This window comes from Manis pentadactyla, chromosome 14 (assembly GCF_030020395.1).
Source record: "Manis pentadactyla isolate mManPen7 chromosome 14, mManPen7.hap1, whole genome shotgun sequence".
NCBI classification, from domain to species: Eukaryota; Metazoa; Chordata; class Mammalia; order Pholidota; family Manidae; genus Manis; species Manis pentadactyla.
In genome coordinates, this window is record NC_080032.1 from 60,565,460 (window position 1) to 60,637,548 (window position 72,089).

Genomic DNA, 72,089 nt, shown 5'->3' on the forward strand with positions numbered 1-72,089 from the left:
ACTTTGAGGTCCAGATAAGCCCTTAGTTGCCCAGGTAATTACTCATTGATATGGAGATGAACTTCTCTCCACCACTGAGGATATGCAAATAGAGTAAAGCTGGTGAGATATGGAAATATTATAATTTTACTCACACAGAGGTCAAGAGGATTTCCGGAATCAGGTCTGATTATTAGTGGTGCCACTGTACTTGTTGATAGTATTAAATGTCTTTTAAGTCTTCACCCCATATTTTCCAACAGGAATTAAAAAATGTCTCAGCTGTATCTGAGCACAGATACAGGCACTGATGAAAGTGTGTTACTAATATTCAAAATATCTTTTTCCTGGTCTTTCCCCCAAGCTGCTATGGTACTGTGTTCTGTTGCTAGAACAGAATAACCTGAGAAAGGATCTTCCATTCCAAAGTATTTTTATTTTATTTTATTTTGTTATCATTAATCTACAATTACATGAAGAACATTATGTTTACTAGGCTCTCCCCTACCCCAAGTCCCCCCTACAAACCCCATTACAGTCACTGTCCATCAGCATAGTAAGATGTTGTAGAATCACTACCTGACTTCTCTGTGTTGCAAAGCCCTCCCCTTTACCCCACCCCCCACATTATACATGCTAATCATAATACCCCATTTCTTCTTCCCCGCCCTTATCCCTTCCTACCCTCCCATTCTCCCCAGTCTCTTTCCCTTTGTAACTGTTAGTCCATTCTTGGGTTCTGTGATTCTGCTGCTGTTTTGTTCCTTCAGTTTTTCTTTTGTTCTTATACTCCACAGATGAGTGAAATCATTTGGTATTTGTCTTTCTCTGCTTGGCTTATTTCACTGAGCATAATACCCTCTAGCTCCATACATGTTGTTGCAAATGGTAGGACTTGTTTTCTTCTTATGACTGAATAATATTTCATTGTGTATATGTACCACCTCTTCTGTATTAATTCATCTACTGATGGACACTTAGGTTGCTTCCATTTCTTGGCTATTGTAAATAGTGCAGCAACAAACATAGGGGTGCATCTGTCTTTTTCAAACTGGAGTGCTGCATCCTTAGGGTAAATTCCTAGAAGTGGAATTCCTGGGTCAAATGGTAAGTCTATTTTGAGCATTATGAGGAACCTCCATATTGCTTTCCACAATGGTTGAACTAATTTACATTCCCACCAGCAGTGTAGGAGGGTTCCCCTTCCTCCACAACCTCACCAACATTTGTTGTTGTTTGTCTTTTGGATGGTAGCCATCCTTACTGGTGTGAGGTGATATCTCATTGTGGTTTTAATTTGCATTTCTCTGATAACTAGCGATGTGGAGCATCTTTTCATGTGTCTCCTGGCCATCTGAATTTCTTCTTTGGAGAACTGTCTGTTCAGCTCCTCAGCCCATTTTTTAATAGGATTATTTGGTTTTTGTTTGTTGAGGTGGGTGAGCTCTTTATATATTTTGGGTGTCAAGCCTTTATCAGATCTGTCATTTACGAATATATTCTCCCATACTGTAGGGTACCTTTTTGTTCTATTGATGGTGTCCTTTGCTGTACAGAAGCTTTTCAGCTTGATGTAGTCCCACTTGTTCATTTTGCTTTGGCTATTCAGGGTCTTTGGTGTTTCCATATAAATATTTGAACTATTTGTTCCAGTTCGTTGAAGAATGTTGTTGGTAATTTGATAGGGATTGCATTAAATCTGTATATTGCTTTGGGCAGGATGGCCATTTTAACAATATTAAATCTTCCTAGCCAAGAGCATGGGATGAGTTTCCATTTGTTAGTGTCCTCTTTAGCTTCTCTTAAGAGTGTCTTGTAGTTTTCAGGGCATAGGTCTTTCACTTCTTTGGTTAGGTTTATTCCTAGGTATTTTATTCTTTTTGATGCAATGGTGAATGGAATTGTTTTCCTGATTTCTCTTTCTATTGGCTCATTGTTAGTGTATAGGAAAGCCAGAGATTTCTGTGTGTTAATTTTGTATCCTGCAACTTTACTGTGTTCTGACATCAGTTCTAGTCATTTTGGAGTGGAGTCTTCAGGGTTTTTATGTACAATATCATGTCATCTGCAAATAGTGACAGTTTAACTTCTTCTTTACCAATCTGGATTCCTTGTATTTCTTTGTTTTGTCTAATTGATGTGACTAGGACCCCCAGTACTATGTTAAATAACAGTGGGGAGAGTAGGCATCCCTATCTACTTCCTGATCTCAGAGGAAAAGCTTTCAGCTTCTCGCTGTTCAGTATGATGTTAGCTGTGTGTTTATTATATGTGGCCTTTATTATGTTGAGGTACCTGCCCTCTATACCCATTTTGCTGAGAGTTTTTATCATGAATGGATGTTGAATTTTGTCGAATGCTTTTTCAGCATCTATGGAGATGATCATGTGGTTTTTGTCCTTTTTTTTGTTGATGTGGTTGATGATGTTGATGGATTTTCAAATGTTGTACCATCCTTGCATCCCTGGGATGAATCCCACTTGGTCGTGGTATATGATCCTTTTGATATGTTTTTGAATTCGGTTTACTAATATTTTATTGAGTATTTTTGCATCTACGTTCATCAGGGATATTGGTCTGTAATTTTCTTTTTTGGTAGGGTCTTTGCCTGGTTTTGGTACTAGGGTGATGTTGGCTTCATAGAATGAGTTTGGGAGTATTCTCTCCTCTTCTATTTTTTGGAAAACTTTAAGGAGAATGGGTATATATTTATCTTCTCTGTATGTCTGATAAAATTCCTAGGTAAATCCTTCTGGCCCAGGGGTTTTGTTCTTCGGTAGTTTTTTTTATTATTGCTTCAATTTCTTTGCTGGTAATTGGTTTGTTCAGATTTTCTGTTTCTTTCTGGGTCAGTCTTGGAAGGTTGTATTTTTCTAGGAAGCTGTCCATTTCTTCTAGGTTTTCCAGCTTCTTAGCATATAGGTTTTCATAGTAGTCTCTAATAATTCTTTGTATTTCTGTTGGGTCCGTCATGATTTTTCCTTTCCCATTTCTGATTCTGTTGATGTGTGTTGATTCTCTTTTTCTCTTAATAAGTCTGGCTAGAGGCTTATCTATTTTGTTTATTTTCTCAAAGAACCAGCTCTTGGTTTCATTGATTTTTTCTATTGTTTTATTCTTCTCAATTTTGTTTATTTCTTCTCTGATCTTTATTATGTCTCTCCTTCTGCTGACTTTAGGCCTCACTTGTTTTTCTTTTTCCAATTTTGATAATTGTGATATTAGACTATTCATTTGGGTTTGTTCTTCCTTCTTTAAATATGCCTGGATTGCTATATACTTTCCTCTTAAGACTACTTTCACTGTGTCCCACAGAAGTTGGGGCTTTGTGTTGTTGTTGTCATTTATTTCCATATATTGCTGGATCTCCATTTTAATTTGGTCATTGATCCATTGACTATTTAGAAGCGTGTTGTTAAGCCTCCATGTGTTTGTGAGCCTTTTTGCTGTCTTGGTACAATTTATTTATAGTTTTATACCTTTGCAGTCTGAAAAGTTGGTTGGTAGAATTTCAATCTTTTTGAATTTACTGAGGCTCTTTTTGTGGCCTAGTATGTGGTCTATTCTGGAGAATGTTCCATGTGCACTTGAGAAGAATGTGTATCCTGTTGCTTTTGGGTGTAGAGTTCTATAGATGTCTATTAGGTCCATCTGTTCTAGTGTGTTGTTCAGTGCCTCTGTGTCCTTACTTATTTTCTGTCTGGTGGATCTGTCCTTTGGAATGAATGGTGTGTTGAAGTCTCCTAGAGTGAATGCATTGCCGTCTATTTCCTCCTTTAGTTCTGTTAGTATTTGTTTCACATACGCTGGTGCTCCTGTGTTGGGTGCATATATATTTGTAATGGTTATATCCTCTTGTTGGACTGAGCCCTTTATCATTATGTAATGTCCTTCTTTATCTCTTGTTATTTTCTTTGTTTTGAAGTCTATTTTGTCTGATACTAGTACTGCCACACCTGCTTTTTTCTCCGTATTGATTGCTTGAAATATCTTTTTCCATCCCTTGACTTTTAGTCTGTGCATGTCATTGGGTTTGAGGTGAGTCTCTTGTAAGCAGCATATAGATGGGTCTTGTTTTTTTATCCATTCAGTGACTCTATGTCTTTTGATTGGTGCATTCAGTCCATTTACATTTAGGGTGATTATCGATAGGTATGTACTCATTGCCATTTCAGGCTTTAGATTCGTGGTTGCCAAACATTCCAGATTACTTTCCTTACTATCTAAGAGTCTAACTTAACTCACTTAGTATGCTGTTACAAGCACAATCTAAAGGTTCTTTTCTATTTCTCCTCCTTCATTCTTTATATATTAGGTATCAAATTCTGTACTTTTTGTCTATCCCTTGATTGACTTTGGGGATAGTCAATTTAATTTTGCATTTGCCTCACAATCAGCTGCTCCACCCTCCCTACCATGATTTTACTACCTCTGGTGACAGCTGTCCAACCCTAGGAACACTTCCATCTATAGCAGTCCCTCCGAAATAGACTGCAGAGATGTTTTGTGGGAGATAAACTCTCTCAGCTTTTGCTTATCTGGAAATTGTTTTATCCCTCCTTTAAATTTAAATGATAATCTTGCTGGATAAAGTAGTCTTGGTTCCAGGCCCTTCTGCTTCATGGCATTTAATACTGCATGCCACTCGCTTCTGGCCTTTATGGTTTCTGCTGAGAAGTCTGATTTTAGCCTGATGGGCTTTCCTTTGTATGTGATCTTATTTCTGCCTCTGGCTGCTTTTAACAGCCTGTCCTTATCCTTGATCTTTCTCATTTTAATTTCTATGTGTCTTGCTGTTGTCTTCCTTGGGTCCCTTATGTTGGGGGATCTGTGGATCTCCATGGTCTGACAGACTATGTCCTTTTCCAGATTGGGGAAGTTTTCAGCAACTACCTCCTCAGAGACACTTTCTATCCATTTCTCTCTCTTCTTCTTCTTCTGGTATCCCTATAATGCAAATATTGTTCCACTTGGAATGGTCACACAGTTCTCTCAATATTCTTTCATTTTTAGAGATCCTTTTTTCTCTCTGTGCCTCAGCTTCTTTGTATTCCTCTTCTCTAGTTTCTATTTCATTTATTGTCTCCTCCACCATATCCAACCTGCTTTTAATACCCTCCATCGTGTTCTTTAATGATTGGATCTCTGACCTGAATTCATTCCTGAGTTCTTGGATGTCTTTCCGTACCTCCATTAGGATGTTGATGATTTTTATTTTGAACTCCCTTTCAGGAAGCGTCACGAGGTCCATCTCATTTAAATCTTTCTCGGGAGTTGTATTAACAATTTTACTCTGGACAAGGTTCCTTTGGCATTTCGTGTTTGTATGTGACGCCATCTAGTGTCCAGAAGGTCTATTCTGGAGCTGCTCAGCCCCTGAAGCAATGTCTGCAGTCGCAGGAGAGCGGTCCTGGTGCCTGCAGGGGAAAAGGAGCTGTTCTCCACCTTCTGGCTGCTATGCCTGTCTCCACTGCCTGAGCCAGTGGGCCGGTCACACAGATATAAGTTTTTGTCCCAGAGCAGCCAGATATGGATCCCTGCTTTCCACAAGCGGCCAGAATCCCAGTCTCCCCAGGAACTCTGCCTGTATTAACTTTCCAACCCAGTAGTCATGCGAGTCTCATGAAAGAATCATGAAATGTAGGTTTGTGCTCCCAGAGCAGATCTCTGGAGCTAGGTATTCAGCAGTCCCAAGCCTTCCACTCCCTCCCTGCTCCGTTTGTCTTTCTCCCGCCGGTGAGCTGGGGTGGGGGAGGGGCTCAGGTCCCGCTGAGCCACAGCTCTGGTACGTTACCTGGTTCACTGAGGTCTGCTCTTTTCTCCAGGTGTGTGCAGTCTGATGCCATCCTCTTTCCTGTTGCTCTCTCAGGATTAGTTGTGCCAATTAAATTTTCTAATTGTATCCAGTTTTAGGAGGAAGCCTCTGTCTCTCTTCTCATGCCGCCATCTTTAATCCACAGTCGCAAAGTACTTTTTAATCACAGCATTTCCTGCCACTGTGTTTATGCATTTGAGGTTAACCAAGTGAGCAGGCTCTTCTCTGACCACAGCCTTTTGAGAAGAAAGTCCTCTGTAGCCAAAACCATGTAACTTGTATTCTAGACCATCTAGGTTACCAGATGTGTCTAACAAATATTTGGCCAAAATTTTCTTCTGCTTTCTGGAATGTGTGGCCCCTTTGACTGGATACCAGGACTGAGATATAAGAAGAATCTCAGTCCAGTTTGGAGGCCAGTAACACTCTGGATCTGTGTTTTCCACTACAAAGAGCATTTCCTTGGGGAATAACACAGCCTTTGGGAACAGCTTTTATTTCTATTGTAATATACTCATCACATTTCTCAAGAATGTAGTTGCATCCCTCTTCATTTAAGACATTAATTGTCTTGGAAATGCTCTCCACACCTGCTTGGCATCCTAGAATTTCTCTTTGGTCACTACGTTGCCTTTAAAGTACTTACTAAGAATGTACCGCAGTCCATAAAACACTGTTTCATTGAATTACACCTTCCTCACTGTGGAGTTTTCTGTCTTCTTTTCACGGCATTCACAGTAGGAATAAATGTTGCTTGTGCTGGATGGGTATTATTTATAGGGAGCACCACTGTAGTAGTTGGTAGCCAGGAGGATGTTGAACTGGGCCTTTGCCTCAGCATTCACTTCAGCCTGGAGATGGGGGAGCAGAGCATTGTGGGCTGCCCAGAGCGGAAGCCAAGGACAGAAAGGGGCATCACCACACTCCTTACTGGAGTCCTGGCTCCAGAGGAGTGAGAGCAGGAGAGGAGGGAGGAAGTGAGCGGGAGGTGCCAGAGGGCAGGCCCTGCAGCTCTGCCGCGGGTGACAGTGGCAGTGGCTCACAGCATTTACTGTCTTTGACTCTTTAAAATGAAGTTTAATGTGTGTCTGTGTGGCCCTTTATGGCTTCAACTTATCTGGGTCGATTGGGCCTCATGTATCTGGATGTCCATTTCTGAATTCTCCATGTTTGGGAAGGCTGTAAGGCTGGAGGCACCAGAGGCAGGAAAGCGAGGACAGTGCAAATGGAGCAAAGACAGTACCAAATAGCTCTGTGCCATATGAGGAAGGAACAGACAGCTCTTCCTGGATTCCAGTCCCATGAAGTGCCGACAAACCCCAGATGCAGACTCCCTCCATCCAGAAGGAGGATACCTCTGGCTGTCCATCACCCAACCCTGAGCCAATAAAAATTCCCCACATACCCCTGGCCCAGCCCACTTACCCCTCCCTTCCCTGTGCTTATAAAAGCTCCTGCTTGTCTGGTTGGGCACAACTTCTCTGGCCTGTGTCTGTGCAAACTGGTGAATCTCACCTGGGATTGTACTCAAATAAACTGCCTGGCCTTTTGTTGCCTCTTGTTGCCTGCTCATTTAAGTTAAAATTTATCTGGCATTTGGTGCTGAAACCCGGAAAGGAGCATGAGCGCAGGGCCCCAACAGGCCATCGGTGGCCCTGTCCCCTCCTTCCCCGACCTGGGACCTCAGCCTGCTCTTCGTTGAGTCCCTCATTTTCCCCTGGTCTGTTTCCCTTCCTAACTCCTTTTCACCTGGTCCGTTTGAAATCGTAGCTATGTCCAGGTTGGGGCATCCGGCCCATCCTCTGTGGGCATCCAGCCCGCCCCTGGCCCTGCGGTGTGGGAGATGTCTTTCACCCAGGCTCCTAGGACATCTCCCCTGACTTGCCGCACTTGGGACTCTGGGCGCTCCTCTCAGCGGGATTAGTTAGGAGGGAGTGGCACAGACATGGGGAACCAGCCCTCAAAAGCAGAGGTTCAGACCCCACTGTGGTGTCTCATTTCTAATTTGGCTACTCTATATTTGTCCCGGGAAGTTCGCAAATGGAAGCTAGTCTTTCTTTGCTCTCAGGCCGGGCCTCAGTATCCCTTGGACAATCAATCTCGCTGGCCCCCTGAGGGAACTTTCGATTTTGTCCTCCTCACCGACTTGACTAATTATTGCCACCAGAGTGGAAAATGGGGTGAAATCCCATATGTGCAGGCTTTTTGGACTTTGCGCGCCTGCCTAGATCTGTGTGTTAAGTGTACCCCTTCCCAAGTTTTGTTGGCCCAGGCCTCCACCAAGGATCGCCCATCTCTACTGCTCCTATTACTGGGAGGCCCTTCTCTGATGGACTCGGCAGAGGATCTCAGCTACCCCACCTCCCGCTCCTCCAGGCCCACCGTGGGGGCCAGCTCCCTTCCTCAATGTTCATCTTGTTCCCCTTCTCTTCCCACCTCTCTGCCATCTTGTTCCCCTTCTCTTCCAGTCATGCCGCCATCTTGCGCCACAGGTGCCGACTCCACTTCGGAAAAAACAGACAAAACTCCCCCATATCCTGGTCCCCAGCCTTCAAGTTCCACATAGATTCCCAGGTTGTATTCCCCACTGCCAGTGTCGCCTCCACCGTTCCCTCCTTCAAACCTGCCTCCGTCTTACTCACCGCGGCTAGCGCCCAAATGGTCTAGCCTCCTGTAACCCACTCTAAGTCACAGCGGTCTTAAGCTCATGTGATGGCTCCTTTGAGAGAGGTAGCAGGGGCTGAAGGGGTAATGCAGGTTCATGTTCCCTTTTCCCTGGCAGACTTGTCCCAAGTGGAACAGCAATCGGGGTCCTTCTCCTCCAACCCCGTAATGTTCACTAAACAGTTTAAATATCTTACTCGAGCTTACAAGCTCACCTGGCATGACGTACATGTAGTCCTCCAATCCACTCTAACCCCAGAGGAATATGACTGTGTCACGGTGGCAGCACAGCACTATGCCAATGAGGCCCATGCCACAGATGAACAGGAACGTATGGGAAGAGAGGCTGTTCCTCTACAAGAACCCCTGTGGGATTATAATTCTCCTGAGGGTGAGGCATGCCGGGATCGCATGGTTCACTACTTGTTGGCGGGTATGAACTCAACCACTCAAAAGACCACCAATTACGATAAGCTTAGAGAGATTACCCAGAGGCCTGATGAAAACCTGTCATAATTCCTCAAGTGCCTAGAGAAACCCTAGGGGCTTTTACTAAGATTGACCTGGCCTGAGCGTTAGGTTCCTCTCTCCTGGCCATGCATTTTATAACTCAGTCAGCTCCCAACATCAGTCGCAAGCTTAAAAAGGCTGAAGGTGGTCCCCAGACCCCTCTAGGAGACCTGGTAAATATGGCATTTAAAGTTTTTCATGCCTGAGAGGATAAGAGCGAGAGGAGGTCAGCTGCCTGAATGGCAGAACACACTCACGGCATAACAGCTGCTTTGCGGCTGGCTAGTGGGGATCGTTGGGGTGTCCCTGAAGATCAACTCGAACCTCTGGGCCCTTGCTTTTGGTGTGGCGAAGAAGGGCACTGGGCACAGAAGTGCCCCAACCAACCATGCAGACTGACTAAACCGTGCCCCAGCTGCGGTAAGTGAGGTCATTGGAAAGTAGACTGTCCACTAGGGGGTAGTCCTCCTCTGGCAGCAGAGCCCTGCCAGGGGCAGATGCCCTCGAAAAACTACCCTTCAGGCCTGCTGGGCATCCTCAAAGATTTAAGATGCCTGGACTCGACAGCCTGATCACCCTCACCAAGCCCAGGGCCAAGCTGTGGGTAGTGGGTAGGCCCATCTCCTTCTTGGTGGACATGGGGGATACCTACTCTGTTCTCCCCTCCTTTAAAGGGCCTTTATATCCTGCTAGAGTCTCCGTAGTTGGGGTCATGGGAACCCTCTCCAGACCTTTAGAGATGGGCCCAGTGGCCTGCACCTTCCAAGGCATCCCGTTTACCCATTCCTTTCTGGTCATGCCTTCCTGTCCTACCCCTCTGTTAGGACGGGATTTGCTCTATAAGTTAGGAGCCTCTATTTCCCTCCCACCTTTTGAATGCTTACAGGATGCCAGAAGTTCCCTCATTGCTTTGGTCGGCGAAGGGGGGTTGGACGACGGGGACCTGAGTCTCCCAACTCCTTGGACTGCTGTCAATCCGGTAGTGTGGGACATCTCCACCCCTGTAGTGGCAAACCACCACACCCCAGTTTTAATACACCTTAAGGACCTATCCCTCTTCCCTTCTCGGCCTCAATTTCCTATTTCACAGGCTCACCGAAAGGGACTACAGCCTATTGTTCATTGTCTGCTCTCTCAGGGCTTTTAGTACCTACTAACTCTCCATGTAATACTCCCATCTTGCCAGTAAAAAAGCTTTCTGGAGCGTATCGCCTCATTCAAGACCTCCAAATAATTAACGAGGCCGTTATTCCCTTACACCCAGTGGTGCCTAACCCATAGACTGTTCTGTCTCAGGTCCCTTCCGGTACCTCTCATTTTACTGTACTGGACCTTAAAGATGCCTTTTTCACTATACCTCTCCACTCAGACTCGCAGCCGCTATTTGCCTTCACGTGGGAAGACCCTGACACCCGTCAGTCTAGACAGTTAACCTGGACAGTTCTGGTTGTAGAGATAGCCCCCATCATTTTGGACAGGCCCTGGCAGAGGACCTCTCACGACATTCAACGGGCGAGAGTACTCTCCTCCAATACGTGGATGATTTTTTACTTTGCAGCCCCTCAAAGGAGACCTTGGTTCTAGACACCACGTCTCTTCTTAATTTCCTGGCAGACATGGGATACAGGGTATCCCCTGCCAAAGCACAGCTGTCTCTATCTCAGGTTACATACCTCGGGCTAGCTCTAACTCCCACCACTAGAGCCCTAACGGCGGACTGAGTGGCTGCAATTAAAGCTCTCTTGCCACCTACTTCAGGAGCCGAGGTACTGTCCTTTCTAGGATTGGTAGGGTTTTTCAGACACTGGGTGTCTAACATTGCCCTTCTGGCCAGACCGCTTTGTGCGGCTGCCACAGAGACTCCTACTGTGGCACAGAGACTCCTACCTGCTAACTTCACCCACTGAAGAAGCTTCTGCTTTCAATCAGTTGCGAGATGCGTTACTCTCATCCCCTCCATTGATGCTCCCCGACCTAACTAAGCCCTTTACCGTATATACAGCAGAGAGGGCAGGGGTGGCAACCGGGGTGCTGGTACAGCCAGTAGGGCCAGGGAACCGTCCCATTGCCTTTCTCTCCAAACAGATACCACTGCCAGAGGGTGGCAGCCTTGCCTCCCAGCCCTGGCAGCTGCGGGAAGTCTGGCCCAAGAAGCTCTGAAATTAACTCTCCAACAGCCCATCACTCTGTATTCCCCACACCGGTTACAGGATCTTTTGGGTCATAAATCCCTGGCCTCCTTGAGTCCTTCAAGAGTACAAGAATTCCATCTTCTGTTCATTGAACATCCACAGGTAACCCTACAAGTTTCGCCACCCCTTAACCTAGCCTCCTTGCTTCCCGTCAGTGATCAGGCGGATCACTCCACTCATTCCTGTGTGGAGATTGTAGAGGCTCTTAGAAAACCTAGAGAGGGCCTACAAGACGTGCCCCTCGAAAACCCTGACTTGACTTTTTTCATGGACAGAAACTCAGTGAAAGAAAGTGATGGGGTGCGAAGGGTGGCCTATGCAGTGGTGACTCTGTCGCAGGTGATAGAAGCAAACCTACTCCCATCTGGGACCACCTCCAGAAAGCCGAATTAGTGGCTATTACCCGGGCGTTTCAGCTGACAGCCGGGAAGAGGACCACAATTTATACTGACTCTAAATATGCCTTCCTAATTACACACACTCATGCTGTGATTTGGAAGGAAAGGGGCTTCCTTACCACTAAGGGAACCCCGATCATCAATGTCAGGGCTATCAGCCACCTGCTACAGGCCCTACAGGACCCCAAGGAGGTGGCCATCATGCATTGTAAAGGGCATGAAACTGGAAATGATCCAGTAACCAGGGGTAAATGCGTTGGCAGATGCCACGGCCTGACATCCGGGTCTAGCCAACCCTCTGTGCTGTTTCTTTCCCCCTCTCTATTGCCCCAATACCCTGATGATGAACAGTGACTGCTTCTATATCAAGGAGGGATGTTGGGAGATCAGGGATGGATATATCTCAGGGGACGAATTGCCTGCCCCCAAGCCCAAGGCCAAGATATCATATCCAAAATTCATCAGTTTCTACACATCGGGCCAGAGGCTATACACTGGTTTCTATCCCCCATATTTGCCCCTTATGGTCTCTGCAAGGCAATAGATCAGGTGCACCAGACCTGCACTACTTGTCATCGCGTCTCATCTCAAGGTGCTCTAAAGGCCCGGATGGCCCTCCACCAGATGAGAGGAATGATCCCCGGACAGGACTGGCAGGTCGATTTCACCCATATGCCTAGGCATAAAAAGCTCCGATGTTTACTAGTTCTGGTTGATACCTTTTCAGGGTGGACTGAGGCCTTCCCCACCTACTGAGAAACTGCATCAGTGGTGGCGCAGGTGCTGGTAGAACACATCGTTCCACGTCTCGGGCTCCCCATTTCACTCCAATCCAATAACGGACCTGCCTTCATCTCCCGGATCACTCAGCTAACAGCTGAGGCTCTCAGTATCACCTGGAACCTCCATATACCCTATCAACCCCAATTGTCGGGTAAGGTCAAAAGGGCTAATGGTCTCTTATAAGACCAACTAAGCTGTCTCTGGAGGTAAAGCACTCGTGGCCCGATCTTCTCCCTATTGCTCTTGCTCGACTGCGTGCTGCCCCCCGGGAACATGTTGGGCTAAGCGCATTTGAGCTAATGTATGGCAGGTCCTTCTTACTGAGCACAGGCCTGCCCGCTACCTCTCCTCCTTTGGCCTCCTACCTTCCTTACTTTTCACTGTTGAGACATCTTCTCAGAGAACACGCAGACCAGCTCCTATCCCAACCTACGTCATCCAGCAACCCAGAAAATGCAGCGATCCTTCAGCCAGGAGATGAGGTACTTTTAAGAGAACTCCAGCCTTGATCGCTCCAGCCTTGCTGGACAGGACCATGCACTGTAATCCTCACAACCTCCACTGCTGCCAAACTATTGGGACACCCTGTGTGGTACCATATTTCCCAACTAAAAAGATCCCCTCACCCCGATGATGTTTGGCAGGTGGAATGAGTTGGACCTCTATGGATCCAACTCTGACGGGCTCCTCGTCCTACTCCTCCTCCTACATAGTGGAGTGGCCTCACCTCCTCCCATCAGGTATCGATTTGAGGCCACCCAAAGATACACCATAGAAAATGGACAGGTAGAGGAGAGGATAGGGACAGCTTTCTATGAGGTTAACAATTGTCAGTCCGTAATTGCCCTCCTTCTTAACCAAGTTTGGTGCCCTAATGGGGAGACACCTACCCACATGGCCCTCTGCTTCACCTTTCAACAAACAGGAAAGTGCAAAACACAGTGGGTCAAGGAAAATTTTGTGTGCCCCTGGGCCTCCTGTGTCATGAACTGGATGGTAGAAGGCCACCCAGGCAATAGCCGCCATATGCTACTTTTCAACGCTGGGCACCCTGGTCAAAGAGGTATTTAAACATGAAGGACCCCTTACATAATCGTTGGAATGAGGGCATTATAGGGGGTGTCTACTTAAATAATTTTCAAGCATACCCCTGCCAGACCATTATGATTCACCAATACCTGGAGGTAAGCGCCCCCGAACATCTTGAAGAAGTACAACAGGCCATTAAAACACAGGAAACCCACCTACAGTCTCACATACAACAAGATGCTAGGACCCTTCCCTTTTCTTGGTTAAGTCTCCTACAGAAAGGGCTGGATTTATTCTGGCACACCCTCCCCAATATTTCCTTGATTCAGTGCTTCCTCTGCACTTGCCCCTGTGGTAGCAGTTCAGGCACTGCCAAGAGAGATCCTATCTTGCCCTCCAGGCCCTCCCTCAAAGCCCAGACTTATTGGGGAGGTACCATTATTTGAGACACCTGAAGCAAATGTGACCTTGAGACATCACTATAAGCAGCCTTCCCTTCTCTGCTCCCCGCCAGGCACCTTCCTGTGGTGCAATGGGACCTTATACAAAACCAACTTTGCAAATGCTTCTTGCCTGCTTGTCACCCTGGTCCCTAGGCTGACTCTGTACAGGGGAGCTGAGTTTGCCAACTCCTGGGCCTTGGATTCCTGTCACAAGAGAGCAGTCCTCCTGCCTTTAGTGGCAGGGATCTCCCTCACTTCCTCCATTATGGCCGTGGGAGTGAGCGCCGGGGCCCTGGGTTATAGTATTATGGCCCTAGAAAAACTGGAACGGTGGCTTGAGGCAGCCGTCCAGGCATCTGCAGCCTCTCTGGCATCCTTCCAGGGGCAAGTCACCTCCTTGACCCTGGCAACTCTCCAAAACCACCGGACTTTAGACCTCCTTACTGCAGAGAAGGGAGAGACCTGTCTATTCCTCCAGGAACAATGTTGTTACTATATCAATGAGTCAGGACTCATGGAGCAAAATGTTCAAAAACTACAAGAACTAAAAAGGAACTCCATTGAATCAGCATATCAGATAGTAATCTCTACAGCTGGTTTCAATCCCCTGGTTGATGCCTCTCCTGGGCCCTGTTGCAGCAATCTGTTTTCTACTCCTTATTGGCCCACGTGTTCTCGGGTTCCTTCAACAGTGCATAGCGGAAATATCATGCATAAAGGTCAATCAACTGTTGCTGCACAAGTACTTGCCCCTCCCGACTGAGCCTCCTCCGGCTGTCAACCAGCTTTAAAACCCCCTACAACGCCCCTTGTCAGCTGGAAGTAGCCAGATTGAGTCATTGCCCATGATGACCAAAAGGCTGGAATGTAAGGTTGGAGGTACCAGAGGGAGGAAAGTGAGGACAGTGCAAGCGGAACAAAGACAGCACCAAATAGCTCTGTGCCGTATAAGGAGGGAATGGACAGCTCTTCCTGGATTCCAGTCCCGTGATGTTTTGACAAACCCTGAATGCAGACCCCCCTCCATCCAGAAGGAGACCTCTGACTGATCACCCAACCCTGAACCAATAAGAATTCCCCACATCCCCCAGATGTGGCCCGCTTTCCCCTCTCTTCCCTGTGCTTATAAAAACTCCCTGCCTGTCTGGTTGGGTGCGACTTCTCCGACCTGTGTCTGTGCAGACTGGTGAACCTCACCCGGGATTGTGCTCAAATAAACTGCCTGGCCTTTTGTTGCCTCTTGTCACCTGCTCATTTCAGTTAGAATTTATCTTACAAAGTCTTAGCTACTATTGCTTTAAATTTACTTTATATCCCTTTCTCTTTCCTGTCTTCTATGTTTCCCATAGTGCATATATTGTTTCTTTTATTGATCTCACCTAAGTCTTGTAGGCTTTCCTCACACTTTCATTCCTTTTTCTTCTTGCTCCTATGACCAGATAATTTCAATTCACTATCTTCTAGTTTACTTCTTGGTCAACTTTGTTGTTGAAGCTCTCCATTGAATTCTTCTATGCAGCCCCAGTGTTCTTCAGCTCCATGATTTATGCACAGTTTTTCTTTTTTCTATTTCATTGTTGAATGAGTTCCATTGTTTTAAACTTTAAGACTTGTTTTGTGGCCTTTCATGTAATCTATCTTGAAGAAATTTCACTTTCCTGGAGGAAAATGTGCATTTGGCTATTGTCAAGTGGAGTGTCTCTACATATCAATTCCATACAATTGGTTTATTGTGTTGTTCACACATCCTGTGCTCCTGTCTCTATTTCCTTATATTTTTGTCTAGCTATTCTATCCATTAATGAAAGTAGGATAGAACTCCAGACATAAGTCTCCAGACTTTATTGTCGAGCCTTCTGTTTCTCTCTAAATGCCATCATAGTTAGCCTCATAAATTTTGGAGTGCTGATGTTTGGGGAATGTGTTTGTAACTATTTTGTTTTCTTGATCAATCAACCCCATCACGAACATTATAATTTCTTGATTTCTCCTTTATAAAAGCTTTTACTTAATGTTATTTTGTCTAGTATAGCTCCCCAGGTCACTCTGGGTTTCTATTTGCATGGAATATCTTTCGGTATATAACATTCAACCTTCTTGAGTCTTTACCTCTAAAATCTCTTGTGGATAGCATATACCTACATCTTTATTTCCCATCAACTCTGCCAATCTGTAAGGTGGCTTTCACAGGGTTGCCCAGAAGATGGGCCTGTAACCCATCCCAAGTGTCTGCAGAGCAGATGGTCCTGCAGGAAAAAATAACGAACAAGTGTCACATAAAACCTACACAGCAGAGGTGAGGGTGGAAGAGCTTTCCATTCTCTGAGGGTGGGCTGCTGGCAGATGCCAGGGTCTGGCCCTTGGTGTCTAACATGGCATGAGGCTGGAGACTGTCTCCTGGAATGGGCACCTCTGAATCACCAATCCCTGGCTGTGGGCCCATGCAATCTTCTCTCCCTTGCAGCTGAATAGCATTGCAGAAAGAACGAACCAAGTGTATGGTAGGCTGGAGGCTCTAGGAAAGATGTGTGGGCCCAGGGAAAGGCATTGAGCTGGGCCGGGGGTCTGTTGCCCTAGTGCCTCTGACCCCATGCCCTGAACCTGGGTCTGCAGATAGCTGCAGGAGTGCTGCAAGTGAGGTCTAGAGCTGGGCCAGGCCTGCATAGACCTGTGGGAATCTTGCACAGTGGGTGTGCCTGCTCCTGCCTTTGCTCATCTGGAAGGCAATGCTTAGTCCAGTGAAATTGCTGGAGCTGCCTTTCAGGGCAAAGGTTGTACTGTCTGGTAGAAGTGACAGTTGTGTAGGAAGAACCCTGAGCTGGGTTCAGTCTCCTCATTTGCCAAGTGGGTCCTGGGCTAGGGACCCTTGCCCCAGGAATAAGCTACGCAGCCTTTCAGGGGTGTGGAGCAGGCAGATGTTCAGGTATGGGCATCCAGTCCTCAGGAGGATGAGTGTGGGAAGCAGTGCTGGGACCCTGGCAGCCTGTGGCAGCTCACCCCTGGCCCTTCTGCAAGCGTGGCCACTCTTGCCTCTCCTGCAGGTTACAACATTGTCAGCCTGATGATCGCTTTGTCTGCTGGGAAGCTACACTCATATTTCTTAATTTAAACCAACCTGATGCAAATAGTTGACCCATCACTTTCTCCTTCTTGCCTTTCTGGATCCCAGGTTTTCGCATCTAACGGTCAGATAAAATTGGTGGCCTGCAACCCCCAGATCAGTGTTTCACACTTGGCCCCTTTCTGCCTCACAGCAACTCTTTGGAACCCTCCGAAAAGCCAAGGTGAGTCCATCTAGGCTGTGAATGGCAGAGCAAAGTGGGAGGTTCTATTTTCTTTCTTAGCACAAGATTTAAAATGACAAATGCTTGATAAAAAAATTGGGATTAGCTCTCAAATCAAGCTTGCATTAATGGGAGGGTTATGTTTTCTAGCCTCGAACATGCTAAAAATAATTTCCTAGGAGAAATTTTCATGTCCAAAGTTGAATCTAAGCTGTCCACTTCAGTGCATTTCAATACTTATCCTTAAGTCTAAGTAAGTCTCACTTGTATTCCTTAAGATATTCTATTACTTCTGCCCTACCTTGTCCACAGAAGTAAGATGGTTGTTTAAATGTGTAAATCACTTCATGTCAAGTGCTGTTCTCAATTTCCAATGCCTTCTCATTTCAAGTTGAAAAAATTCAAATATTTCACATGAACCACAGGTGCCTATATACCTCAGACCCTGCCTCCCTTCCTCTTCCTCTGCCCCAGACACAAATGAGCTTCCTTTCAATACCCAAGGAAACAAAAACTTCAAGTTCCACATTAGGCCTATTATACTTGCTGTTTCCTTTGAGTCAGAGTCAGCTCTGGACCTTCCTACTCGCCGACTGGGTCTCAGGAAGGTCCCCTGCTCCATGACGCTTTCCACCAAGTCATCCTTAAGATATGGCTGGCAAACCAAATCCCCCCTCCCAGCCAGCCAGCCAGAACCCAACAAGCATCCCCCCAAATCATTCACCAACATCACACAATATAACCAGCCCATAAAAATGTTTTGTTTGAAATGTTTTCATGTAACTATTAAGAAGAGTGCAGAAAAGAATAACCTTCATTCTTCAATTGGTTGAATGGATGACACTAGAAATAAAATCAGATTTTAACATTTTGGTTACCTTTAATATACTTTTGAAAAAATACTGGTGATGCAATTTAAATGCACCAGTGACTCAGAAACATAATTAGTTTCTGAGCCTCTACAGACCTAACTGGCCAAAAGGGCGTAGTCTTCTAAGAAAGTGGGGAGGAGAGGGCAAAGAGGGAAGGGAAGAGATCAGAGGGGAACCAAAGTCCAGGATTCATCCAAATCGCAGCAGCACCCAGAGCTGGCTGAGAGAATGGAGGTTTAGGTGCAGATCAGGCTTTGGCAGTGTCTGTGGGGCCTCATTTGCAGAGACAAGCATCCAGTGGATGAAACCTCATTGGCAGCAGAGAAATCAGCAGTGTCGATACACGTAATGGTGTCTGGGAGGAAGAATAGGCTCCATGTTGTAAATACTGTGGACTCAGCAGGCCCCGTGGCAGCACTGCATGTTGCGAAGGCTCTGAGGTGTATATATGCCCAGTCTTAGGGAGCCTCCGCGCATAAGAGTAGCAGGCTACCAAAATGTCCCCTGGGCTTAGGGTGCAGGGACACAGCAGCACCCGGAAGCCTGAGCAGAATGCGGGGACGCAGGGCTCGGCGGTGCAGCGTTGTCCAGTGAGGGTCCGTCGGAAGACAGGGCCTGAGCATCAGGATCCTGAGCTGCGCATGCTGCGCTCAGCAAGAGGAGCTTCTTGGCCAGGGCCTGGTCAGTCAGCTCCTGAGTCCCCTGCTCCCGAGGACGACGGCCAGGACCACGCCTGCCAGTTGGGTGGAGACCCAGGTCGGATGGACCTGGGGTTGTCAGCAGGGTTGAGCCGCGCTCCGGGGACCTACAAGCGGTGTCCTCGTCCTGAGCCGCAGAGGGAGGAGCAGCGGCCCGCAAGCGGCGCGGAGAGGCGGGGAGCCTAGGGGCGTGGCGGCGGCCCCCTCGCCCCGCGGCCACCTGCCGGGCAGGGCGCGGCGCGCAGCAGGGCGCAAGTCCCGGAGGCCCAGCGCGGCTCTTCTCATCACCCACAACTCCCAGGCATCCGGCTCCTGGCTGTCCGCCGCAGCGGGCGCCGCGTCATTCACGGCCACCTGTTCCTGCCCGCGCTTCCAGAGCTCATGGCGCTCGGGCTGCAGGGTGCTCACGAAGACATCCATTGGAAAGCTGACCCTGGCCTCCCCGCAGCTGCACTGAGAGGCCGCTTTGCCATAATCGATCCAGCGCGGCGTGGCGAAGTTGATGGCCTCCGCGCAGGTGAAGCCATGGTTGAAGCCAGCGTGGTAGCCGTAGGGAAATGTCAGTATGAACTCGCCAGCCTCCTGCGTGACCCGACTGAAGGGGATTCCGTTGTCCCTGAGGACAGTGGGCGACATGAGGGCAAACTTGTGCCGCAGGAAGGCCCCACAGCCGGAAGCGCTGGCCGGGAAGAGCTCCTCGGCCAGGTGTTCCAGGCGCTGGCCGTGCTCCGGGGGCACCGCATACCACGTTTTGGGCTCCCCGAAGTGCATGTAGTTGATGCTGTACAAGTCCATGTCCTCCGTGTGCCATGCGAACATGGTCTTCCACATGCCGAAGTACAGGTAGGGCGTGTTGATGCCTTCAATGACCACCCCACTCTCCTGCTCCAGCAGGTCCTGAATGGTTCCCAGGTGTCTGAGGTTCCACTGTTTAGTGTTTTCATCAAATAAGGAGCCGTTGACATCAGCGCCATAGATCGGTGAACCATAGAGCCGGGTTTTCCAGTATTTTCGCTCCAAATCGTCAAAATCCGAGTGTGGTGGTGCCTGATATTTAGCACTGTTGGCCAGGTGGCAATACTCCCCGACCATCATGACCTTCTTCTTCTTGTGGTATTGAGTGAACACACCAGCCCTGCCCGAGACCACCTGCTGGAGGGGAGTGGGGACTAGGATGTTACTGATGCCATCGTAGGTCTTCCTGGCTTCCCACTCCTTGGGGGGGATTATCTTGACCACACCTGCTTGGTGTGCACCTTGAGATTCCATATAGGCAATATATTTATCAAAGTCATTAAACTCTTCTTCGGTGGGGTAGAAAGTCATGATTGTACAACTTGGGTTCTGGGTACAGTTTGCCTTAGACTTCATAGCTTCCACAATGAACAACAAACTCTCAAGTCTTCAGCTATGGTCTGGATAGTTGAGGATGGTGGAAAATGCTATTTTTCCAAAACTGGTTTGAGTATCTTTGAGTCAGCAGGAACCACCTGTGGACTTTGATGCAAATGAGATGGTAATGTTTTTGGGCTTGCTGATTCACCAGGAGACTGCCCTCTGGGCAGAAGCTGATACAGGAGGCTGAACGTGCAACTCTGTGACGTTCCTCAGCTGGCGCTGGGGTTTGTTCTCTGAGGCCTCCTGACTCACCCGGCCCTGGGTGTATGGTGTTCCAATGTAGTGTTTTCAGGCCAGTGTTTAAAACAAAACTTAGAAGAAAGAATACAAAAGCTTGAACATTAATGTTTGGAGAAAGTTATTCAGGAGCTACAAGTAATATACCATGGGATCCCACCATGGGATATTATCCCACACTCAAAAGAAAGGCTAAAATTTTTATAAGATTGACAATATAGGATGTGGTGTTGATGTGGAACAATGGCAATTCTCATATCCTCATAGAGAGAGTGGAAATCATTCTTTGGGAAACTATTTTGGACAGTATCCATTAAAATTGAACTTATGCATGTGTAAAATTGGACATATGCATGTGCTGTGATTCAACTGTTACCACATGTCTAGGTAGTCTGTACCACCGTGCATGGAAAGTCACCTCCAATAATGCTTATTACAATATTATTTCTAGTAGCAAATACTGGAGACAACCCAAATGTCCATCAATAGTAGAATGGACAAATACATTGTGGTACAGTCCTACAGTGGAATACAATAGAGCAGTGAAAATTACGTGAATTATATAGGGACAATTTTGCAAACATAATACTGGGCAAAATTATTCAGACTTAAAAGAATAATAAAATCCATTATTCCAATTTTACATAAAGTTTCACCTTTTTATATAAGTATATATAAAAAAGGAGGTAAAGTAATCTGTGTTAGAAGTCAGAGCAGTGGTTACCTTTGAGAAAGAGAGGTTGTGAGTGGGAGCACGAGGGGGGTCTCTGGAGTAACGTTGATATTTTGTTTGGAATCTGGGTGCTGGTTACACAGCCATCAATAGCTAATTGTGATAATTCATCTGGCTGTTGTGATTTTCACAAACTTCCATATGTTTATTTGAAAACAGAGTTTAGAGTGAGAAGCACTGGAGACTTAAGAGACATGTTTCATTGTATTAAAAGGAAAAGGAAGAGTGAAAATAAATGCACTAAACATTTGATTGAAGAAGCTAGGAAATGGAAGAAGGAGTAAAGAAATAAAGAATAAAGATAAAATGAATGAAAAATAATACATACAAAACAGAAGGATGATGGCCAAAAATGTCATTTGAAGAGACTAAGAAATGCAACAAACCATGAGCGTAACTGATAAGAAAGGATAGAAAGTCAAAATAAACAATGCTAGGAATTAAACAGTCCACAGATCTAGTAATTTGGTAGAGAATTTTTCTAAATCTCAAGAGAATCTTATGAGCATCTGACATCAACATTTTCAACAGATAAGAAGACAATTTTCTAGAGAGGAAACATACACAAAATGGATCCAAGAAAAAACAAGAAAGCTCAAATGTCCCAGATAAGAATCTGGATCAAAGTATGACTCCTAAAAAACCCTGAGACACAACATTTATAGGTGAACCTAGCAAATTTTTAAGAAAACAACTGATTATACAAATCTTTCATGCTATAGAGAAGTTTGTAAAGCTACTCAGATGAGGCTATACTTATCTGATAGCAAAATTGGGAAAGGACAACAGAAAGTAAAGCATAAATGAAAGCTTGCTAAATAGAATATCATCTAACCAATAAAGCAGTATGCTAACACCATTGGTACTGGGGTCTGCACAGAGCCATGGGGAGATGAAAGTCAGGCCAAGGAAATGGGGTGAGGGGGAGCTCCTGGAGGAGGGAACCCCATTCCCTTTAGAGGTCCAGGCATTTAATCTTCCTCGCCCTGTAGTCTTCCCAGTAAGACTTCAAAAGATCAGCTTGCCTGCCACAGCGTAAAATAGTAACAGCCCCTGTACCTTATTGGCAACTATGAGCAACTCCACAAGGAGATTTTTTAACTATCTTATTGATGTCCTCAAACTTTTCCCTTTTACTTAATGCTATTCAACTTTAAACTGCCCTCCTCTTCCACCATTATTTCTCCCATATTTCCCTTCCATCTTTGTCCTTAAGTTCCATCCTTTCTCAAGTACATCCACTTGATCCCATATCTTCCCTTACTGACCCAACAAAGCACCATCTCTTCTTCCACCTCTTATAGTTCTTGTTTAGCACTTATAATTTATACCTTGTATAATGTGAACAGCAAGAGTCACCTTTACTTAGCACTCACTTTGCCAGGCCCTTTATTAAGCACTTTCTATATAATATCTCATTGAAACCTCACAGCTAGTTTATGAAGTTGGCACTATTGTTACCCCCAATCAGTGGAGTAGAAAATGAAATGTAGAAAAATGCATATTTAATTCAACAGCTTGTGCTCCATCTCTAGAACTTTTTCTGTTCTCTCCATGGTTATCTCTTCTGTTAAATTCCTTAAATCAATGCCTCCCCCTTATTCCAGGACACAGTCAATTAAATATCACAATCACAATCATCTTTGTCTCTCTTAAATCATCAGTTATCAGTCTCTTTCCTGATTTAAGCTACCGTCTTCCCTCTCACCTTCATTTCAATACCAAACATATTGAAAACATACATGAAAATAGTTTGTGTCCAGAAATGCATTTCCTCCCCTCTCTCACCTTCTGGTTCTGCCCCCACTTCTCCGCCTAAACTGATGGCTACAAATCATCAAGCTGTTTCCTCCCAAATGCCGCTCCAGGGGTAACACTTGATCTCTCTACATCCTTGATTCACAGACACCTTCTTGCTCCTAAAAGGCCTCTGACCTCCCTGATGCTGCCCTTAACTTCCTGGTTCTTCCTCTTCTTCCATAGTTCCACTTCCTTTCCTTGCCACACACAGATGCAGGGAACATCTCTCCTAAATTCTTTTTCTTTCTCCTTTTAAATTTCCTATTTATGTTGATAGCTTTCTTTAGTACTGCACTTCTCTCCTTACAAGTATTATTTATTGTTATAGCTTTCCTTAATACTGACTTTCTCCTAAGCTTCTGCTTTCCTTCTTTATCTTAGGCAGGTCCACTAAGACCCTGAAATTAACTTGTCTTTATTTCTACAAATGGTAAAACAGTTATCCTACTCACCGTCATCAACCATTACATCTCCCTGGCCAGCCTATAGGCAGTGGCTGTCAGGGGATCCCATGATTGTCTACTGTGAGACCCCAAGAACACTTGCACAGCACAGGGAGGCTTCTGTGCTCTCATTACCTTCCCTGTATAAGACCCCAAGGACCCAGTTTGCTTTCCTCTCCTACTTAGCTGTCATCACCCAAGCCAGACCTTGGCTGCTTTGCGCCAGGATTGCCTTGTGATAGTATCATGTCATAGGCTCCCTACTCACCCTAATTTTATAAACTTAAAATTCTTTTATAATATTTTATAAATTCTTTAAGTATTTTTTGAGAACATATAATCAAAATTTCCATTCTATTTGAAAACTTGCTCTAAAGAAATGGGAAGAATGAACAATTTAGAAGGAAAGCTAAATATCAAAAGCTTAAATACCATGCTAAAGGCCTTTCCCTTAAGACATAATAAATGCTGACTATGAATATTACACAAGACCTCATTTCTTATTGAAATATCAAATATACAATTGAAATAATCTTTGAGTTGAGCACTTTGTATCTGTTTTATAAACTCAATTATTTCCTTTGTGCATTTCTAAAGATTCTAGGAAGAATGAGGCAGGGCTATCATATCTATTATATGTGTGTGTGTGTGTATATATATATATATATATATATATATATTAGTCTTCAGCTATTGAGCAACAAAAGGTAATAATCTTTTATGTTATAATATAAAAATGTATATAATAACTAGTATATATAACATATATAAGTATATATTATATATAGTAATACAACTGCACTCAAAACTGCTCTGAATTTGCCAGGTACAAAGACAGTAATCCTTCAGTATTCCAGCCAAAAGTGTCACTTCTCTATGATCCCAGCTGCTTGCTGTAACCATGAGACTGCCTTCTTCTTTCAAGCTGGGCTACAGGTACTGGTTGAGAATAAATAAATACACTTTCACTTCAGATACACATATTGTTATCCATGGTATCCACAGTAACACAGAAATTATTTATCTAAGGAAACTTGATAGTTCTTACCATGAGGAAGGTATTGTCTTAACAGAATGATTAAAAAATAATACCTGGTCTCTTAAACTTAATGGATCTCTGGAAATTACAAAGTCTTTCCTCTGTGTCTTTTAAAAATAATTCCTCTGATCTTTCCTTGTGTGTATGTGTGTGTGGGTGGATGTATGTATGTGTATGTGTGTGGGAAGTGTGTGTATGTGGGGGGTGTTTTCAGCTAGAGAAGGTGAGAAGTGAAGTGAATAAATTTAAAAGTCCCTTTCACTTCAGTGTCCAGATTGCACACCAGTTTCAGGATAGCAGGAAAGCCTTTTCGTCTTTCATGCTGCGTACATATTTCAATTCTATTATCTCAAATGGGGATTGTTTGACAAAATGCCTTGGGCGTTGGCCACTGTTTCTGCTGACAGTATCTAAATTGTGTTCAACAAAAACTTTCTTCTCAAGTTAGAAAATCTGCTTACCCATTGATTGAAAATAATTTATAGCCATAATATTTGATGGCTGAATAAATTCTATTTTATTAAGGCAAATGGCTCAATTTCTCCCTCTTATTGGACAATTATTTTGTTTTTACTCTTCCATGACTATTACCAATCACTTATATTTAACCTATATTTCAGTACCTAGAACAGTATATACAGTAAAAGATTGGTTGAATGAAATTCCTTAGACTAGTTATTAGGAATGGAATTACTGCATTTTAGTATTTAAATATTTTTAAGATCCTAACACATATTGCCAAAACTTTTCAGAAAGAATATGTCATTTCATGTTCTCACCACTGAGTAACTTCACTTAGGGGGAAAAAAAAAGGCTTTGCTAATTTGGTAAAGTGAAAAACTGTAGCTCTAGTTTTAATTTACCTTTCTTTGATTACCATGAAGGATGCTATTTTTTCTTTCACGATTATCAGCCATTGGATTCATGGTATATATTGGTTCCTATCTTTCACCCATTTTTCTCTAATAGGGATCTAGTGTTTTTTTCTCATCTACTTATACTAACATTTTACATATTACTTATGCATATTTCACATATTATTTTACATAATTAACCATTTAAATATTGCTCATATGAATATTTAACATATTAAAATAAGCCCTTTGTTATATATGCTCATAGTTTTTCCAAGTTTGGCATTTAGTTTATAACTTTAATTCTATTTCATTTAAAATGTTTTTGACATACATTTCAATGTCTTATGGTGCTGTTTATCTTCTCCTTTGTAATGTCTTTCATATCTTTTATATTCAGTAAATTACTTCCCTGTCCAGAGGCAGATAAGTATTACCTCATGGTTTTTTCCTTTTTATACATTAATTTTACCTTTAATTCTGATTTTAATTATACCTTTCATTCTAACTGGTTTATTATTAATTTGTTTTATTGTCTTGTGTGTATGGTGTGAGGAATAAGGAAGATGAAACTGGCCCACAGGCCTCTATATATGACCTGTTTGCTGTGTGTTTTCTCCATTTATAGAAGCTTTTCGCTGTCCCAGTGTTCTTTAATTTTTTCAATCTCAAAATTCAGGTGCTTTGGTTTTAAGATATTTTTTAAGTTACTTCTTTGATGACTTCCTCTACATTTTTCCTATGCACATTAACTCCTGTTATTTGGATATTGGACCTCATGGATTGGACCTTAATTTTTGTATCTTTTCTTCTCCCACTTTTCTATCCCTTTATCACTACACTCTCTCTTTTGAAAAAAACCCTCATCTTTACCTCCCCAAGCTCCTTCAATTGTGTCTTTTTCATTTCCCCTATCAAAATTTTAATTTCCAACAGGTCATTTCTGATCCCTTAGCTTTTTTTGTGTATATGTACCTTCCCCCACCCTTCCCCCCCCAGTCTTAGTGTCCTGTTCTTGTTTCACAGGTGCACTTCTTCAGTCTCTCTGAAAATACTAAAATGTCAATGGCTTTGAAGTGTTTTTTTCCCCCTGTATGGTCTGTTTCTTTGAAATTTATTTTTACATTTTTTTTCATTTTGTTTTCTATCTTTCAGATGTAAGGCTTTCCTCAAATGTCTGATGATCCTTAGTAGTTGGTTCATATATGAGTATAGCACAAAAAGAAGCTGATTCAAAACTGGGTGTTTGAATAGGTTTGGTGATTATGCTTCCCTGAATGGTGATCTGGCTGGGCTGTGTCCTGGGTGAAACGCTGACACTGGCATCTCTAAGAGCTGGTCATATGCAACAGTGAAGGATCTTCCAATCTTCTTCCTGGAAGGGACAGGCCTGCTTCCCCACCACATGGAAAAAGATCCTGAAATTTCCAATATCCAACTTGTGAAGCTCACCAAATCAATTTGTTTTCCCGATGACAACTACACTGCCTGTGGTTCCTGGAAATTCTCAGTTCAGAGACTACCTTTTCCACTTGCCCTAGGAAATGAAACTTAGTTTTCCATCAAGATGGAGAGGAGCAGTTTATCCTGCTACTAGAGAATGCAAGGGAGTCTGAGGCTCCAGCTGCTTCTTAGACTTTCAACAGATCTTCCACTTGCTCTAGGAAATGAAACTTGGTTTTCCATCAAGATGAAAGAGGAGCAGTTTATCCTGCTACTAAAGAATGCAAGGGAGTCCGAGGCTCCAGCTGCTTCTTAGACTTTCAACAGATCTTCCTTAGCCTCCTTCCACATCCAGAGGTAGCTAGTACCATGAAGTCCTAAGCCTTTTGGAGTCTGTGGACACAGTTGTGTTTCTTCTTAGCTTTTCTCACTAGCAATTTAAGATTCAACTTTCTGGGTTTGATAAATCAGTTTCTATTTGTTCATCTGTTTTCAAAATTTACTACTATCTTATTTCCGGTACCATATGCTCTCTTTGTGACTTATTTCTTAAAACAAAAATCCTAGTACTGTCACTTCAGTGGAGTTTGGAGGGAGCAAAGTAAATATTGTGTCACCATCTTTTTCTCTTTGTTTTCCCAAATGTATCTCTCAATAGCTCCTTCCACAAACCCTTGGCTGGAAATACTCCTAGCCATTGTCTCTGATTTGATGCTCTCTCTCCCTCACTTCTCTTTTCTAAGTTATAACCACTGTCTTCCTGATATAGGTCCCACCAATCCTAGACCTTGGTGAGGATTCTGTCTTCCACATTCCATGAGTACTATTTGCTTGGGCCATTTATTTGGTGCTTAATACAAATTGCTGAGTTGGGCATTCTCCAGAGTTTTCCTTTCACCTTTAATCTAAAGGGCACTTATCTAAAGTAATAAATTCCTTGCACGAGTTATGCTTGCTTTTCTCTCCATGATATTTTCATGTTTCTGCCTCACAAGCTTCAATATTCCCTTCTTGATAAGCTACATGGAAAAGTTACGATAAAAAGGTGACTTTTTCTGTATACTTTGTGTCTGAAAGTCCAATATTTGGCGTAGATTTCCTATGTAGGAACATCCAAGAATGTAGATATAAAGACTCATGGCAGGAAGTGTCAGGCATGAAGAGCACAGACTAAATTGTGACATAGTTGGAAGAGCACAGATTAAATCATGACAAAGATTGGAATTTGACCTTTATTTTTACTTGCCAGAAGGACACGTCCTTTAAATTAGCAACTTAAATATCACATTATGACTTCATTGTGATGTAAAATATCAGTTGAGCATCGTAATATGAACCTCGTTAGTCTTCTCTATTTGCTTTCCTCTGTCACAGGGACACTTCGCAGTCACAGTGGTATCTGGAGCCGAGAGCAGCAGGAGCAGAAGCCTTCTTGAGCCCCTTGTCACCAAGACACAGCCACGCTATTGAGTTTTGAGGCAACATCTAGCATATGTTTCTTTGTATTGTCAATACATTTTGAAGACATTGCTTGAGCAGCACGTAAGCCTCGTTCTTGAATTCTCCAGGAGATTCTGTAAATTACTTTAATGCTTAAAAAAACCCCCACTTGTTTGCCTTAAAGTAGTGAATTCTATAGTATGCAACTAAAGAATCTTGACCAATACACTGTCTCCCTCATTCCCATTTCTAAATGACTCTTACATATTTTAGCTGTTTCTTTTGTTTTTCTAGTATTTGTAGACTTTTCAGTTTTAGAGATTGTGGACACTCATACCACAAAAGGCATAGGTTAAGTTCTCTTATGTTTCATCCTAACACAGAGACTTCCCCTGCCCCAGCCTGTCATATAGATATAAAAACTTTTTGGTAAAATTACGTCTGAATTCTTACCATGTAAAATTAGTCTCAGCTGAGTCATGTAGTGTGCTATGATTACCCTGCCTTGCATGTACAAAATTTTATCTATCCTATAGTTAATACTTTTCTTATTATGTCATTTGCTTGGCTTAATACACAGTAACTCAATCCCAAATTCATTTCCACTAGTGTACACCTCTTCTAACTACATAAACCACACCAGGTACTAAATCAGATTTGTCTTTTAAAAATATTCTGCCTGGAGCTTTCTGTATGCTTTCTTAAACCTGGGTTGGTTAGTCTTTAGACTGTTGCAGAGCCTGCATCCTGGGGTTCGTTAACCATAATCCTGGGGATTCCCTTTCCCTCAATATTATGTTAGACCCCTTGATTCCACCCATCTCTCTTCTTTCCTAGTTTATGCCCTTTTGTCAGTGAGCATATCCACCAGGAGCATCTTTGGAAGCTTCGCTAGAGATTATGAAGTAGCTCACAGAATCTCCAAGAGGACGGGGGAATAGGGTTTGGAGACTGCATCCAGAAACAATATCCAAATTATCCAGCAATCTATATTAAGGTGTTCCTATACCTCCTGTGGTCAAAGGCACCAAAGACCTTGAAGAAGGGACACTACCAACTAGAACTTATGCCACTATTGCCTCTGAAAGCCCAATCTCTCACCATCCTCTCCAGGAACAGATCCTGTACAAAATTGATTCCCTCACATTCCCTCCAATTGAGGTCTCCATAAAAGTGTCTGACTGGAGGAGCCCAGGTCATCTGCCTATGTATTTGCTGCAATAGATGCTGGACAATTGAGTTCTGGCTTCAACCTTGTCAAGGCAAGGGTCATAATGTGGGAATTTCCCAAAATAAAAAGGGAATTCAGAGTTATTGGCTGGTCACAAATATAACCGCTGTCTAGCAAAGTTTGCATGTCTGAAGTGTCTTTGTTCTAATTTTACACTTTTCTTTTGGGATTCTGATGACATTGTTTCATTGAATTCTAGCTTCTAGAAATCCAAAACCAATTTGTTTTCTGATCCTTTTTGTGCAAACCACTTTTACTCTCTGTATACCTTTAGGATTTTCTTTTGCTCTTTATTTTCTCAGATTTAATCAAGATGATTGGTCTCATTTGTCAACAATTGTTCTAGAACTTCTGATGTAGAAACTCATGTTCTTCATTGCTGAGAAATTTCTTAAATAATTTCTTTGTATATTCCTTTCCTCTATTTTCAGTTCTTGCTCTGTGGAAATACACAAGCTTTCTAGCAGTTAATTTCCAGAAATTCTTTTGTTCTCTGGATATTCCTTTTATTATAGATTTCTGATATTTTTTCTATGGCTACAGCTTTTCTTTTCTCTCTCTAGAAGTGTAAATTTTAGGGATTTTTTTTAAACATTCATTTGTGCTCTATGTTGTGTCTGTTTCCTCTGAATCCACCCTTGCAGGATATTTTGGTTTCTTTTATGTTAAATGTTTTCCTCATATGTCTAGTTATTCGTGGTGTATGTCTAAGAGTCAAGCATTATAGAGTTGCGTTTCCTATGTAAGACTAGTAGGCTCACTGAGAGTGCTCTGAGAAGGATCCAGTCATTTCTTTTGCGGCTGGGGGCAACTGTCAGTATCTAGAGGTAAGAGTATAATAAAAAGACTATAAATTTATGCATGTCTCATTTGAAATTGGGACCCAGGAATTTATGCTGTCTTAATTTTTTCGTTCTTCAGATACATTAAAATGAGAGAAAATAGAATATATAGCAAAAACCTGCATTCCAACCAGCCCAGAATTAACAGCTTTATATTGCCATGTTTGCTTCAAATGGTTTTTAAAAATAGCTTTATTGAAATGTAACTTATATAACAAAAATATCACCCACTTTAAGTGTACAATTCAGTAATTTTTGGTATATTTACAGAGTTGTGCAACCATCCCCATTACCTAATTCTAGAACATTTTCATCATTCCAAAAAGAAACCTCATGCCATTTGCAGTCACAGCCCACTTCCATCCTCAGCTCCAGACAACCATTACTCTACTTTGTCTTGATTTGCCTATTCTGGACAGTTCATATAAAAGGGATCAGATATACAGTCTTTTGTGTCCAGTTTATTTCACTCAGCATGCTGTGGAGTTCATCCATATTGTAGCATATATCAGCATTTTGTTTCTTTTTGTGGTTGAATAATTTTTCATTTTTATGAGTAGATCACATTTTATTTATGCACTCATCAGCTGATATTTGGGTTGTTTTAATCTTTTGGCTATTATGAATGATGCTGTTATGAGCATTCATGTACACATCTCTAAGTGGACATTCATTTTTCCTGTGTAGATACCTAGGAGTGGAATTCTGTTATATAGCAACCCTATGCTTAATGTTTTGAGAAACTGTTATGCATTTTCCTAAAGTGCCTGCAACATTTTAAATTTCCACCAGCAAATATATATGAGGGTTCCAGTTTCTCAATGTCCTCACGAACACTTGTCTTTTTGTCTTTTTTTTTTTAGCACTTCTATCAGCATAAAGTCTTATCTCATGGTTTTGATTTGCATTTCCTTAATGACTAATGATGCTGAGCATTTTTCCCTATGTTTATTGGCCATATATGTATTTTGAAGAAATTTCTATTCCAATACTTTGCTCATTTTTTTGAGTTATTTGTCTTTTTGAGTTGCAAGAAGTCTTTATATGTCCTGGTTACAAGTCCTTTAAGTGTTGAATGTATGATTTGCAAATATTTTCTCCCAGTCTGTGAGTAATCTTTTCACTTTCTTATGTCTTTTGAAGTGCACAAGTTTTAAATTTTGATGAAGTTCAGTTCATCAATTTTCTTTATTGCTTGTGCTCTGGGTGTTTCATCTAAGAAATGATTGCCTAGCTCAAAGTCATGCAGATATACTCCTGTGTTTTCTTCTATGAGTTTTCTGGTTTTAGCTTACATTTGGGTCTATAATTTGGCTTCATTTTTGTGAATGGCATGAGGTAGAGATCCAAATTCATTCTTCTGTAGGAAGATATGCAGTTTCAGCAACATTCATTGAAGGACTATTCTTTCACTGTTGTCTTGAAACCTTTGTTAAAATCAATTGACTACAAACATAAGGGTTTATTTCAGACTCTCAATTCTATTCCATTCAACTACATAGCTAACTTTATACCAGTGTCTTATTATAGCTTTGTATATTAAAGTTTTGAAGTGGAGAAGTGTGAGTCATCCACATTTTAAAATTCTTTTTCAAGACTGTTATGGTTATTCTGGGTCCTTTATGTTTACATATCAATTTTAAGATCCGCTTTTAATTTCTGGGGGTTGGGGGTAGGGAGTCAGAAGAAAAATAGAGATTACACTGAATCCATAGATGAATTTGGTGAGTATTGCCATCTTAACAATATTAAGTCTTCTGATCCACGAATATGGAATGCTTTTCCATTTATTTAGCTCTTCTTTAACAATGTTTTATAATTTCTACAGTAGAAGTGTTGTACTTTTTTGTTTATTCCTAAACATTCTTTTTGATGCTATTATGAATGGAATTAACTTTACAGAATTTTCATTGTGTATAGAAAGCAATTGATTTTTGAATAATGATCTTGTATCCTGCAACCTTACTGAACTTGTTTATTAGGTCTAGTAGTTTTTTCGTGGTTCCTTAAGATTTTCTGTACATAGAATCATTTCATGTATCAATATAGCTGTATCCTGTCTAATTTGGATGACTTTTATTTCTTTTTGTTGCCTAACAGCCCTGACTAGAAGCTCCAGTGTAATGCTTAATAGAACTAGTGAGAATAGATGTCCTGAAGGGTCTTGTCCCTGCAGCAAGTACTTTTAAATAGAAGAAATAAATATGTCAAGTGAAGAGGTCCCTTTCAGATTCAAACCCCAAATCCTAATTTCTTCCTCCTCCCTAGGATCATGGATTTAGTGCATTTTCTGTGGATGTTCTTGTGTGTGCATGTGCATTATATACTAATACAGAGTATTGTTTTGTGCAACTATTTTGATTTTATACCAAATATGCTAACACTTGTGCAATTTTTAAATTCAACACTAACAGATTCAAGATATATTAATATATACCTATATATACCTACATATGTAGTCTGTCATAAGAATATATTTTATATTTCTCTACTGGGGAGTATTTGGATTAGTTCCAGTGTTTTACCATAAACAATGCTGCATTAAAAACCTTTTATACATGTCCTTGTAATTATATGTGATAATTTACCTAGTGTAGATCTTCCTAAGCATTATTTTTATGTGGTATAGAAATTATACCACTGTATTTTTAGGTAGGGTAGAAATAATACAAATTACATTTTGTATATATATATTGTTATGCAATGTCAAATTGCCTTACCTAGTGATTTTCCTAATTAACACACTCACTAGCAGAGAAGGAGAGTTTCTTTCTCTACATCCCCAGATGTCCTTGATGTCAAATTTTTAGTTGTTGGTGATTTGACTGGCAAAATAATTTATCTCCTTTTATACTAATATGTTGCCTGTCTCCTGGTGATGTGCTTTTTCATAGATTTAATGGCCTTTTGTGGGTTTTAGTTTTGTAAATTACTAGTTATATACTTCACTCATTTTTTCAGTTAAAATTTTTTTTCTGATTTATAAAATTTTCTAAATATTTGGGATACTAATTATCTATTGTATTGTAGCAAATAATTTATGGTGTCTTAATTATTTTGAAAAATCATAATCATTTATTCATCTTTGCCATTGTGATTTGTTCCCTTTCTAAGTAATCCACTCTTCCATGATGTCACAAAGATTCATTTTCATTGTTTTCTTTGTTTTTCATCTTTATTTGTTTCACCCATTTAGAATTGTGTTGTTGTTGGGAGGTAGGGAGCTGTATGGTTGTTAGGATTTTTGGTATAGATCTAATTGTCTACCACCATTTTCCCCACCGAGTTGGAAAACTCCACTCTTATATGCCAAGTTCAAATATAAGCATGGATCTCTTTCTAGACTCTCTATTTAAATCCACTAATTTGCCCATTTCTGTGCCAAAACTATAGTTTTAATTACTATAGCTTTACACTTAGTATTGATACTTGGTAAGGCAAGTCCCCATGTCTTTATTCATACTTAGAATTAGTAGAGCTAAATATCAGTATTCATTTTAGAATAAATTTGTCAAGTTCCATAAAAATCCTGTTGATCTGAATTGAAATTGCATGAAGTTAAAATAAATTTGTGGGTGGACATAGCTCCCATATTGGACATGCCCATCAATTAATTGGTATATTCCTCCATTTATGCAAATCTTATATGTTAAAGTTTCAGAATTGTACCCATAATGATAATGTATGTGTCTTTAGATATAGTCGTAGGAATTTTATAATATTTGAGTGCTTTGTAAATGGACACTCACTTTCTATTAATTTTTATTATTTATTGATCTTATATTTCTTTCCAAACCTTATACTTATTTCCTATTAGTTTGCTAACTTGACCATTGATTCAAAGGTTTTCATATAGATGATATTTTCTGAAAAAAAATACAAAAATTATTACCTCTTCTTTTCCAGTTGTCATAGCTCTTATTCTTTTTCTTTCTTTCTTTTTATAGCTGGGCAGGAAGGGCAGTTATAGGGCAGGAAGATTAGATATAATCTCCAGTAAAATGTTGAATGTTGACTTAGGAGAAATTATACCCTCATTTCAGACTTTAACAAGAGTGGCTCTAAACTTTAACATTAAGTTACATCCTATTATTTATCACCTTAAGACACAATTTTGAGACTAACAGGGCCAAGAGAAATCAGACATAAATCAGGACTCTACTAACTAATCAAGTAGTTGAAAAACAACATAGAATATTTGAGCAATGCAATCTAAAAATTGACCTAATGGGCATATATTGAACTTCTGTACTCCCAAACTGCAGAATCGAATTTTTTTCAAGAACTTGATAAATTTCACAAAATTGACTATAAAACTTGTGGCCATAAAACAAGTTTTAACAAATGTAAGAGGATAGAAAACAGGTTCTCTGACCATAAAATAGTTATAAATTACTTTTAAAAAGATAACTAGAAAAATCTCCAATTTCATAAAATTAAAAATGCATTCTAAATAAAACTTTAACTAGAAAGAAGTAAAAATGGAAATTAGGAAATACTTTAAATGAGAGCGAATATTCTATGTTCTGAAACCTGTGAGATGTTGGTAAGCAATAGTAAAAGGGAGAGTTATAGGCTTAAATCGATATCTAAGAAAAGATAGGAGGCTGGAAAATTAAATGAACCAAGTATCTAACTTCTCTAGAAGTTAGAAAAGGAATACAGCAAAGAAAGTAGAAGAAAGAAAATAATACCAGGATTGATGAAATAGAGAGGAACAAAAGTAAAAGTTGGCTTTTTGAAAAGTCAGAATTGACAAACTTCTGGTGAAAATGGGAAAGACCGGAGATCAAAGTCACACTAATACCAGAAAAGATAAAGCATCATCACTACAGATGCTGCACATGGGAACAAACATTTAGTAATTATAGTGTGACAAGTTTAAGCCAATATATTTTAAAATTCAGGTGAAATAAGTAAATTCTTACAAAAACATAACAGCAAAATTGACAAAAGAAAAAGAACACTCACTGAGTCTGTCTACAACCATCAAGGCAACTGAAGTGCTAGCCAAAACTCTGTAAACAAAGAAAACCCAGGCCCAGCAAATTTTACCAAACATTCAAGGAAGAAGTACTTCCAAGCTTAGACAAATTTTCCCATAGAAGAGAAAGTCTTTTCCAACATGTTCTATAATGTAAACTTTATTAAAGAAGTCTCAAATAAAGACACTATGAGAAAGGAAAATAATGGGCCAATCTCAGGAACATAGGTGCAAAAGTCCTAAATAGAATCTGAGTAAACAGATTCCTGCAATATATTCATCATGATCAAGATGGATTTATTTCAGGAATGAAAGGTTAGTTGATAGTTAAATAAATTAACATAATAATACATACAGACTAAAAGAGAATCTCATTAGATGCTGAGAAGTGTTTTGATAAAATTAGTTATCCATTTAGCAAACTAAAAATAATGGGGAGAAATTTTAATTGAAAAAAATGCACTGACCCAAAACTTTCAGTAAAAATCATATTTAACAATGAAAATTTAAAAACTTTCCCGTTAAGATCAGGAAGAAGACAAGGAAGACTATGATCTCACTGGATGTCCTGACATAAGGCAGCAAGGGGAAAAAAAGGAGTGGGAAAAAGACTGGGAAGGAGAGAGAAAGCTATCCTTATTCATAGATATGACTGTCTACATAAAAAATCCCAAAGAATTATGAGTTAACTATTTTAATTAATAAGAGGGTTTAGCAAGGTCTCTGCATTTAAAATACAATATATAAAAAACAATTATACTTACATATACCAGCAACAATTGGACAATCAAATTAAGAAAGAGGCCACTTATTAAAGCATTAAAAATTGAGTAGCACCTAAGGCTAAAGCTAACAAAAATTTACAAGACTTCTATGGAAACAATAATATAAATTTACTTAGAAGCAATTATTAAAGAAGACCTAAATAAATGGAAAGACATAACCTGTTAATAGATTTGAAGACTCAATATTGTAGAACTGTCAATTTCTTAAATTGAGACTCAGTTATCCCAATCAAAATCCCAAAGGAATTTTGTAGAATGTGACATTTAAGATTTTATATTTAAGCACAAAGGGCCTAGAAGAGCCCAGCTCTCAGAAGAGAGGGACAAAGCCAGGCTTGCTTCACAGGATTATTCCAAGAGCCTCCATCACACCACGCATAGAACGAATTTCTGATGGGCCTGTGAAAGGCATGACTATAAACCCTTCAGAAGATAGTATCTGACAATACCAATGTAACCTCAGAGTAGGGAAGAATTTCTTAAGAAATACCCTGCACTAAGCAAAAAGGAAAAGACTGATAAATGGAATTACCCTAATATTAATGGTTTTGTAGATCAAAATATACCAAAAAGAAAAGCCAAGAAGTAGAAAATATATATGTAGCAAAAATAAGTGACAGGGAACTGGTGCCCAAAGTATTAAGAACTCATAGAAATCATCTAAAAAGGAGGTAATTCAGTAGAAACACTTAAACAGATATCCCACAAAAGAAGAAATTCAAGTGAACAATAAACATAAATAAAGTGATTAGCAATGAAGGAAAAGCAAATTAAAGCCTCCATAAGATATCACTCTAAACCTACCAGATTACCTAGAATTGAAAAGTTGGACAATATCAAGTGTGGTGAGATTACAGAACAAGGAGAACTCAACCTGCTGATGGGATATATAAATGAAATGTATACCCATGTACCTCTACACATTTACAAAAATGTACATAGTGGCATTTGTAGTATCACCATACTGGAAACAATTATTAGAATAAATTATAACTGTGTATTTTTTTAAATTGAGCACTTTATTGTAGAATTAGAAAGAAGAACAAATAATATAAATCTAAGAAAAGCTGGTGGAAGGAATAAATGACCTTAAGATTAGAAATTAATGAATTGGTTAATATTTGTAAAAGCTTAATGGTAAACAGATCCCAAAAGATAGACCCCTGCAAAAGCAAAGCTAGTCAAGAGGGAAAAAAAGCGTATGTGGTAGGAATAAGTGAAAAAGTAGGAATAAGAAAAAAGGTACAGTAATATAGTATTTTAGGAAAATACATGATATTAAAAGGAAGCTTATTTTAAAATATTTGAATTGACATCATTGAAAAAAGTAACAACTATGGAACAAACTGGAAATAATTTTTTAAATTAATAAATAATCATTCTTCCTCCCAAGCTGTTGGGCCCAGATGTCCTCATGGGGGTAGCCTGGTGTTGAGAATCAGGGTGCAGAGATAAACAGCCCAGTACACTCTGTATTTTCACCCAATTAAATTCTATATAGTATACAACAGCTATATAAAAGCAAAACATAAAAGAAAGCATACAATTCATTTACATAAACATTTTGAACATTTATATAAAGTTCAAAAATTAGACTATATATCACTTAGAAATGAGTACATAGGCATTTATTGAAATTTATTTGGAGGCTTCACAGTTAATTTTATGAATGTCCAACATTTTTTAAAAAGAATGTGTATTTCTCTTGGTTGAAGGATTTTATATACATATATAAATGCAACATATAAATATATATGCAAATATAAATAAAGTAAGTATATGTATCTATGCACACAATGCATCAATGTTGCTAATTTGTTTAATCTGGGAGAAATTGCCATTAAAAAATTCCCACCATTACAGATTTGTCAGTTTTACCTTTTAATTCTTTATTATTGCTTCAAATTTTTCCAGACCATGCAATTAGTTACATACATGTTCATGATTTAATGTTTTCCTAGATTTTTCTTTGGAATGCAGTAAAATGCCCCACAAATGTCCTTGTTAATGCTACTCAAAGAATACTTTTGATAATTAATTTGCTACACAAAGTTTTTTGTTGTTTTTTAGTATTTGCCTGGTACGTCTTTTTCTATCCCTTTGTATTTTCTATATTTTAGTTCTTTCATTTTAACTGTTTTTTTGAATATGCTTGCTTTTAATTGTCTTAGTAATAATGGAGTGGCCAGCAAGTGATAGGTAGCTATGTGCTTGGATTGGCTAATAGGTGGTTAAATTATAATATTATCTAGTAATCTAGTCTGGACCATCAGCAAATTTCATTTTGAGGCTGTTCCCAGGAAAACATCTCTCTGGGTCCCAGAGTATCTTCAGTTAAAATCACGATTTGTTGGTAGAAGACAAGCTACTTTATTTTTCTATTCTTTTCACTTATCAAAATAGATTAAAGCACCAGCTTTTTATATTAGAAAATTAATCATTTTTAGATTAAAAATAGAACAGATGCTATCATTTATTAAGTATAATTTCTAACTTGTGAGCATTGAGTTTTTTTCTTCCATTTTCTTACTAAAAGCCTCAAGCAAAATGTTCACATTTTGTGGGCTGGTAACTTTGTAATGAAAGGGTTTACCTGAATTGGGGAAAGTGATTCAATTAGAAGAGGAGGGAAGTGGATTAAATTAGAGTTGTGACTGGATTCAGGGTGGGGCTGGCTGAATTAGGATTTGGATGGTATGTACAGAGCCTAATAATCACATGATTTTCATTTAGAGATTCTTACCTGAAAAGAAATCATCTTTCTGTGTCTTGGCATATCTTTACTCCAAATCTGAATTTCAGACTAGCAGAATATTAATTATGTTTTTCCTTTAAAATATAAAAAAGATTAAGATAATAACTTTTTACATAAAAATGCGACTTTTTCCTGTTAAAACTCATTTATTCATTCACTCATTCACTCATTTGAAAATCGTTATGGGCACCTATTGGTGCCAGGCACTGTCTCAGATGCTTGGCTTACATCACTGGGCAATACAAAGATGCTTGCATTTGTAGAATTTTGTATTCGGTATGGAACAGAGAAAGAAATAATAAAACAAATTTATATAGGATTGAGTAAGGATCATACTATACAGGATCATGGATGACATGTGCTACACAAAAAAGAAAAGTAGAACAGGTTAAGGGAGATAAGGAGTGCAGGAGGTTGGGGACCAAGGTAGAGGATGGCTGAAACTTTAAATAGGGCTCTCATGGTTGGTTGACCTGATTTGAACAAAGACTTGAGTAAGACAGGTAAGAGTATTCTTGGCTGAGGAAATGGCTAGTGCAAAGGCCCTAAGACAGGAGCCATGTTCAGACACCACCAAGAGAGGCACAAGTAACACAGGAAGTCAACTAGACAGGGGAGTCTTGGAGGTTAGTGTGAGTCCTTTGACTTTTACTGTAAGGGGAATGGGGAGCCAATGCCTCCCCACTGTCTGACTCTATCCCCTTTTCTCCTAATCCCATTCAATAATATTATTAATTTAAAAGAATTATTGCCAATTTGATTCTGTAATATGGTAATTCATTGTTAGATTTCTCTCATTTTCATAATAGGGAAGTTGAGTGTCTTACGTTTGTTGTCTATTTGGAATTGCTGTTTCTGGATGGCGTCTTTATATTCTTTGCCTATTTTTTTACTGGGTTGTATTTATTATTAGTAATAGTACTAGTAGTAGTAAATTTTTATATGTTATAGGCATAACAGCATTTACCTGCTGATTTAATATTTATCTTTTGACTTAATTTGGGGCATCTTCTGCCATAAAATTAAATTTTTATAAAGATAAAAATTTTAAGTTCTTTCTTTTATGCTCTTAGGTGTCTTACCTTGATTGAAAGATCTTTACAAACCCTAGGTTGTACAAATCGTCTCTTAAATTTCCTTTTTAAATTTTTATAGTTTTTCTTTTGGATGTTTAATTCAACTGGACATAGTGTTTGTATAAACGTTGAAGCTGGAATTCTTACATCCTGCCATAAGAATAATCAGTTTTGTAATCACAGCTATTATATAAAACATCCTTTTTACATTGATTAAAATAGTAACAGTGTCATATTAAAATAAAGGAGCATTTTTTTTGACAGTTGCCTAATGATTTATTCATTCTCTTTTGTGAAGCTTACATTGTAGGCATGTTTAGGCTAAATTTTTTTTCTTTTTCTTTTTGAAGGAGCATTTTTTAAGGCTAAGATATACTACAGCATATCCAAAAGCTGGTAAGAATGATCTGAAGGGGACGGATTCACAGACAATGAAAGACAGGAGATACAGCAGGACGCCAGTCACTAGGAAAGCCAGAGAACTTGGAACCCAGAGAACAGAGGAGAGGGTTTGGGGTCGCCACACAGGGAAAACTGAGGGTTTGGGCAAACTCAGAGGCAGCTTGGTAGGCTTGCCTGGGGGAGATAAGTAGTCCTTGTTGAAGAGCTTCTTTTCCCAGAGAAGTCAGAGCATCATCGACTCCCGGGAAAGAGGGTCAGGAGGGAAAGTGGGTGGAAGGGGGTGTGAACTTGAGCAAAGGAGAATGTGGGAAATCGTACTGCAGAGTGGGAATAAAAAATTAAGAGTATAAGAGGATTAGCAGGAGAATTAAGGGCTCAAATAGATTATTGTATTAATGGGTTTAAAATGAGAATTCTTGGGAGGTTATATAAGATTTTTGCCAGTAAAGGCAGCTGATAGGATGAATTTTAAGTTTTTAGTAAACTTAATTTTAGTTTCTTTTTCTAATACTTTCAAAGCATTTAAACCACAAGCTTTGTAGTTTTCTTATTAGTACTTTAAAATCACTTACATAAACTTTTTACTTAATACTTACTAACACTTTAATATTCTTATTTTTTATTAATACTTTCAGACCATTAAGTCAAAGCTTTAAATTTCGTGGACTGATGATATGTTGTTATTAATGAAATTACAGGAGTGGTTATTTAATCATGGTTGGTTATCAAAAGATTAGGTGGTGGGCTAGATGTTAAATGAATCTAGGTCATAAATTCAGAGCTGATAAAGGCCACTGAAACAAAAACCAAGGGTATTTTCTGTAATGGTGTCAGCACCTTGTCATTATTACTTCATTTCTCCACTTCATAGTGCATCAGTCATTCATTCATTCAACAAATACTTACTCAGCACCTATTATGTGCCACGCACTGTTCTATATGCAGAGGATATACACAGATGAACAAGAGACAAGGTTCCTGTTTTCCTGGAACTTATGTTCTAATACAGGAAGATAGACAATAATAATAAAATAATATTAATAACAGCTAATGTTTAGCAAGTATTGTTTGTTGAGACAGTTTTAAGCACTTTATAAGTATTCATTTAATTCTTACAGCATTGTAAGGTAGAGACTAGAATTATCTTCATTCTGTACATGAGGAAACTTAGGGCACAGAAAAGGAAAATAATCTGCCTAAGGTCACAGAGCTAGCAGAGGGCAGAGCTGGAATTTTAAATCGAGAGTCAGACTGTAGAACTCTTTCTCTTAATGACTCTGCTATGCTTCCTCTCAGACAAGAAAAATGGCAGTAAACAACGAACAGAGTTAAGTTCAGGATTGTTTAGTACTATGAAAAAATAATAAAGGGTGATGCGACAGTATTTTTGTGTTGGAGGTGAAAATGTAGATATAAGGGAAAAACTCATGGAGGTGACATCTGAGCTGAGACCTGAAGGATGGTGATCTGTTCTTGTGGGACACAGGCAGCAGAGCAAAGACAGCACAGTGGGCTCCTGGCAGTTGGGCCCACCGTTCTAGATGCTCCATGTCGCGTTAATAAAAGAATCTCCAATACTGACACCTCCCCTCCCAGTAGAACTTACGCTTCTTTAAAAGTAAAACTTTTAACCAACAATACAAATATAACCTTTGCTTTGAAGACTAATATTTTTGCAGGAATGGTACCTTTATAAAGATCGTGGTTGCCCCTGTATGTATTTGTTCTTTCTTCAAATCCAATTAAATGAAAATACTAGTTATTCCGTAGCCCAACTCTCTAGGCTCGCCAACTCTCTAGGCTCAGCAGAAACGAAGCAGGAGCCGGTGGCTCTCTGTCGCTGGCCGGGATGTGGAGTCGGCTACCCGGAGCTTTCCGTCCACGAAAGAGTCTAGGAGGGGGTCGGGGAAGGAAAAGACGGGAGAGACCTTAAGCACTTGCTCCTCTAAGGTACACAACCGTGCTTAGAGTCTGTCTACTCTGAAGCACACTGGTTTCAAACGCCCGCCCAGTCTAACGCCTAAGCTCGGGCCCCCGCCGTCGTCAGGCGAACGTACAGCTTGGCTTCCGCGGATTGGTGTCTGCCTCCGCCTATGACGTGCGTTTGAAGAGCCGGGTTTGCTCCCGGGTCTTGGGCTTTGGCGCAGGGGTTTCTGGGAGTTGCGAGTCGTCATACTGTCTGCGTGAGGTGCGGCGTCGCTGCGTGGGACCTCGGGCAACGTGAGCGGCCGGAAGCTGGCGGATTGTATTGTCCACGTAGGGCGGAAAGTTCGGTGGGTTCGGGGTCGGCGGCGACGGATGCTCGGGAGCTGCGAGCAGCTGTGGAGCCCGGTGGCGGCAGCGGCGAAGGATGCTCTGGAGCTGCGGGCAGCGGCGGAGCACGGCGGTGGCAGCGGCGAAGGATGCTTGGGAGCTGCGGGCAGCGGCGGAGCATGGCGGCGGCAGCGGCGGAGCCTGGTGGCTGTCGGGCTCAGCGCCGCGGGAAGGTAGCTGTGCGCGCGGCTAAGCGGGGTTCGCCGGCCTCGTCCCACAGCGGGTCGGGCCTGGGGGAGGAGTCGGCGACCCCCGGGGACAGCCCGAAGGCTCCCTGCCCCGACGCGGGAGTGATGATTATTCACCGGTTGGGGGGGAGGGGCCGTGGGAGGCAGTGGTGTCCCGGGGGCAGAAAACCCTGTTTCTCCCTCTCTGGATGCATCCTCTTTCCTGTTGTGAAAATCTAGAGAAGTAAACGAGTTCCCCCAGCTTTCCCACACATCTACTTTTCCAACATTTCACGGGTTTGGGGAGCCATATCTGCTGGGTGGTACACTTTTGGCTGCTCAAACCCAGAAGTATCATAAAGACTTTCGGTTATCAGAATCATTTAGGGTGAGGTTCCTGTCTTTTGGACATTCAGCAAATTATAACCTGCAAAATACAAGATTTTTATTACGGTGGTTGCTGTAGGAGAAAATTGCATCAACAAAAAGTTCTTGGAGAATTTTGCTTATGTAACTGTCATTGAAATTTAGTACGTTTTTCTCCAAGACAGTAACTTTGTCCAGGGATTTTCAAAGTATTTTTTTTGTTTTTGTAGCCTATTTTCTGTTGTATGAGGTGCAAACTTTAGAGAGTCTGGTGGAGTAAGGTTGAGTTGAGAATTTTTAAAACTCAGTCATGGCTGTACTGAATTTTACAAGGCTTTGATATGTCAAGTCTAATGATTCTTACAGTAATCCCGTTAGGAATATCCCCATTCCACAGGAACCTACATTGGGTAACTTGCCCAAGGCCACAGAGCCAGAAGGAGAACAAGAAACAAGCTCATCTTCATGACAGAATTGTTTGCACTAAGAACTGCTTAAGAAGCTGTACTCCTGTATTCCTGAGACTCAGTGTTTGTTTTCTTGAGACCTTTTGTTTGAGATGAAAGTAAAATTTGGAGAACGAGTTTTGGAAGTGATTTCACAAGTTGGATATTTGTCAATACTTTATATAATGAAAGTTTATCATATTGGGAATAACTTGATACTATTTTCCTTCAAAGTGTAAAAGATGACAGCAGCTAGGCCAACTTTTGAACCTGCATGACGCGGAAGAGGAAAAGGAGAAGGTGATTTGAACCAACTCTCAAAGCAGCATTCAAGTAGAGACCTGCCTTCTCATACAAAGATCAAATACAGGTAATGAAGACTTTTTTTCTTGTTCCCAAGGCAAGGCCAAAAGTGTTGAATGACACGATCATGAAGTAGTATGTTTGGGTTCTGTCACATATCTATTTTCATAGGAGTAGAATGCAATAGAGTTGTCTAACACAAAAATTATGCTCTGTGATTGTGGAATGCTACCAGATATTCCTTATGTAGAAATTCCTATTAATTGGAAATTTCCCTGTGTGGATTTAATAATAAGATATTACCTCAGAGGGACCGCGCACTATTAGCACTAATCAATAAGGGATTAAAAGTATTACAGTAAAGAGCCCTGAGTTGCCATACTAACAAAAAGTAAAAATATTTTAGCCAATCTACAGCATTATTGTAGGAAAATAGTTGATTCACTTGGGCTTTTTGAGATACTGGAAACCACACGGATCCTGTTAGTAACCTTCAGACTATCATAGTGATCTTGTCCAGTTCTCTCTGTTACTCTTGAGGATCTTAGGAACCAAGCTCCTTTCATGCAGTTACCGTAGGAGATGGTTTTTCTTTCCACAGAAGGTCAGCAGTTAATTTAGGTGTAAAGCTAGAGGTGTAGCAGATGTCCATGCAGGATAAGTGGCTGAGGAAATAGTACATCACTGAGTTAAAAAGGCTGCATTGAATGGAGAGAAGGATCAAAAGGTTTCCTGCCAACAGGGCAGCATAACAGAATAAGAGCACAAAGCAAAATATTTGTATGTTCTGGTCATAAGAAAGCCCCAAAAGGATGAATTCCGAGATACTCCTCTCTCCATATATTTCAGATTGGCATATATTCTAACCAGATGGCTTAAATATCTGAAAAGAAATAAAACATTAATCTGTATAAAAAATATAACAATAATGTGAAATTTACCAAAAAATGAATTGATACCACTATTTAAATATTATTTATTCCGGATAGATTTATGCTTCTTTTTATTTCTTTTATTTTAGATATCTATTGTAAATAATTCTATAAAGGGGAAAACAATAATTTTTCAACATCATCATGATTATAGAATATTAAAATATTAGTTTGATCTAGAGAAAATATTTTATTGTTAATTATGTTATTGAGCTAACAATGTTTTGTTTACATTTCTTAAAAAACAATTATTTTGCACTTTTTTATATTGAAGTATAGTTGATAACATGATATTATATTGGTTTCAAGTATAAACACAGTGGTTCAACAGCCCCCCACATTATTAAATCCTCACCCCACCTAGTGTAGTTACTATCTGTCAACAGAGGAAGACAGTCTAGAACACTTGTTTCTATTCTCCATGCTGTACTTCCATCCCTGTGACCAGCTTATATTATGATTGAGATTTTCTTAAATGCATGTGTTTATCCATTGGGTCAGATGCATTCTTCTTCCAGGTTGATCAGAACCAATACTCTGTTTTATTTGGGAGTGTGTCCTCAAGAATGCAAAGTTATTGAAAATATATCAGCTTGAATTGTTTAATTGGCTTAAAAGATAATCTTCCTTGCCATATGAACAAACACTTGATCAGACATTTAAAACTAATATAGTTTCAGGCACATTAAAAGCAAAGAATGCTTGAAAACTATGCAGGTAAAGAGAAAATGTTAACTGATTGAAGTTGTGAAAAATCATCAAAAATTGATTCATTTCTCCTATTTACATTTAATGTACTAGACAAAATTATTGTTTAAAATTAATCTAAATTTGTGATAGTAAACAATAAGGGAAGATAGAAGTTGCCAAAAGATATTTGAATTGTTTATATTTCATGGCTTTTCTTGGAAATTTTATGTGTCTTATATGCTGTCAAGGCAATATAATAAAAATATCATTGGAAATCAGCACTCAAATAATTTTTATTCTGTTTACCATTCACTTTTATCCTATGTGACTTCATATCTGCAGGTTATATAGGCTCAGCTCCACATGCACACATGGAAGTTCAGCTCACCAATTCCCCTCCATCATGTACAAATCCATATATTAGTAACTTTGTTCAGACCTGTAAAAGTTCCAGATATCAACTTTTATAGGATGTTATCTGGTACAACATAACAATAATAATTACAATTTACTGAGAGATTATTTTGTGCTTTAGGTTCCTTATAATTCCATTTCACAATAGTGCATATTTTGACATCAGCAATATTAGCTCTATGGTGCCAATAAGAACACAAACCTCTAGAGGTTAGAGGACCAGCTCAGAGAGCTACTAAATTGCAGAAAAAGGACTCTGTGCCTTCTGTGAGTGAAAGGAATGGGTTTTTACATGTTTAGTACCTCTACTGCCAGGTTTTGAAAGTTAAGAAACCTTGAAGAAATGAGAAGTTCTAGCATTTCAGCACGAAGAACATCACAACCCAGTGTTTTAACTGATTGTGCATTTCAACATAATGCCTGAATGCTTTACTTAACCTAGCTTGTGTCATTACACAGAAGGAGATAGGTGGTCATGTCTCCACCTATTCCACACACACATATTGGGATACTCCTTAGAGATATATGCAAGAGCCTTATTTACAATCCAAATTCCTGAATTTGTCTCAGGACATCTTACCTTACTTTGGTGAGAGTTGATTTTGGTCTATTCATCCTTTCCTAATTCCCTTATTAGAGTTTGTTTTATGAGTTATATGAACTTATTTATGAAATTACATTTTTTTTCAATTTTCCAAATAATGGAAGACAGCAAATTTGCACAGTATCTACAAGGTTTATTCTTGAACAAATAAGTTGAGAATAGTTGTTGGATTTCCATCTAAATCTAGAAGTTCCAGGATGGCCAGAGAAGAAGTAACAGGATCAATTCCAAGAATATATATATTTAAAATCTATATAAAAATGTAATTCGAATACAAAATACATAATTAATATTCAAAGGGCCTGACCTACATATATACTTGTAAGACGACCAGAGAAATTGATACAATGAACATACCAGTCCCCAGAGGTTCCTTGTGCCCCTTCATCCGTCTTCCCACTTCTTTTTCTTGCCCAAGAAAACACAGCTCTATTTCTGGAACAGTAGATTCATTTGCGATTTCAAGGATTTTGTAAGAATGGAAACATACAGTGTGAGCTGCTTTTTGCAGGCAAGATCTGGATTATTTCACCCAGCCATGTATTCTGAGATTCAGTCATGTCTTTGTGAATATCAATAGTACCTTCCTGTTTACTTCAGAGGGTCATGAAAATTCCACAATTTGCTTACCCATTTCCCCAATTTTAGACATTTTGACTGTGTCCAGATCTTGGCTATCACTAATTATCTGCTATAGTAATTCATGGACAAATCTTTTTTTATGGAGAAGTGATTTCTTTCTCTTGAAAAAGTGTGGAGTAGAATGTCTGATCAGATAAGAAGTGTATATTTAATACTTCAAAGAAATTTCCAGATTGTTTTCCAGTGTAATTATACCATTTTTCATCCCTAGTTCTGGGGTTTGTGGGTCCTGATTGCTCCACATCCTTTCAAACACTCAGAAGTTCACTCTGTTTTAGCCACTGGAGTGGGTATGTGGCAGTATCATGGTGGATTTTTATATTTACCTAACAATAAATAATGTTTAGTATCCCTTAGTGTTACTATTTGCAATGTGCATATATTCTTTGATGAGCCATCTGTTCAAAATTTTTACCCTTTTTTAAATTGATTGTTCATTTTCTTCTGAGTTTTGAAATACTTCTATATATTCTGGACAGTAGTTATTTAGTAACTATATACATTTAAATATTTTCCTCTAGTTTCAAATTGATTTTTCATCCTTTCAACAATCTTATTCTTACAACAAAAGTTTTAATTTTCATCAAGTGCAATTTGCCACTTTTTTCTTTTTTAGGTTCATAGTTTTGGCATCCTACCTAAGAACCCTTCACCTAGTCCAAAATCATGAAGATTTACTTCTTTGTTTCCTTGTAAAGATTTTATAATTTCTATTTTACATTCAGATTTGGATCCATTTTGAACTAAATTTTACAAAAGTAGATGTTTACATTTTCTGCAAACAGATGTACAAATAGATGTTCCTTTGTTGGAAAGACTCTTTTCTTCACTGAATTGCCTCCAGACCTTTGCTGAGAATTAGCTGATCATAAAGGTACAAGTATAGATTCTCTAGGCTGTTCCACTAATCTGCTTGTCTACGTTTATGAGAATGTCACAATGTGTTGATTGTGTAGCATTATACTATACCTTTAATTCAGGCAATGTAAGCTTTTCAAGTTTGTTCTTTCATAAAGTTGTGTGGGCCAATCTATATCCTTTCATGTTTAATATAAAAGTTAGAATGATCTTTTAAACTGGGAAAAAATAATGGCTTTTATTTTTTTTTAGAGGATTTCTTTGAAATTAATTATGGGGGAGTAGAATAGAATCTTGATGAAGTCTAGTCGTTTGATCAAAGAACATGGAATTGCTGTCCTTGAAAAAGGTCTTCTTTGATTTCATTCAACAAAGTTCTATAGTTTTCATTCATACTTACAAACCTATTTTGTGAGATTTATTCCCAATTATTTCATATATTTGATGCTATTAAAAATGACCTTGCTCCTGGGAAGGAATCTCCAGCCTTGCACCAGTGGCATCCAGAGTGAAAATCTCCATTTCCTTCTCATCAAAAGGTGGCCTGGGAGCTGAGGGAACCAAACACCTGTGCTTCTTTTACTAAGTTACATTTTGGAGTAGAAATGCCTTTGCTGGTCTGGAGAGAAAATGCAACACAATGATTAAAAACTTGAATGTCAAGGATGAGGAGCCTGGTCCAATTCTTACCAGCAACCACAATTTAATTTTGCTGGGATCCTAACTGCATCTCTAGTCCAAAAGGAGCAACACAGCCAAATATACAATAATTTCTTCATACCAAGAATTGAGCTGGGCACTTTCTGTGGATTAATCAAGGTCACACAGCTGAACTATCACAGTAGGTTTTCTGACCCCAGAGCTTAAACTCTAGGCCACCACAACGCACTCCGGCATCTTCCATCCCCTCAGGACCACCTGAACACTCAGTGCCTGTGAGAATGAACTGTAATCACTGTGGCTCTAAGACACCAGCTGGACTGAAATGTGGAAGTCTAAGGCCTAAGGAAAACCTGACTTCTCCCTATAATACATTCCCAGGGCCTTGAGAAAAGAGGGTTTATGTAAACAGCTGCCAATTTTCCTTGAAGTGAACCCAATTCAGATCATAGTTCATTTTATAATAAAATATAAGAATATGAAGTAAACTACTCTGTACTTTCAGATGAAGAAGTTAGTCTAACATATATTTAGAAAAATCAGAATGTTCTGGGAAATGTTATGTACAGAGGAAAAGATTAATAATTTGAAATTAGAAATGCTTTGAAAACCTAGGATATTTGGAATATGGAGCCATATTCATAGGCTTCTCTCAGATGTTGAAGAGAACACTGGAATATCCTGGAAGTGTCTAAGTCAGCCCTCTCAGTAGGTGCCTAGAAATGGCAACAGGATGAGGAGCAGGGAGAGTGCCACAAGCAGGGAGTCACACAGAGCTGTCGTGGATGCTAGTGACAGCGGCTTTAGCAGCCAGTCTTCCCTTTAGGCCCCACCCAAGATTCTGAACTGCGAGTGCTCCTCAAGCCACTATGCTCCCTAATGAGGAAAATAAATAAGTGAAAAGATGTTATGTGGGGAGGAGGGCTGAACAGAAGAAGTACAGAGAGTCTTCAAGCCTGATGATTTCCGATATTTGGGGCACTGAAATATCATGCCTGTGTAATAGTGTTTATTAGCAGCTTATGGTATTCATTTAATAAAAACTAGTAACAGTGGGCTTTTAAGTTTCTAATAAAATCATACGGTAATAGGCAAAATTTCTTAATTTACACATATAAAACCAATATTTCTGAAATATTCTATGCATACACTCATACATTGAGCAAAACAACTGATAAAAGTTCACTATACATTTATTTGACAGATATTTTTGTTGTTATCGGGTATTATACTACAGGCTAGAAAATAGATACATAAAATATATCAATAGAAACAAAATAAAAGTAAAATGATTAGAAAATACCTGATTAATCTTAACAGATTTTAGGGATGGACTTAATTTATACCACAGTCCTTTTTCCTGCTAATAAAATTTTGTGGCACTTGGGGAAAAATGCCAAATGATAATAGGCTTCATAGTTTTGATTTGCAGCATTCTCTGTGATAGAAACGAGCTCCACTGTGAGTGCTCCTCAAGCCCCTCCTTTCCTTAATGAAGAAAATAAATAAGGAAAAAGGTGTTGTGGGGGGAGGAGGGCTGGACAGGAGAAGTACAGAGAGGATTTTTAGGGTAGTGAAATGACACTATAATGTTTGATTCATGTCATTATTCATTTGTGCAAGTTCATAGAATATTCAATGCCAGGAGGGAACAGTATTGTAAATAAACTACTCACTTTGGGTGATAACAGTGTGTCAAAGCAAGTTCAGATAGAGCCTAAAGATCCATCCTAATGGATGTGCCACTCTTTGGGGAGGGGATGTGCATGTGTGCGATCAGGAGTGTATAGGAACTCTGCTCCTTTCCCTAAATTTTGCTGTAAATCTAAAACTGCTCTTAAAAATTTTTTAAAATAAAAAGCCTTATATGCGCTGAGAGTCTGCTGGATTTTATTCCTTCCCTCATAGGTACATGAAGATATATGTTCAATTTTGGTCTTTCTGTATCACTTGTTCTGTAATTAAAGCATAACTGAGTGACATAAAGGATGTTTTAAGATGAGATGTGTGAAGACTATACACAAAGGTGATGTTACGTGGAATTTTTAGAAAACTTATTTTTTTCAAGAAACCACATATTTATTCTACAAGCCCATTTAAATAGGGGGGGGTTATTTTTCCTTTTCATAAACAATGAAACAAATTATCTGCTAATAAAATCAGTTATTTTCAGCATTCTCTTTCAACCTTTAGACTGACCTGACATTTTGTGATGGTTTTGCAAAGACAAATGTAATTGTGGCAATATTTTTTTTTGTTATCATTAATCTACAACGACATGAAGAACATTATATTTACTAGGCTCTCCCCTTCACCAAGTCCACCCCACAAACCCCATTACAGTCACTGTCCATCAGTGTAGTAAGATGTTATAGAATCACTACTTGTCCTCTTGGGGAAAAATGCCAAATGATATCCCCGTGCCCCCCCCCGACATTATACATGCTAATCATAATACCCCCTTTCTTCTTCCCTGCCCTTATCCCTCTCTACCCTCCCATTCTCCCCAGTCCCTTTCCCTTTGGTAACTTAGTCCATTCGTAGGTTCTCTGAGTCTGCTGCTGTTTTGTTCCTTCAGTTTTTCTTTGTACTTATACTCCACATATGAGTGAAATCACTTGGTACTTGTCTTTCTCCACCTGGCTTATTTCACTGAGCATAATGCCCTCTAGCTCCATCCATGTTGTTGCAAATGGTAGGATTTGTTTTCTTCTTATGGCTGAATAATATTCCATTGTGTATATGTACCACATCTTCTTTACCCATTTATGTACTGATGGACATTTAGGTAGCTTCCATTTCTTGGCTATTGTAAATAGTGCTGCAATAAACATAGGGGTGCATCTGTCTTTTTCAAACTAGGCTGCTGTATTCTTAGGGTAAATTCCTAAAAGTGGAATTCCTGGGTCCAATGGTATGTCTATTTTGAGCTTTTTGAGGAACCTCCGTACTGCTTTCTACAATGATTGAACTAATTTACATTCTCACCACAGTGTAGGAGGGTTCCCCTTTCTGCCCAACCTCGCAAACATTTGTTGTCTGTCTTTTGGATGATAGCGATCCTTACTGGTGTGAGGTGATATCTCATTGTGGTTTTAATTTGCATTTCTCTGATAACTAGCTATGTGGAGCATCTTTTCATGTGTCTGTTGGCCATCTGAATTTCTTTGTTGGAGAAATGTTCAGCACCTCTGCCCATTTTTTATTTGGATCATTTGCTTTTTGTTTGTTGAGGTGCGTGAGCTCTTTATATATTTTGGATGTCAACCCTTTATCGGATCTTTCATTTATGAATATATGCTCCCATACTGTAGGGTACCTTTTTGTTCTATTGATGGTGTCCTTTGCTGTACAGAAGCTTTTCAGCTTGATATAGTCCCACTTGTTCATTTTTGCTTTTGTTTCCCTTGCCCGGGAAGATATGTTCATGAAGAAGTCACCCATGTTTATGTCCAAGGGATTTTTGCCTTTGTTTTTTTCTAGGAGTTTTATGGTTTCATGACTTACATTCAGGTCTTTGATCCATTTCGAATTTACTTTTGTGTATGGGGTTAGACATTGATCCAGTTTCATTCTCTTATATGTAGCTGTCCAGTTTTGCTAGCACCATCTGTTGAAGAGACTGTCATTTCCCCATTGTATATCCATGGCTCTTTTATCGTATATTAATTGACCATATATGTTTGGGTTAATGTCTGGAGTCTCTATTCTGTTCCACTGGTCTCTGGCTTTGTTCTTGTGCCAGTACCAAATTGTCTTGATTACTGTGGCTTTATAGTAGAGCTTCAAGTTGGGGAGCGAGTTCCCCCCCCCCCCACTTTATTCTTCTTTCTCAGAATTGCTTTAGCTATTTGGGGTCTTTGGTGTTTCCATATGAATTTTTGAACTATTTGTTCCAGTTGATTGAAGAATGTTGTTGGTAATTTGATAGGGATTGCATCAAATCTGTAGATTGTTTTGGGCAGGATGGCCATTTTGACTCTACTAATTCTTCCTAGCCAAGAGCATGGGATGAGTTTCGATTTGCTAGTGTCCTCTTTTAATTTCTCTTAAGAGTGTCTTGTACTTTTCAGGGTATAGGTCTTTCACTTCCTTGGTTAGGTTTATTCCTAGGTATTTTATTCTTTTTGATGCAATTGTGAATGGAATTGTTTTCCTGATTTCTCTTTCTATTGGTTCATTGTTAGTGTATAGAAAAGTCACAGATTTCTGTGTGTTAATTTTGTATCCTGCAACTTTGCTGTATTCCAATATCAGTTCTAATAGTTTTGGAGTGGGGTCTTTAGGGTTTTTTATGTACAATATCATGTCATCTGCAAATAGTGACAGTTTAACTTCTTCTTTAGCAATCTGGATTCCTTGTATTTCTTTGTCTAATTGCCCTAGCTAGGACCCCCAGTACTATGTTAAATAACAGTGGGGAGAGTGAGCATCCCTGTCTTGTTCCCGATCTCAGAGGAAACGCTTTCAGCTTCTCGCTGTTCAGTGATGTTAGCTGTGGGTTTATCATATATGGCCTTTATTATGTTGAGGTACTTGCCCTCTATACCCATTTTGCTGAGAGTTTTTATCATGAATGGATGTTAAATTTTGTCGAATGCTTTTTCAGCATCTATGGAGATGATCATGTGGTTTTTGTCTTTCTTTTTGTTGATGTGGTGGATGATGTTGATGGATTTCGAATGTTGTACCATCCTTGCATCCCTGGGATGAATCCCACTTGGTCGTGGTGTATGATCCTTTTGATATATTTTTGAATTCGGTTTGCTAATGTTTTGTTGAGTATTTTTGCATCTACGTTCATCAGGGATATTGGTCTGTAATTTTCTTTTTTGGTGGGGTCTTTGCCTGGTTTTGGTGTTAGAGTGATGTTGGCTTCATAGAATGAGTTTGGGAGTATTCCCTCCTCTTCTATTTTATGGAAAAGTTTAAGGAGAATGGGTGTTATGTCTTCTCTGTATGTTTGATAAAATTCCGACGTAAATCCATCTGGGGGTTTTGTTCTTGGGTAGTTTTTTGATTACCGCTTCAATTTCTTTGCTGGTAATTGGTCTGTTTAGATTTTCTGTTTCTTTCTGGGTCAGTCTTGGAAGGTTGTATTTTTCTAGGAAGGTGTCCATTTCTTCTAGGTTTTCCAGCTTGTTAGCATATAGGTTTTCATAGTAGTCTTTAATAATTCTTTGTATTTCTGTGGAGTCTTTTGTGATTTTTCTATTCTTGTTTCTGATTCTGTTGATGTATGTTGATTCTCTTTTTCTCTTAATAAGTTTGGTTAGAGGCTTACCTATTTTGTTTATTTTCTCAAAGAACCAGCTCTCTTGGTTTCATTTATTTTTGCTATTGTTTTATTCTTCTCAATTTTATTTATTTCTTCTCTGATCTTTATTATGTCCCTCCTTCTGCTGACTTTAGGCCTCATTTGTTCTTCTTTTTACAATTTTTATAATTGTGACGTTAGACTATTCATTTGGGATTGTTCTTCCTTCTTTAAGTATGCCTGGATTGCTATATACTTTCCTCTTAAGACTGCTTTTGCTGCATCCCACAGAAGTTGGGGCTTTGTGTTGTTGTTGTCATTTGTTTCCATATATTCCTTGATGTCTATTTTAATTTGTTCGTTGATCCATTGATTATTTAGGAGCATGTTGTTAAGCCTCCATGTGTTTGTGAGCCTTTTTATTTTCTTTGTACAATTTATTTCTAGTTTTATACCTTTGTGGTCTGAAAAGTTGGTTGGTAGAATTTCAATCTTTTTGAATTTACTGAGGCTCTTTTTGTGTCCTAGTATGTGGTCTATTCTGGAGAATGTTCCATGTGCACTTGAGAAGAATGTGTATCCTGTTGCTTTTGGATGTAGAGTTCTATAGATGTCTATTAGGTCCATCTGTTCTAGTGTGTTGTTCAGTGCCTCTGTGTCCTTACTTATTTTCTGTCCAGTGAATCTGTCCTTTGGGGTGAGTGGCATGTTGAAGTCTCCTAAAATGAATGCATTGCATTCTATTTCCTCCTTTAGTTCTGTTAGTATTTGTTTCACATATGCTGGTGCTCCTGTGTTGGGTGCATATATATTTATAATGGTTATATCCTCTTGTTGGACTGAGCCCTTTATCATTATGTAGTGTCCTTCTTTATCTCTTGTTTCTTTGTTTTGAAGTGTATTTTGTCTGATACTAGTACTGCAACACCTACTTTTGTCTCTCTGTTTGCATGAACTATCTTTTTCCATCCCTTGACTTTTAGTCTGTGCATGTCTTTGGGTTTGAGGTTAGTCTCTTGTAAGCAGCGTATGGATGGGTCTTGCATTTTTTATCCATTCTATTACTCTATGTCTTTTGATTGGTGCATTCAGTACATTTATATTTAAGGTGTCTATTGAAAGATATGTACTTATTGCCATTGCAGGCTTTAGATTCGTGGTTACCAAAGGTTCAAGGTTAGCTTCTTTACTATCTTACTGTCTCACTTAACTCGCTCATTGAGCTGTTATGAACACTGTCTCGTGATTTTTTATTTCTCTCCCTTCTTATTCCTCCTCCTCCATTCTTTATATGTTGGTTGTTTTATTCTGTGCTCTTTTGTGTTTCCTTTAACTGCTTTTGTGGGTAGTTGATTTTATTTTTTGCCTTTAGTTGGTATTTGGTTGGTCTGCTTTCTTTTCTGTCATTTTATTTTCTCTGGTGACATCTGTTTAGCCTTAGGAGTGCTCCCATCTAGAGCAGTCCCTCTAAAATATCCTGTAGAGGTGGTTTTGGGAGGCAGATTCCCTCAACTTTTGCTTGTCTGGGAATTGTTTAATCCCTCCTTCATATTTAAATGATAATCGTGCTGGATACAGTATTCTTGATTCAAGGCCCTTCTGTTTCATTGCGTTAAATATATCATGCCATTCTCTTCTGGCCTAGGTTTCTATTGAGAAGTCTGATGATAGCCTGATGGGTTTTCCTTTGTAGGTGACCTTTTTCCTCTCTCTAGCTGCCTTTAAAACTCTTTCCTTGCCATTTTAATTATTATGTGTCTTGGTGTTGTCCTTCTTGGGTCCCTTCTGTTGGGAGTTCTGTGTACTTCCGTGGTCTGATCAATTATTTCCTGCCCCAGTTTGAGGAAGTTTTCAGCAATTATTTTTTTCAAAGACACTTTCTTTTTTTTTTTTTTTTTAAATAATTATTTTTTATTGAAGGGTAGTTGACACACAGTATTACATTACATGAGTTTCAAGTGTACAACACAGTGGTAGAACATTTATATACATAATTCTAGGTTCCAGCTATCACCCTACCAGGCTGTTACAATATCTTGACTATATTCCTTATGCTATACATTACATCCCGGTTATTTATTTATTTTACCATTGGAAGTCTGTCCTCTTTTTTTTTTTTTTTTTTTTTTTTGTGAGGGCATCTCTCATATTTATTGATCAAATGGTTGTTAACGACAATAAAATTCTGTACAGGGGAGTCAATGCTCAATGCACAATCATTAATCCACCCCAAGCCTAATTTTCGTCAGTCTCCAATCTTCTGAGGCATAACAAACAAGTTCTTACATGTAGAACAAATTCTTACATAATGAATAAGTTACATAGTGAACAGTACAAGGGCAGTCATCACAGAAACTTTCGGTTTTGCTCATGCATTATGAACTCTAAACAGTCAGTTCAAATATGAATACTCATTTGGTTTTTATACTTGATTTATATGTGGATACCACATTTCTCTCTTTATTATTATTATTTTTAATAAAATGCTGAAGTGGTAGGTAGATACAAGATAAAGGTAGAAAACATAGTTTAGTGTTGTAAGAGAGCACATGTAGATGATCAGGTGTGTGCCTGTAGACTATGTGTTAATCCAAGCTAGACCAGGGCAATAAAACATCCACGTATGCAGAACATTTCTCTCAGAACAGGGGGGTGAGGTTCTAAGCCTCACCTCTGTTGATCCCCAATTTCTCACCTGATGGCCCCCCTGCGACTGTCCCTGTCTTAGGTTGTTCCTCCCTTGAGGAATCTTACCCGTCTCTGGCTAACCAGTCATCTTCCGGGGCCATACAGGGAAATGTGAAGTTGGTAAGTGAGAGAGAAGCCTTATTGTTTGAAAAAGTTAGCTTTTTACTTCTTTGCATATTTATGCCCTGTGGCTTCTATGCCCAGCATTTGTCTTGAGGTATCTTTACCACTTGGAAGAATTATGATACTCGGTAAATTTGATATGAGGCACAAATTCTATTTAAGGGTTGTAATTAGGAAGGAAGAAGAAAAGCTATAGAAGTAGCAGGCAGAAGAAAACATGGGAAGATTGATTATTTCTTTGATATATCTTCTTGTAGAGTAACTTCAGCATGTACAGGTTTTAAGTTACTACTTAAATTGCACACACACATTAACATAATAGGAGTATAGTTACATAACCAAAGCATATCTGTAATTACCAGCCATCTGCAGTCAAACCAAGAAAACCAGTTAGGCACCTTAGGCATTTGTGGAAACTTATCTATGATATGGTGGATATTGTCCAACTGAACTTGAACAGTCTGAGAGAAATCAGATAAATTAAAACAACCCATTCCTGGGGACTGTTCACATGCCATATGTTCTTTTAACAGTAAATAGTTTGTAGTTGTAAGACTTTGGAGCGCTACAATTTGCACTTCTCCAAATTCTTGGTTGAGTTCCAACAGTATAGATCCAGTCCAATTTTGTTGTTTTACTGTATGCACAGGCCAGCTTAGATATCTCCTTCCTCATTCCCATGGCAAGTCCAGGAACTGGTGGGATGAGTGCATCTACAGCTGTAGCAGTGCGTGGATCTTTGTTGGGGTTTTTTGATGATCATCTTCTGGCATGAGTCTTCCAGAGAGTGCAGATGTTGGAAGTTCTTTTTCCTATCGTATCTTAGTTCATTTTCGGGGTAGCCCAATTAGGCTTTGATCCTCTGTATAAACACAAACAGACCCTTTGCCTACACTTTTATATGCCCTTTATACCCTTGTGTAGAACTCGTTGGAGGTTACCACACAGGAACTGCCTTTTTTTTTTTTTTTTTTTTGTGCTATCACTAATCTACACTTACATGACGAATATTATGTTTACTAGGCTCTCCCCTATACCAGGTCTCCCCTATAAACCCCTTTACAGTCACTGTCCATCAGCATAGCAAAATGTTGTAGAATCACTACTTGCCTTCTCTGTGTTGTACAGCCCTCCCTTTTCTCCTACCCCCCCCATGCATGTTAATCTTAATACCCCCCTACTTCTCCTCCCCTTATCCCTCCCTACCCACCCATCCTCCCCAGTCCCTTTCCCTTTGGTACCTGTTAGTCCATTCTTGAGTTCTGTGATTCTGCTGCTGTTTTGTTCCTTCAGTTTTTCCTTTGTTCTTATATTCCACAGATAAGTGAAATCATTTGGTATTTCTCTTTCTCCGCTTGGCTTGTTTCACTGAGCTTAATACCCTCCAGCTCCATCCATGTTGCTGCAAATGATTGGATTTGCCCTTTTCTTATGGCTGAGTAGTATTCCATTGTGTATATGTACCACATCTTCTTTATCCATTCATCTATTGATGGACATTTAGGTTGCTTCCAATTCTTGGCTATTGTAAATAGTGCTGCAATAAACATAGGGGTGCATCTGTCTTTCTCAAACTTGATTGCTGCGTTCTTTGGGTAAATTCCTAGGAGTGCAATTCCTGGGTCAAATGGTAGGTCTGTTTTGAGCATTTTGATGTACCTCCATACTGCTTTCCACAATGGTTGAACTAACTTACATTCCCACCAGCAGTGTAGGAGGGTTCCCCTTTCTCCACAGCCTCGCCAACATTTGTTGTTGTTTGTCTTTTGGATGGCAGCCATCCTTACTGGTGTGAGGTGATACCTCATTGTAGTTTTAATTTGCATTTCTCTGATAATTAGCGATGTGGAGCATCTTTTCATGTGTCTGTTGGCCATCTGTATTTCTTTTTTGGAGAACTGTCTCTTCAGTTCCTCTGCCCATTTTTTAATTGGGTTATTTGTTTTTTGTTTGTTGAGGCGTGAGAGCTCCTTATATATTCTGGACGTCAAGCCTTTATCGGATGTGTCATTTTCAAATATATTCTCCCATACTGTAGGGATCCTTCTTGTTCTATTGATGGTGTCTTTTGCTGTACAGAAGCTTTTCAGCTTAATATAGTCCCACTTACTCATTTTTGCTGTTGTTTTCCTTGCCCGGGGAGATATGTTCAAGAAGAGGTCACTCATGTTTATGTCTAAGAGGTTTGTGCCTATGTTTTCTTCCAAGAGTTTAATGGTTTCATGGCTTACATTCAGGTCTTTGATCCATTTTGAGTTTACTTTTGTATATGGGGTTAGACAATGGTCCAGTTTCATTCTCCTACATGTAGCTGTCCAGTTTTGCCAGCACCACCTGTTGAAGAGACTGTCATTTCGCCATTGTATGTCCATGGCTCCTTTATCAAATATTAATTGACCATATATGTCTGGGTTAATGTCTGGATTCTCTAGTCTGTTCCATTGGTCTGTGGCTCTGCTCTTGTGCCAGTACCAAATTGTCTTGATTACTATGGCTTTATAGTAGAGCTTGAAGTTGGGGAGTGAGATCCCCCCTACTTTATTCTTCTTTCTCAGGATTGCTTTGGCTATTCGGGGTCTTTGGTGTTTCCATATGAATTTTTGAATTATTTGTTCCAGTTCATTGAAGAATGTTGCTGGTAGTTTCATAGGGATTGCATCAAATCTGTATATTGCTTTGGGCAGGATGGCCATTTTAACAATATTAATTCTTCCTAGCCACGAGCATGGGATGAGTTTCCATCTGTTAGTGTCCCCTTTAATTTCTCTTAAGAGTGACTTGTAGTTTTCAGAGTATAAGTCTTTCACTTCTTTGGTTAGGTTTATTCCTAGATATTTTATTTTTTTTGATGCAATTGTGAATGGAGTTGTTTTCCTGATTTCTCTTTCTGTTGGTTCATTGTTAGTATATAGGAAAGCCACAGATTTCTGTGTGTTGATTTTGTATCCTGCAACTTTGCTGTATTCCGATATCAGTTCTAGTAGTTTTGGGGTGGAGTCTTTAGGGTTTTTTATGTACAGTATCATGTCATCTGCAAATAGTGACAGTTTAACTTCTTCTTTACCAATCTGGATTCCTTGTATTTCTTTATTTTGTCTGATTGCCGTGGCTAGGACCTCCAGTACTATGTTAAATAACAGTGGAGAGAGTGGGCATCCCTGTCTAGTTCCCGATCTCAGCGGAAATGCTTTCAGCTTCTCGCTGTTCAATATAATGTTGGCTGTGGGTTTATCATAGATGGCCTTTATTATGTTGAGGTACTTGCCCTCTATTCCCATTTTGCTGAGAGTTTTTAACATGAATGGATGTTGAACTTTGTCAAATGCTTTTTCAGCATCTATGGAGATGATCATGTGGTTTTTGTCTTTCTTTTTGTTGATGTGGTGGATGATGTTGATGGACTTTCGAATGTTGTACCATCCTTGCATCCCTGGAATGAATCCCACTTGGTCATGGTGTATGATCCTTTTGATGTATTTTTGAATTCGGTTTGCTAATATTTTGTTGAGTATTTTTGCATCTACGTTCATCAGGGATATTGGTCTGTAGTTTTCTTTTTTGGTGGGGTCTTTGCCTGGTTTTGGTATTAGGGTGATGTTAGCTTCATAGAATGAGTTTGGGAGTATCCCCTCCTCCTGTATGTTTTGGAAAACTTTAAGGAGAATGGGTATTATGTCTTCCCTGTATGTCTGATAAAATTCCGAGGTAAATCCATCTGGCCCGGGGGTTTTGTTCTTTGGTAGTTTTTTGATTACCTCTTCAATTTCGTTGCTGGTAATTGGTCTGTTTAGATTTTCTGTTTCTTCCTGGGTCAATCTTGGAAGGTTATATTTTTCTAGGAAGTTGTCCATTTCTCCTAGGTTTCCCAGCTTGTTAGCATATAGGTTTTCATAGTATTCTCCAATAATTCTTTGCATTTCCGTGGGGTCCGTCGTGATTTTTCCTTTCTCGTTTCTGATACTGTTGATTTGTGTTGACTCTCTTTTCTTCTTAATAAGTCTGTCTAGAGGCTTATCTATTTTGTTTATTTTCTCGAAGAACCAGCTCTTGGTTTCATTGATTTTTGCTATTGTTTTATTCTTCTCAATTTTATTTATTTCTTCTCTGATCTTTATTATGTCCCTCCTTCTGCTGACCTTAGGCCTCATCTGTTCTTCTTTTTCCAATTTAGATAATTGTGACATTAGACCATTCATTTGGGATTGCTCTTCCTTTTTTAAATATGCTTGGATTGCTATATACTTTCCTCTTAAGACTGCTTTTGCTGTGTCCCACAGAAGTTGGGGCTTAGTGTTGTTGTTGTCATTTGTTTCCATATATTGCTGGATCTCCATTTTGATTTGGTCATTGATCCATTGATTATTTAGGAGCGTGTTGTTAAGCCTCCATGTGTTTGTGAGCCTCTTTGCTTTCTTTGTACAGTTTATTTCTAGTTTTATGCCTTTGTGGTCTGAAAAGTTGGTTGGTAGGATTTCAATCTTTTGGAATTTTCTGAGGCTCTTTTTGTGGCCTAGTATGTGGTCTATTCTGGAGAATGTTCCATGTGCACTTGAGAAGAATGTATATCCCGCTGCTTTTGGATGTAGAGTTCTGTAGATGTCTATTAGGTCCATCTGCTCTACTGTGTTGTTCAGTGCTTCCGTGTCCTTACTTATTTTCTGCCCAGTGGATCTATCCTTTGGGGTGAGTGGTGTTTTGAAGTCTCCTAGAATGAATGCATTGCAGTCTATATCCCCCTTTAGTTCTGTTAGTATTTGTTTCACATATTCTGGTCCTCCTGTGTTGGGTGCATATATATTTAGAATGGTTATATCCTCTTGTTTGACTGAGCCCTTTATCATTATGTAGTGTCCTTCTTTATCTCTTGTTACTTTCTTTGTTTTGAAGTCTATTTTGTCTGATATTAGTACTGCAACCCCTGCTTTCTTCTCACTGTTGTTTGCTTGAAATATGTTTTTCCATCCCTTGACTTTTAGTCTGTACATGTCTTTGGGTTTGAGGTGAGTTTCTTGTAAGCAGCATATAGATGGGTCTTGCTTTTTTATCCATTCTGTTACTCTGTGTCTTTTGATTGGTGCATTCAACCCATTAACATTTAAGGTGACTATTGAAAGATATGTACTTATTGCCATTGCAGGCTTTAAATTCGTGGTTACCAAAGGTTCAAGGTTAGCCTCTTTAGTATCTTACTGCCTTACTTAGCTCGCTTATTGAGCTGTTATATACACTGTCTGGAGATTCTTTTCTTCTCTCCCTTCTTGTTCCTCCTCCTCGATTCTTCATATGTTGGGTGTTTTGTGCTGTGCTCCTTCTAGGAGTGCTCCCATCTAGAGCAGTCCCTGTAAGATGTTCTGTAGAGGTGGTTTGTGGAAAGCAAATTCCCTCAGCTTTTGTTTGTCTGGGAATTGTTTAATCCCACCGTCATATTTGAATGATAGTCGTGCTGGATACAGTATCCTTGGTTCAAGGCCCTTCTGTTTCATTGTATTAAATATATCATGCCATTCTCTTCTGGCCTGTAGGGTTTCTGTTGAGAAATCTGACGTTAGCCTGATGGGTTTCCCTTTATAGGTGACCTTTTTCTCTCTAGCTGCCTTTAACACTCTTTCCTTGTCCTTGATCTTTGCCATTTTAATTATTATGTGTCTTGGTGTTGCCCTTCTTGGATCCTTTCTGTTGGGGGTTCTGTGTATTTCCGTGGTCTGTTCGATTACTTCCTCCCCCAGTGTGGGGAAGTTTTCAGCAATTATTTCTTCTAAGATACTTTCCATCTCTTTTCCTCTCTCTTCTCCTTCTGGGACCCCTATAATACGGATATTGTTCCTTTTAGATTGGTCACACAGTTCTCTTAATATTGTTTCATTCCTGGAGATCCTTTTGTCTCTCTCTATGTCAGCTTCTATGCGTTCCTGTTCTCTGATTTCAATTCCATCAATGGCCTCTTGCATTCTATCCATTCTGCTTATAAACCCTTCCAGAGTTTGTTTCATTTCTGCGATCTCCTTTCTGGCATCTGTGATCTCTTTCCGGACTTCATCCCATTTTTCTTGCGTATTTCTCTGCATCTCTGTCAGCATGTTTATGATTCTTATTTTGAATTCTTTTTCAGGGAGACTGGTTAGGTCTGTCTCCTTCTCTGGTGTTGTCTCTGTGATCTTTGTCTGCCTGTAGCTTTGCCTTTTCATGGTGATAGGAATAGTCTGCAGAACTGGGACGAGTGATGGCTGGAAGGACTTCCTTTCTTGTTGGTTTGTGGCCCTTCTCTTCTGGGAGAACAGCGGCCTCTAGTGGCTTGTGCTGCGCAGCTGCGCGCAGACAGGGTTTCTGCTTCCTGCCCGGCTGCTATGGAGTTAATCTCCGCTGTTGCCGTGGGCGTGGCCTGGCTCGGGCAGCTACTCCAAAATGGTGGAGTCGCGTTGGAGCAGGAGCTGCTGGGAGGCTATTTATCTCCGTAAGGGGCCTCCCTGCTCCCTGCAGCCCAGGGGTTAGGGTGCCCAGAGATCCCTGATTCCCTACCTCTGGATTAAGTGACCCACCCTTCCCCTTTAAGACTTCCAAAAAGCACCCGCCAAAACAAAACAACGACCACAAAAAAAAACAAGAAAAAAAATTTTTTTAATTAAAAAAAAAAAAATTTTTTTTTAATTAAAAAAAAAAAAAGGTGGTCGTTCGTTTTTCTTTATTCTCCGGTGCCAGCCTCAGGTCTCTGCTCACCGGTCTTTCTGCCCTGTTTCCCTAGTATTGGGTTCCCTGTCCCTTTAAGACTTCCAAAAAGCGCTCGCCAAAACAAAGCAGCAAAAAAGCAAAAAAAAAAAAAATGGTCGCGCACTTTTCTTATGTCCTCTGTCGCCCGGCCTCCAGTGCCTGCTCACTGTTCTTGCTGCCCTGTTTTCCCAGTATCGAGGGCCCTGCACTCTGGCCCGGATGGCTGGGGCTGGGTGTTCGGCAGCCCTGGGCTCCGTCTCCCTCCCGCTCTGCCTGCTCTTCTCCCGCCGGGAGCTGGGGGGAGGGGCGCTCGGCTCCCGCGGGGCCGGGGCTTGTATCTTACCCCCTTCGCGAGGCGCTGGGTTCTCTCAGGTGTGGATGTGGTCTGGATGTTGTCCTGTGTCCTCTGGTCTTTATTCTAGGAAGAGTTGTCTTTGTTATATTTTCATAGATATATGTTGTTTTGGGAGGAGATTTCCGCTGCTCTACTCACGCCGCCATCTTCCGCCCCTCTTCAAAGACACTTTCTATCCCTTTTTCTCTCTCTTCTTCTACTGGTACCCCTATAATGCGGATATTGTTCCTTTTGGATTGGTCACAGTTCTCTTAATATTGTTTCATTACTGGAGATCCTTTTATCTCTCTCTGCATCAGCTTCTATGCGTTCCTGTTCTCTGTTTTCTATTCCATCAATGGCCTCTTGCATCTTATCTGTTGTGCATATAAATCCTTCCAGAGATTGTTTCATTTCTGTAATCTCCCTCTGGATGTCATCTGTTAGCTCTTGCATTTTTCTGCTGCTCCGTCAACATGGTTATGACCTTTATTTTGAATTCTTTTTCAGGAAGAGTGGTTAGGTCTATCTCCTTCTCAGGGGTTGACTCTGATTTTGGTCTGTATCAAATTCTGCTTTTTCATGGCGATAGAGATAGTTGTGTGGAGCTGGCGCGTGTGTTGGCTGGGAGAATGTCCCTTCTTGCTGGCTTGTGGCCTTCCTCTCCTGGGAGAACAGCGACCTCTAGCGGCTTGACCTCTGGGCAGCTGCGTGCAGATGGGGCCTCTGATTCTTGCCTGACTGCTGTGGAGTTTAGCGTGGCCTGCCTCATGCTACTGCTCCAATATGGTGGAGCCGCGTCGGAGGGGAAATGGCTGGGAGGCTGTTTATCTCCGTGAGGGGCCTCCGAGCTGCACTGCTGCCCAGGGGGTTAGGGCACCCGGATTTCCCCGGGATTCCCCGCCACTGGGCTAAGCGTCCCGGGACGCTTATGTCCAGCTGTGGGGTCACTGTCCCTTTAAGACTTTCAAAAAGCACTTGCTTTTCTTTGTCCCAGGGGCACCGGCTGTGGAGACCTACTCACAGGTCTTACTGTCCTGTTTCCCTCGTATCCAGCACACCAGGCACTGTGTGTCTGCACTCTGGTGTGGATGGCTAGGGCTGGCTATTTAGCAGTCCTGGGCTCCTTCTCCCTCCCCGCTCCGACTCCTCTCCTCCCGCCCAGAGCTGGGGTGAGGGGCGCTCAGGTCCCGCTGGGCCATGGCTTGTATTTTACCCCCTTCGCGAGGCACTGGGTTCTTGCAGGTGTGGATGTAGTCTGGCTGTTGTCATGTGTCTTCTGGTCTCTCTTTTAAGAAGAGTTGTATTTGTTGTATTTTCAAAAATATATATGGTTTTGGGAGGAGATTGCTGCTGCTCTACTCACACCACCATCTTGGCTCCCTATAACATCTGAAATGATACATGCCCTGGGGACACAGGATCAAAAGCACAATGAATGTCACCTTGAATTCTGAGTGTGCCATTTGTGACCATACCTTCATCATGGCAAGTTTTATCTCCACATTTCTGAGGGTGCAGATGAGGGGATTCAGCATGTGGGCAGTCACAGTGTAGAACACTGAGATTTCCTTATCCTTGTTCTCACTCCCTGCAGGTAGTACATAAATATAGATACAGGGCACAAAGAATAAGACTACAACCACTACGTGAGAGCTACAGGTTGGGAGAGTTTGCGTCTCCCTGCAGAGGAGCATGTCCTGAGATTATATAATATGATATGTAAGAAGCCAGTAGGACAAGAAAAACGACAACCACCACCATCCCTGAATTTGCAATCATTAAGGTATTAACAGCACAAATATCTTTGCACACTAGCTTCAAAAGAGTCTTCACATCACATAGGTAGTGGCCTATCTGATTAGGACCACAGAAAGGTAACCTGAGTACCACAAGCAGCAGAGCAACAGAGGGCCAAAATCCTATGCCCCAGGCCATGGTGATCAGCATGTCACACTTGTGCCAGCTCATGATGACCATGTAGTGCAGGGGCCTGACAACGGTGACATAGTGGTCAAAAGCCATGGAAACCAAGAAGAACATCACAGCAGCCAGTGAATGGGCTGTAAAGAGCTGGGTTATACAGTTGTTACAGGAAATGTCTTTTCCTATTGCCCCTAAGTCTCTGATCAGCCGGAGGATCACAGTGGAGGTGTATCAGGGGTCCATGAGGGAAAGGTGGCAGAGAAAGTAGTACATTGGCTTTTGGATTAGATGGCTGCAGGAGACCGTGACTAAGATGGTGAAGTTCCCCGTTAAGACAGCCAGGCAACAGAGCAGGAAAAAGAAAAAGAACAGTAGCTCTATTCAGCTATTTCCCCACAGTCCCATGAAAACAAATTTGGTGACATTATTCTGATTTTCCATGAGGCTGAGGTCAGTCCTGTGTACGCTTCAGAAACTTATTCATCTGCAATAATACAGAACATAATACATTCAGTAGCACTTTTTAGTATTTTTACACTGAAAGTGTTTATACACTGACAAAAGGTCATTGAGGATTTATTACAGAGCTTTTAAATACTTTTTATGTTAAGGGCTTTATTGTATATCAAATGATAATTAAAGAGAGCACATTTTATGCATGGAACTTTTATCAACCTTTTGCATGTATTTAACTCATAGCCCAATAGTTACTATTCTGATACTCATTTTATAAAGGGAGAAAAGACAAATGGGATGGTTCAATAAATTCTACCAAATCATTAAAATCTTCAGTAGTTCCCCAAGATAAGATGTCACTTTCCATTTTTTTTAACAACTATGCCACAATGTACACTGACTACATGGACTTCCAGCTATTTTCCACCTCTATAAAATACATGGGGTCTTACACCATCACTGCCATTAACTTCCTGTTAAACAAGTCACTCCCCATCTCTCTTTTTTCTTGTTTTAATAATCTTTTTTTGATACATTTCTTACTGAAGTATAGTTGATATGATATTATATTGGTTTCATGTATACAATGTAATTATATACATTATTAAATGCTTACCTCAACTACTATGATTAGTAACTGTCAACATAGATATTATAGAACTATTGACTGTATTCTTTATGGTGTACTTTCTTCCCCATGACTAATTTATATTATGATTGACATTTTGTGCCTTTTTGTTCCCTTAATCTATTTAAACCACCTACCTCAACCCTCTCCCATGCCCCAACCCCTCCCCCATGGTAATCACCTGTCACTTCTCAGTGTCTACCGCTGTTTTATTCATTTTGTTTTCTTTTGTTTTTAGATTACACATATAAGTGAAATCATATGGTATTTGATGTTCTATGCCCGACTTATTTCATCCAACATAATACCCTCTAAGTCCATGTATATTCTTGAAAATGGCAGACTATCTTTCTTTCTTATGGCTGAATAATGTTCCACTGTATACATGTTCCATATCTCCTCTATCCATGTGTCTGTTGATGGAAACTTTGGTCAATTCCATATCTTGGTTATTGTAAATAATGCTGTAACAAATATAGGATGCATGTACCTTTTTGAATCAGAGATTTTTGTTTTCTTTACGGCAAATTCCCAGAAGTGGAATTACTGGGTCATATGTTATTTCTATTTTCAATTTTTATGTAGAACTGCCACACTGACTTCCATAGTAGTTTACCAATCTACATATCCACCAACAGTGTAGGAGTCTTCCCCTTTCTCTACATACTTGCCAACACTTGCTAGTTCTTGTCTTTTGTATAGTGACCATTCTGACTGGTGTGAGGTGATATCTTATTGTGGTTTTGATTTGCATTTCCCTGATGATGAGCAGAGTGGAGCATCTTTTCACATGCCTGTTGGCTATCTATATATCTTCTTTGGAAAATGTCTGTTCAGGTCCTCTGCCCAGATTATGGATGGGTTATTTGCTTTTTGGTGTTGAGGCATATGAATTCTTTATATATTTTGGATGTTAACACATCAGATATATCATTTATGGATATATCCTTGCATACTGTAGGTTCCCTTTTTGTTTTGTTCCCTTTGTTGTACAGAAGCATTTTAGTTTGAGAACATCAAACAATACATGGAAACAAATTAAAACAGAAATACAGTGGTTCAAAATATGTGGGATGCAGCAAAAGCAGTTCTTAGAAGGAAATCCACAGCAATACAGGCTTACCTCAAGAAACAAGAACAATCCTGAATGAGCAATCTAACCTCACAACAAAGGAACTAGAAAAGAAGAACAAAGCCCAAAGTTTGAAGAAGAACATAATAAAGATTATAGCAGAAAATAAATAAAATAAAGACTAAAAATAAATAAATCAATGAAATCAAGAGCTGGTTCTTTGAGAAAATAAACAAAATAGACAAAACCCAGCCAGATTTATCAAGAAATGAAGAGAGAGGACACAACTAAACAAAATCAGAAACAAAAAAGAATTACAACTGACACCACAGAAATTTAAAAAGTATAAGAAAATACTAATACTGTGAAAAATTATATGTTAATGAATTAGACAAACTAGAATAGACAAACTCCTAGAAAAGAACAATCTTCTCAAACTGACCCAGGAGGAAACTGAAAACCTGAACAGATCAATTATCAGTGAGGAAATTGAATTGGTAATCAAAAAATTCCCAAGAAACTAATGTCCATACAAGATAGCTTCATGGGTGAATTCTACCAAATATTTAAAGAAGAGCTAATATATATCCTTCTTAAATTATTCTAAAAAAAATTGAGGAGTAAATACTTCCAAATTCATTTTATGAGGTTAGCATCACTCTAATACCAAAAACTGTATAAAGACAATATAAAAAACAAAATCGTAGACCAATATCCCTGATGAACACAGGTTCAAAGATCCTCAACAAAATATCAGCCAACTGAATGGAAGAATACATCAAAAGGATCATCCGTGATGATCCAGTGGGTTTTCTTTCAGGGATAGTATAATATTTGTACATTAATCAATGTAATACACCAAATTAACAAAAGGATAGAAACCACATGATTATCTCAATAGAATCTGACAACACTTTTGACAAAATTGAAATCCATTCATAATAAAAATTCATGAACAAAATGTGTGCATAGGGAACATATCTCAACATAATAAAGGCCATATGTGACAAACCCACAGCTAACATCATACTCAATGGTGAACAAGTGAACATTTTCCCTCTAATATCAGGAGCAAGACAAGGATACCCACTCTCACCACTTTTATTCAATATAGTACTGGAAGTCCTAGCCACAGAAAATAGACACTAAAAAGAGTTAAGAGGCATCCAAATTGGTAAGGAATCAGCAAAACTGTCACTACTTGCAGATGACATGATATTAAATATAGAAAACCCTAAAGAATCAACCAAAAAAATCTATTAGAACTAATCATTGAATTCAATAAAGTTGCAGGGTACAAAAACCAATATACAGAAATATGCTGTATTTCTATAAACTAACAACAAACTAGGAAAAGAAGAAATCAGAAGAACAATTCTATTTACAATTGCATCAAAAAGAATTAAAAACTTAGGAATAAACCTAACCAAGGAGGTGAAAGACCTTGACTCAGAACTATAAGATACTGATGAGAGAAATTAAAGAAGACACAAATAAATGGAAATATATCCCATGCTCATGCATACAAAGAATTAATATGTCAAAATGGCCATCCTGCCCACAGCAATTTACAGATTCAATGCAATCCCTATCAAAATACCAATAGGATTTTTTCAATAAACTAGAGTAAATAATTCTGAAATTCATATGGAACCACAAAAGACCCCAAATAGCCAAAATTGTCTCGAGAAAGAACAAAGCTGGAGGTAGTATGTTCCCTGAATTCAAGCTATACTAAAGCTACAATAATCGAAACAGTATGGTATTGGCACAAGAACAGACCCAAAGATCAATGGAACAGAATAGAGCCTGGAAATAAATCCACACATAGATGGTCAATTAATGTATTACAAAGTAGGGAAGAATATACAATGGGGAAAAGAGAGTGTCTTCAATAAATGGTGTTGGGAAAACTGGACAGCTATGTGGATTATTGTATAATCCATAAACAAAAGTAACTCAAAATGGATTAAAGGCCTAAATATAAGACATGGAACCATAAAACTCTTAGAAGAAAACATAGGCAAAAGTCTTTTGAACATATCAGGAGTAATTTTTTTCTGGACATATATCCCTGGACAAGGCAAACAAAAGAAAAATAAACAAATGGTACCACCTTTCCTGCTCTATGCTGTATATAATTTATGTATAAAATCTCAATCACACATGAACATTCCACTCATTCAGTAGAAGTCAATATTTATTCTTGAAATAAAAACAAAATTAAGGCTCCTAATCATAGCAGATAAATAGTCTTGACTAGATGATTATAGATCCAGTTACTCTTCTTGGCAGGCTTGGTTGAGATTCAGGCATGGAGAGGCAGCAAATAGGGAAGAAGAGGCAAAATTCTTGGATCTTAATGTAAGAGCACAGGTTATTGTTATATAAAAGCCTCAGCTTTTTCCTAATTGTTCTACAGACACATTTTAAAGGTCACTGTTGAGACATTAGAAACACTTTAGAGAGCTATTGTCATCAACATATTGAAGATCCCAACGTGGTGAAAGAATGACATGTTTATTTGAAATCCATTCATAACATTGCAGCTGCTCTGATATGTTATCCCGAGGGGCAGAGTGAATATGCTGAACTTCTACCCATAACCAAATGACCTCTACTGTAAGATCATGGTTTGCCTAAAACACTGTTATTTCAACAAATTGTTTTAATGGCACCTGGGAGAGAAAAATATGACATAGCAGACAGATCTCTTGTCTAATAATTATGAGGATGAGCATCCAGTCTCACTTGTCCTGCTCATTTTTTAGTGATCATTGAGCAATTCATTCTCTCTGCACCGCCTTCTTTAAGGTAAGTGGAACTGATAATACTGGATCTATTTGCCTTATGTGAAAATCAAAATGAGTGAAGTTCATGCAAAGAAATATAATATAAAGGGCTTATCTTGCCAAGTCCACAGAACAGTATTTCCAAACATTTTTGGAGAGGATTGAGCTGTTCTTTAAGAACATGGATACTAGAACATTTCATTAGCCAATTGGTTTTACCTGTGGATTTTATGTTCTGCCAAAAGAGGATGGGTTGAAGAACTCACAGTAGACATACTTAAGAATAAAGAAAAAAACAAGTGTTCTGGGTTCAAAATAGAGCTTTACAAGGGAGGTGCTTACAGGTAAATTGAGAATATATACATGGAAGAATCTGATCAGTTCAAGGACATAAAGGAGACTGATGATAGCTTTTCACTAAAACTGGATAACAAAAGTTGTAGAAAAACTAGTGCTTCAAAACTGTAGGATGTGCAATTATTGGTTTAGAATGGTTGGTAGACATCTGGAGAAGCCTCTGCGTCTCAATGTTTGGACCAGTGCTGCTCAGCGTACAACAGCCAAACATCACTGGGGGAAATATAAGGCCATAGAGAAAAGCATCCTTGAAAGCAGTGCCCACAGAGTCCACTGAAAAACTACCTCGTGCAGAAATGTCCCCTGGTCCCAGCCTCAAATCATTTTCCTCCTGGTCTTTAATTCATAAAAACCCCGGAGCCCCTTTACTTTCTTACCCTCTCCCTTTCCCTCCTCTGTCTCTGTTTGTCTCTCTCTGTCTCTCTTACAAACACACACACACACGCACATGCACATATACATATATATGCTTAGATACACAGGGTTTTCAGAGTAAGGAATTTTTAATTCACCTTTTAACTTACATTTCAGTTAAGGAGTTTCTCCCACAGATCTCTCCTTTAAAATTTTAAATCCCTTAAGGAAAAAAAAGATCTCTGAGGAATTGTTGGTCAAAACATGTCAATGACTGTTTGAAAGGAAAAAAACTAAATAAGATTTTCGGGAAGTGGGATTTGTGACTTTGGTTGTGAGAGTGTATGGCAAGTGTAAAAATCCATCAGAGGCAAATGATATGATTTTTCTGTTTATTACCTCTCTGGTAAAGAAAAATGTATTTTTTGGCTTAATATTATGAATATTATGGGCTTAATGATTTGATGTACTTAAGAGTAAAATCTTTGGGTATTACATACTAAGTAATAACATGCACTAGACACTTCTGACTGATCAACCATTTCATCTTCACTAATGGGATATATATTATTGTTATTTTCCCTATTTTTCAAATAAGAAAACTAGAACCCAAGATTACCCAAGCACTAAACAGAAGGTCTGTACCTGAGCCATTTCTGTATGACTTGGACGCTCATCCTTTTGCCATTATGCTTAAAAGTTTTTCACAAATATACATGAAGACTTAGAATCCTCAAATTATCATCCAGATTTTCATGAACACTCTCTTGAAAATGACCACTGAGAAAATTATTCTAGAAGAATCTTTTAAAAATTTATATTTACTAAATTCAAACTTGTACATAAAATAAAATGCTATAAAATCCTCATTTC

General features: G+C 39.7%; 2 protein-coding genes and 2 pseudogenes across 2 annotated transcripts; 1 reads left to right on the forward strand and 3 right to left on the reverse strand.

Annotated features, from left to right (window-relative positions):
* Positions 1 to 5,436: 5,436 nt before the first annotated feature.
* Positions 5,437 to 9,961, reverse strand: LOC118923180 (nicotinamide phosphoribosyltransferase-like; annotated as a pseudogene).
* Positions 9,962 to 18,444: 8,483 nt separating this feature from the next.
* On the reverse strand, positions 18,445 to 20,053 carry LOC118923183 (lysine-specific demethylase 4D-like). The gene is made up of 2 exons (XM_057491272.1): positions 18,929 to 20,053; positions 18,445 to 18,887 (listed from the first exon to the last, which is right to left on the reverse strand). The coding sequence occupies exons 1-2, from the start codon at positions 20,036 to 20,038 to the stop codon at positions 18,480 to 18,482; spliced, it is 1,518 nt and encodes a 505-aa protein (XP_057347255.1). The 5' UTR covers positions 20,039 to 20,053; the 3' UTR covers positions 18,445 to 18,479.
* A 21,535-nt stretch (positions 20,054 to 41,588) lies between these two features.
* On the forward strand, positions 41,589 to 45,624 carry LOC130680539 (uncharacterized). Its single transcript, XM_057491273.1, has 4 exons — positions 41,589 to 41,813; positions 41,930 to 42,030; positions 42,240 to 42,615; positions 43,656 to 45,624. The coding sequence occupies exons 1-4, from the start codon at positions 41,589 to 41,591 to the stop codon at positions 43,665 to 43,667; spliced, it is 714 nt and encodes a 237-aa protein (XP_057347256.1). The 3' UTR covers positions 43,668 to 45,624.
* A 17,955-nt stretch (positions 45,625 to 63,579) lies between these two features.
* LOC118923185 (olfactory receptor 4P4-like) lies at positions 63,580 to 66,499 on the reverse strand (annotated as a pseudogene).
* Between the last annotated feature and the right edge of the window lie 5,590 nt (positions 66,500 to 72,089).

Excerpts from the sequence above, each read along its gene's own strand:
- LOC118923183 (XM_057491272.1), bottom strand. The coding sequence starts at position 20,038 with ATGAAGTCTAAGGCAAACTGTACCCAGAACCCAAGTTGTACAATCATG. Across the intron at positions 18,888-18,928 it reads GAAGAGCCGCGCTGGGCCTC|GTGGCCGCGGGGCGAGGGGG; the intron begins CGGGACTTGCGC and ends CCTGCCCGGCAG.
- LOC130680539 (XM_057491273.1), top strand. The coding sequence starts at position 41,589 with ATGGTGATCTGTTCTTGTGGGACACAGGCAGCAGAGCAAAGACAGCAC. Across the intron at positions 41,814-41,929 it reads CTAATATTTTTGCAGGAATG|GCTCAGCAGAAACGAAGCAG; the intron begins GTACCTTTATAA and ends CCAACTCTCTAG. Across the intron at positions 42,031-42,239 it reads ACGAAAGAGTCTAGGAGGGG|AGCCGGGTTTGCTCCCGGGT; the intron begins GTCGGGGAAGGA and ends GTGCGTTTGAAG.